Here is a 72089-nt window from a genome sequence, read left to right as displayed (position 1 = left end):
TTTCTGACCCCCATGGACTATAGTCCATCAGGCTCCTCTGCCCATGGGGATTCTCCAGGCAAGAATACTGGGGTGGGTTGCCATGCCCTCCTCCAAGGGATCTTCCCAACCCAGGGATCGAACCCAGGTCTCACGCATTGCAGGCAGATTCTTTCCTCTCTAAGCCACCAGGGAAGCCCTTCTCTGCTCAATCTTTGATTCTTTGATTCTCCTCAATCTCGAGAACAGATTTTGAACAAGAAAAGGTATACAGGTTCAAATAAAGAGGTTAATTGTAAATTTGACAAAGGTACCCCACAGGGTACTGTCACATCTGCACATCAACATGTTTTTTGGTCATCCTGGCAAGGGGAGCAGGGGCTGGAGAATCAAGCCCCATTAATGAATACCTTGGCACGCAGGTAACTCATGCTACGCTAGCTCCTGTCCCTCTGGTCAACACTAGTCACATGGCTGTGCCTAATCACACGAATGAAGAATTGTAATCTTCCATGTGCCTATCAATAGAAAAGAATTGGATACTAGTAAATACTGTAATGTGTATTACACTTATGCAAAGTGAAAGTGCATGTCATCAGCTTAATGTCTACTTTCTGAAGGCTGAGACACATGTATGCATTGACCAGTCTTTGACCGTGAAAATGAGGAAAATGCCCTTGAGGATGGTGGAAACACAGGGTGAAAGAAACTCGAGTTGATGAATGGTTTCGTGGGGCAGAACCACTACACCAACCTGGATCATCCACTTCCTGACAACTGTGGGAGAGAGAAATAAACTTCTATCAGGTTCAAGCCCCTGTGTCTTGAAGTCTCTCTCAGCAGCTTAGCCGAAACTCCCAACCAATACAGGCAATGGCATTAACTGGAGTTAGTGTAAGTAAGGGTGTAGCATTGTCGCTTTAAAATAAACAAAAGGAATGACCAGGGCAAGTCTAACGCATGTAGCAGGGCACCCAAAGCCAGTGCTCTGGAACAAAACCAGAGGGATAGAGTGGGGAGGGAGGCGGGAGGGGGGTTTAGGAGCATGGCTGAGTCATAGAAATGTATGGCAAAAACCATCAAAATACTGTAAAGAAACTATCCTCCAATTAAAATAAAGAATTAATTTTAAAAAATAAACAAAAGGAACAGCAAGACACATCTGTCTGTTCCAACCCAATGGTAAGCTTTGAGCTAGTATGAACTAAAAACAGAAAACTTTTTTCTGGTTTCTTTAAGATCTAGCATATTTCTACATGCAGAGGGTATTCTTTTGTGGATAATTATTGGCTGATTGATAGTAGGAAGAAACAAAAATATGAGAAATCAAAGTTCTAGATCTAACTATACTGAAGTCAGTTGAGTCTCCAAAATATAGCACACAGCCTCCAAACTGAGAAGGACATATACCACCTTGACACAGGAAAAGGTTTAGACAGTCAGTCTTCTAACTGAAAAGGAAGGAATACGACAGTGAAAACCATCCATTGCCCTATTGCTTCTCCAAAGGTACAACGTGAAATGGCTTTAACACTTTGAGCCACTAGAGAAAAAGAGCATGACTACATAGGAGAAAGTATTGTTTGTTTGCTGTTTTATTTTATTTATATTATTATTATTTTTCTTTTTAAGTTGCAACAATAGAGAGTGGTTAAGGATTCTCAAGGAAGACGTGTTTCTTTCGATTTTTTTTCATAAGTGATTTTCTCTTCCCCTTTTTAACAGGATAATTAGAGAAGGTATTTGTTTCAACAAGTAAGGTCATAATTATACCCAACAATTTTTTTATACTCCATTTAAACATGCAAAAGTTTCACCTGTTTGTTCATTAGAAATATTATATTAAAAGTATTAACGTTATAGTAATAATATAACAGACTACAGTCTCTTCTTAGTCAAGATTAACTGAAATATGCATCAACCACAAGAGGGCTAATATCCTGATCTCATATCCAGATAAATGTCAGTGAAGTGATAGCTTTCAAGAGGCTGCACGAAACAATCTAAAATAAAACGCAGAATTAGAGAACTGACAAAATAATTGGGGAAAAAGTAAAAATGAACATGATAATAGACAATGTATATGTAACCAGAGTAACTCATAATGAGATATTTATATTTATTTTAATCTGATTATTACCCAATTTTTCTATAAAGTTGGTTCTATGAACATTTATTTCACTAGCCTCATGATGAAATTATTATAAATATGACTTTAACCAAAATCAGTGGAGGGAAAGCTCGGATCCGAGGACAGTCTTGCCCCTTGCAGCCCTGGCTTGGGGTGCTGACCGTAGGAGAGGCAGTTCCAGGGTATCTGGGAAGGTAGTTGGGGTGATGCTGACTGAGGTGTGCACTTGACCCTGGAAATCAGAGCTGGATCTTGGGGAAGCTGGGATTCTAGTCCCTAACCCCGACCAGCTGTGGAGCTTTGGTGTTGAGATACAAGGGGCCAAAGCTCACCCACTTACAAACCAAGTCAAACAGGAAGAGGAATCAGAAAACGATTCCCTTTTAAACTAATGAAAGACAGGGCTGCCCTGGTGGCTCAGTGGTAAAGAATCTGCCAATGCAGGAGTCACAGGTTCCATCCCTGGTCCAGGAAGATCCCACATGCCGAGGGGCAAGTGAGCTCATCCACAGCTACTGAGCCTGTGCTCTAGAGCCCACAGGCCACAACTACTCAGCCCACGTGTCCTAGAGCCCGTGATCTGCCTGGAGAGACGCCACCAAAACGAGAAGCCTGTGAACTGCAACCAGAGGGTAGCCCCCACTCTCCACAAGTAGAGACAAGCCCGCACAGCAACGAAGACCCAGCACAGCCAAAAGCTAAGAAAAGATAGACATGTGTAGGCACCATGGCCCTGAGAATATGGAGCCTGAATTAGACAACCCTGCCTCACGATACCCAGTCAAAAGCCCAACTAGCCAGCAGTGGGCCTCCCACAGCAAAGCCTAATCCTGCAAGCTTGAGGGGAGGAGAAGCAGAAGGTACACGCCCTGCGACAGAGCTCCACGCTAAAGAGGGGCTGACGCTGAACCCACACACCGAGCTCCTCCCCAACTCACTCCAATCAACTCGCTCGACCTCCAAGGGGAAGTAAGAAGGCAGGAGTGCTTAGGAAAAATCCCCTTTTCAAAGAACCCAGAGGCGTGAAGAAGAGACCTCTCCCAAGGTGAGTCCCTCAGCTGTATAAACCTGAGTTTTCCATCTGTGAAAGTATCTCCAGTGTATCTTTTTGTTCTAGTATTTATGATTTTAAAAAGTCTTTGAGGGGCATGTATGTACCTAGGACTAGAGTAGAAAGGACAGTGCTCTTGCGGGTCACTTAGAATGGGGAGGGTGTTCCTGACCTAAGTGTATGAAATGTATGCCATCATATGGTTTTATTATATTTCAACAAAAATCTATTGAGTATCTTCTATGTGCCAGTGAACAGAGTGATTAAAAAAAACAGACCAGATCTCCACCTGTTGTTCCCAGAGCTTACACTCTAGTGTGTGTGATGTATGGGTGCATGAATAGTTGTGTCCAACTCTTTGTGACCCCATGGACTGTAGCCTGCCAGGCTCCTCTGTCCATGGAATTTCCCAGGCAAGAATACTGAAGTGAGTTGCCATTTCTTACTCCAGGGGATCTTCCCGACCCAGGGATTGAACTCGCGTCTCTGGCATCTCCTGCATTGGCAGACAGATTCTTTACCGCTAGCACCACCTGGGAAGCCCACACACTAGGGAGGAGAGATATTAAATAAGTAAGCCCATGAAAGTGCAATTACCAAATCAATAAGTGCTTTAAAGCAAGAAAAAGTGGGGGGTGGTAGTTGGAGGAAGGACAAAAAACAAACTTCCAGACAGAAGGCATAGCATGTGCAAAATGCCCTGAGGCTGAGATGGATACAGCACTTTTGAGATGTTAGATGAAGACTCTGGCCAAGAGTTCATTGAGCAAGACTGTGACTGATACAGTTTGCATATGGTAGGACCAGGCAGGCAGGAGATTACAGAATATGCCAAGGAGCTTGGATTTTATTCTGAGAGAATGAAAATCCAGTGAAGAGACTTAAGCTAGGGGGAAATGTGCTCTAAATTATGACACTAAAAATGACTAAACTCTGTGAAGAACAGATTTGGAAACATTTAACATCAATACCACCATGAGGTCAGAGAAGGCAATGGCACCCCACTCCAGTACTCTTGACTGGAAAATCCCATGGACGGAGGAGCCTGGTAGGCTGCAGTCCATGGGGTCACTAAAAGTCAGACACAACTGAGCGACTTCACTTTCACTTTTCACTTTCATGCATTGGAGAAAGAAATGGCAACCCACTCCAGTGTTCTTGCCTGGAGAATCCCAGGGACGGTGGAGCCTGGTGGGCTGCCGTCTATGGGGTCGCACAGAGTCAGATACGACTGAAGCGACTTAGCAGGAGCAGCAGCAGCACCCCCATGAAGTAATGTAAGCCACCTGGCAAAGTCACAGGGGAGAAGGGAGAGGGTGTCTTTTGGGCCTCTGGAGTGTAGCCCCAGAGCTCTTGCGTCACAGTCATCACTGGTAAGAGCTCTTGCCACCTACGTGGGTCATTAGAGCCAAGTTGGTTAATAACTGATGGTTGGTGAGATGATATTAACCTATCATTTTATATACTAATGTTAATACTATTTAGTGCTTCATTCAAAGGAGTAAAGGTGAATTTTTATCCAAGGGTCCCCCAAATAAAGTTTATTCCTAATAGATATTTTCCCCAGTGACTCTGGTAAAGAATCCACCTGCAATGCAGGAACCGCTGTGACAAAACTGGCTGTCTAAAGTGTATGTGCCCGGATAAAGTTCCTTTGTCTTGGTAAAAGAAGGGTTAGAAGAATTATTGGGGGGAAGATGTTTTTAATTGAAGTATAGTTAATTTACAATCTTGTGTTAGTTTCCAGTGTGCAGCAAACTGATTCAGTTATACATACGTGTATATATATATATGTATATATACTTCTTTAGATTTTTTTTCTTTATAGGTTATTATAAGAAATTGATTACAGTTCCCTGTGCTATACAGTAGGTCCTTGTTTGCCTATTTTATATAGAGTGGTGTACATATTTTAATCCCCAACTCCTAGTTTATCTGGGAGAAGATGGTTTTTATCTTGATGTTGTACTTCAGACCTTGAGTTAGTTACATTTATAAGCAATAGCTAGAGATAACACTTCCTTTTACCTCACTGTGCATGAATGTTAAGTCACTTTAGTCATGTCCAGCTCTTTGCAACCCCATGTAGCCCACCAGGCTCCTCTGTCCATGGGGATTCTCCAGCAAGAATACTGGAGTGGGTTGCCATGCTCTCCTTCAAAGGATCCCATCCCAGAGATTGAACCCACGTCTCTCGCATCTCCTGTATTGGCCGGCAAGTTCTTAAGCACTGGCTGTCCCCAAAGTACTATTGAGTCACCAATGGCAAAAAAAAAAAAAGCCTATAAAGTAGAAAAATAAAGAAACAAACAAAAGTGAGAGCCTTTGTTTACTACCGTGAGCTCCTCCTTAAAGGAAGCACTGCTAGGACAACATTCCTGCAAGACAGGTCACCGGACTCTAGGCTCCTGGGAACTACAGGTGGGAGGTTACCTCTGGTCATTCCCAGTTCTGAGACTGCCTACAAGGAACCATTCAACTCATTCACCGAATACTTAGAGTGCCTCCAATGGCCCAGGCCTCAGTTAAGAAGAAATGTTTTGTTTTGTTTTGTTTTTCCTGCAAAAAAACACAGCTTAACTGACTTTAGAGAAAAGGGAGTTTATGGGTTCATGTAACTCCAAAGTGCAGAGTAAACAAAGTGCAGCTTCAGGCAATACTGGAGACAAACGCTCCAGTGGTTTTGGGGGGCATCCATTCTTGGTTCTGTTTTCTCCCATGTTCCCTGCATTCTCATGAGTAGCTCTCCTTAGAGCTGATGGTCCCCAGGCTGGCTCACAGTATAGCAACTAAAGTGAAAGTTGACTTTCCCCTTCACGGTAGGAACAAAACCCCTAAGATTGCCTCTAATTAGACCACCATGTGCAGATCTGAACCAGTCACTGACGGAAGGGGGCTGGCCAGGGACTTGTGCCACTTTGACCCATCGAACTTCAGTCATGTCCTTATCCACATGGGGCAAAGCAGGGAGGTTCATCACCATCCAAACGGCATGGCCAAAATTAGAAGACTACAAAGAGTATGGCTCAGTGATTCCCTAAAGACACCTTTGTTAGAAGAAAGGTGATAGCAACGCAGTAGATATCCACAAAGTATTTAAACATCAGTGACATGAGGTACAAAACAACCTTGCCCTCACGAACAATGCAGGAAAAGGATGATTCCACCATGCAGTGCCATACATAATGTAATTAGGCTGATCACACGTCTTGGCCAGCCAAGGCAGTCATAGTTTACGCCTGGTGTCCCAGCATAATTATTAAGAATGGACTGCCTTGGGCTCAAAAATGCCCTGGTTTGGACGATGTGTTTTATGGCCACTCTAACAGTAACTTATGTATCTCCAAATGCACATGAAAGAAGGACAAAGGGATGACTGACTGGGAGAGAGGTGACAGCAGTGGGCTGGAAGGGCTTCCCAAGGAAGGCAGTGCTTTCCCTGCACATTGAAGAACGTGCTGAAATGCTCCAGAGGCTCTAGATGCTGAGCAAGTTGAAGCACCAGGAAAGGTGAGGAGGTATGAGCAATCACTGGGGGTAGAGGAATTGCTCCCACACCTCTGTGACCCAACAGGATCAAAGATGTGCAGAGGAAAGGGTTGGGGCAAAGGACAGGAAAGGTGAGCCAGGTAACTGGCCTCTGACCAAAAGAAGAAGCACCACATAAAATAAAAGGAGGGACTTCCCTACTGGATCAGTGGTTGAGAATCCGCCCGCCAATGCAGGGGACACAGGTTCGATGCCTGGTCCTGGAAGATCCCACATGCCGTGGAGCAGCTAAGCCTGTACACCTAGAGTCTGTGATCCACACTGAGAGAAGCCACTGCAGTGAGCAGCCAGCACACCACAACGAGAGCAGCCCACACTCACCGCCACTAGAGAAAGCCTGCACACAGCAACGAAGACCCATAAATATAATAATATAAATGATTTTTACAAAAATAAAATGAATTATCCAAGCTTTTCAAGTCTAGCGGTAAGCTAGACTTCCATGGTTTAGAATAGAAAGACAAAAATCTTCCTTTTATTTCTGGTCCCTTGAAATACTCTGGAAGTATGTTGAACCTGAGAAGGGAATTTAGAAGCTTGTTTCACTTCACGTAGATTCATAACACCTGCTGCTGAAGATGTAGCCTGGACTCAGAAGATGAGAAATGTCCTCTGTCAGGCCCAGACATATGTTACTGGCTTGGATCATATATCATCTGTGATTCAGGTAATCATGAACGTGAAATGAAGAAACAAACAGTTGTGTTGTATAATATGTTCTCTGCTTATCCTCCTTGTGAGATACATTATTTCAAAAGGACAGATAGAAATGGATGTATCATAGGGTATCAACAGAGCCAATACATTTGGCTTAAGAGAAGTATGTATTTTAAGTTGTTCCTGTAAATTTTACCCCAGATATATTGATAATTTTGCATTATTAGCTTCACACAGCTGAAGAGAACATTCATTCTTTAGTGTGAAATTGTTATATTCACTATTTAAGAGGGAAAAGGAAATTATAAATATGCAATGTAATCTATGGGAAGGTAACTTCTTCCTAGTCTAGTATTTTCTAGTACTTGTTTCACAATTCTTCATACCTCCCTACAATGTCAAAGTTTCACACAAGCAAATCTTAAAATGAATAATGGAGTTGAATATACTATAATTTCAAACGCTTGTGTGTTGAACAGCTAGTTATTCTCCAGAGTACCTCTGTGAATGGGTGAGGTTAAATGTCTTTATGTAATATAATGAAAATGAAACATGAGTGTTAAACTCTAATCAATCCTATCCCTTTCTAGCTATAGCTTTTGGTAGAACAGATATTATAGTGTTCACATGATATCACTTATTTAGATTCAAAGAGAATAACTTAGTCATTAATACTGATAACCCTGGGGCTTCCCAGGTGGAGCTCGTGGTAAAGAACCCAGCTGCCAAAGCAGGAGACGAGAGAGACGTGGGTTCAGTCCCTGGGTCAGGAAGAGCCTCTGAAGGAGGGCATGGCAACCCACTCCAGTAAATTCTTGCCTGGAGAGTCCCAGTGGACAGAGGAGCCTGGCAGGCTACTGTCCATAGGGTCACAAAAAGTCAGACAGGACTGAAGCAACTTAGCACGTCCGCTCGCACAGATAACCCTTGGGGTTCAGTAGTGAGGTGGGTGTCTCTGTCCTCTTCGTACTTATCCCTCCCGAAGCCTTCAGTCTTCTTTGCAGTTCATGTCAGACTATCTCACCTCTCTTGTCGCTGCCATCTGCTGACCTCTGGTACCTTCCTTTGTTCACAGAAGATGTCAGTATGTGAATCTGTCATCTTTTCTGCTCCTTAAGCTATTATCTATCGATGTCTTCAAGAGCCTCGAGAAAAACTCATTGCTCACATGGCCTTTCCCCTCCTCACCTTCAGTGTCCTTTCCCCCTATCTTGTAACACCACCCACCCCCACAGGTAGACCCTGGACCTTGTTATCACTGACTACTGTACTGTCCCTGAGTTTTATATCCGATTGTCAAACCTGACTCCCCTTCCCTACTCCGGCTGTGCTTTGATCACACCAAAATCGTCAGTCTTCACTCTTGTTCATTCTTCATGATCTCTCTCACTTTTCTTTATTCCTTATTCAACTATATCATCGTATATCTATGTGCTTTTTTATTGGGGTATTGTTGCTTCACAGTGTTGTCTTAGTTGCTGCTGTACAGCAAAGTGAATCAGCTATAAGGCAATGGCACCCCACTCCAGTACTCTTGCCTGGAAAATCCCATGGATGGAGGAGCCTGGTAGGCTGCAGTCCATGGGGTCGTGAAGAGTTGGACACGACTGAACGACTTCACTTTGACTTTTCACTTTCATGCCTTGGAGAAGGAAATGGCAACCCACTCCAGTATTCTTGCCTAGAGAATCCCAGGGATGGGGGAGCCTGGTGGGCTGCCGTCTGTGGGGTTGCACAGAGTCGGACACGACTGAAGCGACTTAGCAGTAGCAGCAGCAGCATAATACCTATATCTCTTCCCTCTTGGACCTCCCTTCCACCTACTACCCCATGCCACCCATCACATAGCACCAGGCTGTGCTACACAGCAGCTTCCCATTAGCTGCTTTACACACAGTACTGTATATATGCAAATCCCAATCTCCCAATTCATCCCACCACCCCACCAGCTCCCAGGTCCACACATCTGTTTCCTATGTCTGCGTCTCTATTCCTGCCCTGCAAATAGATCCATCTGTACCATTTTTCTAGATTTCACATATATGACTTAATATATTGTACTTGGTTTTTTCTTTTCTGACTTACTTCACTCTGTATGACAGTCTCTAGGTCCATTCACTTTTCAAAAGTTAACTCTCTTGCCCTCTATTTTTTCCAGTTCACTTTCCCCCAGAGAACTCTAACGCCGGTTGTCCCACTAGCTCTTACTCCACACTGGCCACAGAACAAGTCTGAAGAAAAGCACGTGCTTTCTGTCGACCGATTCCAGTTTAAATTCATGATCATGGATCCTTACCGGGTCTTCAGTACTGCTTGTTACCTTAATACTTTAATAGATGCTCACTTCCCACTCTTCGAGATGAGCCCATGCCGTGATTTTCCTGTCTCCTCAAACTGCCAGTCTCCACCCCAGGGTGCGGAACACCCTTGGTGCACCCGTTTTCTCATGCCTTCCTTTGTAAGAGAGGAGTGTGCCAGCTTCCACCAAAGTCACCACTTGGGCACAAGCTCTCCAGCCCATGCTTTGCTATTCCAGGACCCTCTTCCTGGAATATTTCTGCTTTTCATTGCTTTATCCTTCTGGACTTAATCACTCCCACTAGCATAAACATGTTCTCTTGATTCCTCCCTCCAGCTCCTGCTATATTTTTCAGCTCCTTTTCAGAAGAAAACTTTCCAGAAGTGTTGACTGTAGTTGCCTGCATTTCCTCTCCATTCCTGTCTTTCCTCAGTTCAGTTCAGTTCAGTTCAGTTCAGTTCAGTCTCAGTCGTGTCCAACTCTTTGCGACCCCATGAATCGCAGCACGCCAGGCCTCCCTGTCCATCACCAACTCCCGGAGTTCACCCAGATTCACGTCCATCGAGTCGGTGATGCCATCCAGCCATCTCATCCTCTGTCGTCCCCTTCTCCTCCTGCCCCCAATCCCTCCCAGCATCAGAGTCTTTTCCAATGAGTCAACTCTTTGTATGAGGTGGCCAAAGTACTGGAGCTTCAGCTTTAGCATCATTCCCTCCAAAGAAATCCCAGGGCTGATCTCCTTCAGAATGGACTGGTTGGATCTCCTTGCAGTCCAAGGGACTCTCAAGAGTCTTCTCCAACACCACAGTTCAAAAGCATCAATTCTTCAGCGCTCAGCCTTCTTCACAGTCCAACTCTCACATCCATACATGACCACAAGAAAAACCGTAGCCTTGACTAGACGCACCTTAGTCGGCAAAGTAATGTCTCTGCTTTAGAATATGCTATCTAGGTTGGTCATAATTTTCCTTCCAAGGAGTAAGCGTCTTTTAATTTCATGGCTGCAGTCACCATCTGAAGTGATTTTGGAGCCCAAAAAATAAAGTCTGACACTGTTTCCACTGTTTCCCCATCTATTTCCCGTGAAGTGATGGGACCAGATGCCAAGATCTTCATTTTCTGAATGTTGAGCTTTAAGCCAACTTTTTCACTCTCCTCTTTCACTTTCATCAAGAGATTTTTTAGTTCCTCTTCACTTTCTGCCATAAGGCTGGTGTCATCTGCATATCTGAGGTTATTGATATTTCTCCCAGCAATCTTGATTCCAGCTTGTGTTTCTTCCAGTCCAGCATTTCTCAGCCCACTCCAATTGGCCTTTATCCCCATTCCTTTGAAACTGTACTGTGTCGGGTCAACAACAACCTACATTCTATCCAACTTAATGGTCCCTTGATCATCCTTGTCTTACTAGATTTCTCATAAGCATTTGGCACAGGTGACAAATCTTTCCAGAGACATTTTTCTCTCTTGACTTTCCTTTCTCACTGTCCACTTCTCCTCTCCTGCTCATCCTCTCTGCCCAGTCCCAATGTGTTCCCAGATTACGGTGTTCCCAGATTATGGTATTCCCATATTAGGTCCTCAGCTGGGAATTCCCTTTCCTTCAATCTCCCACATGTCATTTAAGTCTTATTTAAATAGAAGCCCTGCAGAAGAACATTTTCTGACAACTCAATTTTAGTTTTCAGAAACTCTATCTCGTCTATTGTAATAGCTGTTAATGTGTTTGTTTATTGTCTCATCCCGCTAAAAATTCCACGAAAGTAGAGAATTTGCCTATCCTGTTCACAGTTTTAAGCAACTAAAAAGATTTCTTGCATGAATGAGAAAATTAATATTGGCTTGCACAGTAAAAACTAATACTTTTTCATTAACAACTACATCTTCTTGGCATTGCTATGATTGTCAAAACATTTGATGCCATGTGAATGGAAATTTTTTCACTCATCCTCAAAATAAGATTGGTTTTCTTTTCCATTTAAACTCAAAGAGGGTCTAGAATTCAATAAAGTTTTAGAAATCACTGCATTTACTTCAATCTTTGTTTTTAAATACTAACTTAGGAACTGTAATACTTATCCTTTATAGGTCAAGACCCACTCTTAAAAAAAGAAAAGCTCTTCGCTGGCAGTGACAGAGTTATTGTTGCTGTTCAGTCACGGTCATGTCCGACTCTTTGCAACCCCGTGGACTGCAGCACACCAGGCTTCCCTGTCCTTTACCATCTCCTGGAGCTTGCTCAAACTCATGTCCATTGAGTCAGTGATGCCATCCAACCATCTCATCCTCTGTTGTCCCCTTCTCCTTTTGCCTTCAATCTTTCCCAGCACCAGGATTTTTTCCAGTGAGTCAACTCTTCATATCAGGTGGTCAAAGTATTGGAGCTTCAGCTTCAGCATCAGTCCTTCCAGTGAATATTCTGTGTTGATTTCCCATAGGACTGACTGGTTTGATCTCCTTGCTGTCCAAGGGACTCTCAAGAGTCTTCTCCATCACCGTAATTAAAATGAATCAATTCTTCAGTGCTCAAACTCTCACATCAATACATGACTACTGGAAAAAACATAGCTTGGACTATATGGACTTTTGTCAGCAAATGATGTCTCTGCTTTTTAATAAGCTATGTTGGTCATAGCTTTTCTTCTAAAAGGAGCAAGCATCTTTTAATTTCATGGCTACAGTCACCATCTGCTGTGATTTTGAAGCCTAAGATTTCTCACTAAATCAAAGACAAATACACCACAAGGATGATTTTGTCTACTCCAAATTAAAGCTTAAATGTTAAGATTTAAACTTAAATATACTTATTTAAGTGCAGTTCTAGATTATTTTTGTGGCATTGTTTAATGCAAAGCATATTAATAATACATATTCCATAAATTAAGTGAATTCTTTCTTTAATTTATAACTTTGATTAATCATTTCTCTAACTCTGGACACTGAGATGGAAAATAAATTCTAGAAATGAGAATCTAGAAAACTTGAGTAAATTTTTAATTTAGTTTTTCTTCAACCAAAATTAAATCAACTAAAATAATCTGTCAATCATTAATTACACAATTCATGAAATTCAGAGCAATTTTTCATGATAATCTAGAGTCATGTCCCCTTGTAGAAACCAGAATTTGCTTAATAAAGATAACAACACAAGGTCTTGCCAAATATCTCTCTTAATATGTGAAATAAATGTGTATTTCTCAATATTGTCTCATTTTCACACCAAAGAACTGCTGCATCTGAGCACTATACACAGAACAAATAATATTCCACCCTAAAGAACAAAGGCCTTTTTGGGCCAATACAGATGATGACTTGCACAGCTTTCATTAAAAAGTCAAATACTAAGGTAAAAAAAAAAAACTACTTTTAAGGATTTTTTTTTTCTCATAACTCCTCAGCAATGAAAAGTATTATTAACCAATATCACTTGTCTAGGGTTGTTAACCCATAGGTAGGGCATTAGTCCAGTGAGGAAATAAATTGAATACAATCTTTTCAAACAAGATACTAATTTAAGGATACACATTTACAAATTTGCTGTCAAAATTTGTCATTTTTCTAAAAGAAATGAAGCATGGTTGAGAACAAGCAATTAAAACACAGTTGCAAAATCAGGCTATTTACAAAGTCATATTATCACTAATCTTTGATTTCTAAGAATAATATTTGAGCTTTTAACTTACTGGACATAATATTAAAATATGTGTTTACTAACTCAGAAGTAGCCTTCAAGTGGTGACAAAATATGACCATGAATAGGAGTAAATAGGTGTGACTTTTGAAAAAATATATTCCAGTACTAAAGAGTCATTATATATTACCAAAGAATTGAGAAATAAATTAAGTCCGATGCTTAAGTGTTTGTTTTCCTTCTGTAATATTTTGACCAAAAAAAAAAGATTTCCTATTTCTAGAGAGTTATTTGCAAAATGTCTTCTATTTCACACTATTTGGTCAATGTTTATTCTTCTAGTGTTATGCAGCTTATGGGAAACAAATGAAATACTACATTTATTTGAATTTTTATTCAGTGTTGAGTTATACTTTTATACCTCAGCTAAATATTGTTTTGATATATTAAATGTAGACCTCTACACTATCCCTTTATAGTTTTATCTGTCATTTGATTTTTTTCCAAGTCATTAGTCCTTCATTTCATTGTTTCTATCATGGTTCTAAATATCCAGTGAGACCTTATGATTTTTATCTGAACACTAATAAACCACTTATTTGAAGCAGCTTTTACTATAGCCAGGAGATCATAATAAGGATAATGGAGTAATAGTCACTGTCTTCACCACCACACGATTCCTACCAGTCACAAGCACAGCTTCCTCAAGCCCCAGCACGGTCTCCATGTTAATAATGGTTAATGAGCTAAAGTATTGAAGAAACAGAGTCTCCTTTTGCTCAGGGATTTCGTATTGCATATGCTAATCATGTGAGAGAACTAGAGGAAAATGCAGTAGAAAAGGTTATAATTAAGGATGTTATGTATTCTTTTTTTTTTTTTTTCTGATTTAAATAACTGCTGGGCCATAAACCAAGACCCAAGGGAGCTACAGAAACGTACACATTCACAAAACTGGGTTCCCATAAAGAGAAGTGTCTTGCAGGAAGAATGTCAGGATTAATATTTCCCATCACATTTGAAAATGATACCAGTAAAAGAGGGGTTGGCAACAATGCTCTTGTACTTAGGAGAGTTACAGAAGTCTTCTAAAGAGCCACTAGAGGGCCAGGCAATTCTGATGATGGTGTGGTACAATTTGAAGGACCAGAAAAGGTCCCATATTACAAAATACACCTCCACCACTTAGAGGCTGATCACTGCACCTTAAATTTCTTCACTGGAAATACAACACTTTCCTTTATGAAGTCTTTTAAATCTACAGTTGAGATTCAATACCAGTTAGTGAAACCACCTGCATCAGAAAACTTGTTTCCAAATGATGTTTGGGCTTTATTTTCAAGTTTCCTAAACCTGCGCAGCCAGGTTCAGGACCCATTGTTATTATTTCCCATTAGGAAGCCAGCATGCTTAGGATTAGAGAATTCATAATAAGCCAATCATAACTTGTACTTTAGAAAAGATGGTTGAGGGACTCCCTTGGTGGTCTAGTGGTTAAGAATCTGCCTTGCAATGCAGGGGATGTAGATTCAATCCCTGGTCAGGGAACTAAGTTCCCACACGCTGTGGGGCAACTAACCCCGAGTGCCACAGTGAAAGGTCCCGCGTGACACAACAAAGATTCCTTGTGCCATAACTAAGACCTGATGCAGCTTAAAAAAAAAAAAAAAAAAAAGCTTGTATTAAAAAAAATGATTTAAAAAATAAAAAGAAAAGATAGTTGGTCAGTGAGAGTCCAGAAAACTAAAAGGAACCCTCAAGATGTAAGTAATAGCCCCAGTTACCAAAATCAGTGACTTTAAGACTTTACATTGTCTTAATATATCCATCAATTTAAAGTAATTGTATTTTGCTGAACACTTAGAAAACTCCCCATGTGCCAAGTCTTATACTGAGTACTCTACAAATATTTATTTATTTAATCTTCATAAAACCCTATGATATATGTTCTTTTATTAATATTTCCCCTGTTTTACAGATGAGGAAACTACAGCTTAGGTGAAGACATGAAGTCATTTACCCGAGCTATTAAGTGGATGAACTTCACAACTCCAGCTCCTAATCCTGGGTCCTGTGACCATTCAGATGGCAGGCTAGGCTCTGAGGAATCCAAGATGAATGGCCCAGAGGGAACCTGTAGACTGACTAATGGAATACGCCTGGGAGATCAGGTTCCTGCCATCAGTGCTTTAGGAAGAGAGGTCAAGATTTAGGTCTTGCCCAAGCAAATCCTGGCTGACTTTCTCTCTCCTCACGCTGCTCACCGTCTTTGTAAGAATTCATCACTTGGCTTACCAAATGCATCTCCTTGGCTTCCCCAGTGCTCTTTGCTAGAAAATAAATGATAGGAAAGCTTGAATATACATTCAAGTGGAGTCGGTTTTATTTCCTTTTGAAATGGGATGTAACTGGATATTGGTTGTGATGATTCTAGCGATTCTCATTGTGGAGAAGGTATTGCCATAGGAGTAGGATCGGAATGGCTGCAGTCATCAATTTAATTCTTTATGGATCCAGCCTTGGTTTGCAAATGAAATGAGAGATGCAGCTGCAGGTGAGAGAGCACTCATTTAAAAAAAAAAAAAAAAAAAAACTTGGCAGACCACAGCTTAAAAGTGTCCACAGCTGTTTGAAATTGTGCTTTGCATATTTACCTCTTTTGTTTTGCATGCTACTCCTGCTCATGGATTCAATGAGATAATTTACAAGAAGAATTTATAAGAAAATAAGTTGTTTTCTTTTTTAATAAATCACTTTTTAATATCTGGGAAGAATTTTTTCCTGAGTCTCTCATGTTTCCTTAACCAGACTCTATTCATTTGACTAATTCAGGGTATTTTATTTAATTGGTATCCTGATAAATGACATGACCTCTAAATTGGCAGAGTACCAGATTAAAAGATTTAGTTTAATGCTTTTCAATTACTTTACACTATTGTTACAGTGGAGCAGCTTACCAGTTTAAATAGAAAGGGAAAAAATTACAACTGTTAACTAATGTCCTAAAATCTATTTGGGCTTACCAAGTGGTGCTAATGGTAAAGGGCCTCACCTGCCCACACAGGAGACATAAAAGATCTGGGTTCAATCCCTGGGTGAGGAAGATGTCCTGGAGGAGAAAATGGCAAACCACTCCAGTATTCTTGACTGGAGAATCCCATGGACAGAGAAGCCTGGCAGGCTACAGTCTGTGGGGTTGCAAAGAGTCATACACCACTGAAGCAACTTCCCATGCATCTTATAATTGCTTTAATGTTACTTAATTATATAATTCCTAATAATAGGTATATGTTTAGTGTATCTTCATAAGTGAAAAGAAAACTTTCTTGTTTTCATTGTTCTTGAACTATCATTATCTCTGGTATTTATATAAACAAAGTTTATTAAAGTATATTAAAAATGCTGAAAAGACTGTCAATTGCTAACATTATGGGACAGAAATTGTTTTTATTCCTATTTTTTAAATTAAGATATATGAAGCATGAGTGGATAACCTGCCCATAGTTTCATAACCACTAATATTCAAAGCAAGGATTCTAACGTAGGCATTCTGATTTTTAATTCCACCTACTTCATCACAGCTCTCTCTTGGAGCAGTTCTTGACATGGCCACGTTTAACTCAGAGGTGAAACTGGTGTTTCTCATAGGCAATCTGATGGTCTCTGTGAGGAGAATTCAGTTCTTTAATATTTACCAATAATTTTATTTCATTTCTTTTTCTCCTTAGGTACAGACTGTGAGTAGAGTGGTACATTTTGACATTTGATTTTGGACACTATGATTTGTAAAACTGGAGGCAATAGTCAGACTTTTCCCATTTCCATGTAGTTTGTGGAATTGAATCTGTGTGCCATTTAAAAGGATATTTTTTGTGTGTTTCTCTCTCTATATATATATTTGTTTTGTAAGAGAAATAGAGACTTCTAGTTAATAGGAATCTTGGTGAAGACCAAATGAGATAGCATGCAAAGCATCTGGCAAAATGTATCACTTACAAAGTAGGTACTGAAAAAAATGTTACTTCTCTTTTCTTTCCTGCCTGCTCTGCTGCTATATTTTAAACTCTGGACACTGACAGTTTTATGTAACTGCTATAAAATCTGAGGGGAACTGAAACTGTCAGTTTAATTCATGGGCATTGGTTATCTTCATGATGGTATTTCAGGCCCCAAATATGTAGCACACATATATTTGGAAGCTGCAGTAAAACAGAAGGAAATCCAAATATCTGGATATTATTTACTAATCATGGTACCCATTTCTGGCTGTGGTGGGCTATCTTATTTCTATTACCTAAACCTGTATTTAAAGCAAACATTTTCCCAATTGCTGATGATAGAATATAGCTTGAGCCAGCCTCCAGACCTTTGTATATCACTCCATGTCATTCATATTTGTTCCTGATCTCAGTATGATCTTCAATATGCTTAACTGTATGCTCTGCATTATAGTAAAATGCCTTTATAAGTTGATTTTAAAATATATTGAAATAATGTTATTAATCTTATGGGAAGGCAATAAATTGTTACTAATCTGGATTGCCATCTAGTTATTCTCGTTTTAAAGATGTAGGATCTGATGCACAGGGTGATACATTTTCTTGATGTCAAATGGAATCCATGAGTATAACTTGTGAAATTTATTTAATTTCCCAAATAAGTAATATGATGAGTGTTCCTTATCATTTCATTACATAAATAAAAATGAATTTTGCTCAGCTTTCATATGTGCTTGTATTTAAAGAAATGAAGTAAAGTTTTGTATATTTAAAGTATTTGATACTTAAATATATGACTAGATCAAACAGAAGAATTTTAAAACCTGAATCACTTTTATTTTCTACTTTCTCTTTCAGATATAATAATAATAGAATTTGATATCCATATATATATATGTTGTTGTTCAGTTGCTCAGTTGTGTCCAACTCTTTGCAACCCTGTAGATTGCAGCATGCCAGGCTTACCTGTCCTTCGCTGTCTCCCAGTTTGCTCAAACTCGTGTCCATTGAGTTAGTGCTGCCATCCAACCATCTCATCCTCTGTCATCCCCTTCTCCTCCTGCCCTCAATCTTTCCCAGCATCAGGGTCTTTACCTATGAGTCAACTCTTTGCATCAGGTGGCCAAAGTATTGGAGCTTTAGCTTCAACACCAGTCCTTCCAATAAATATTCAGGACTGATTTCCTTTAGGATGGACTGGTCGGATCTCCTTGCAGTCCAAGGGACTCTCAAGAGTCATCTCCAGCACCACAATTCAAAAGCATCAATTCTTTGGCCTCCTGCTGTCTTTATGGTCCAACTCTCACCAAGTCTGTACATGACTACTGGAAAAACCATGCATGTGTGCCAAGTCAGCTTCAGTGGGGTCTGACTCTTGCCCACCCCATGGACTGCAGCCCACCAGGCTCCTCTCTCCATAGCATTTTCCAGGTAATAATACTGGAGTGGATTGCCATGGTCTCCTCCAGGGGCTCTTCCCCACCCAGGGATTGTACCTGAGCCTCTTCAGTCTCCTGCGTTGGCAGGTGGGTTCTTTACCACTATTGCCACCTGGGAAGCCGAGGTGGTAAAACCATAGCTTTGACTATACAGACGCTTGTCAGCAAAGTGCTATTTCTGCTTTTTAATATGCTGTCTGATACATGCACATACACATATCTGGCTCCTAAATCTGTGCTAGACAGCTGTCAATTTTTATTTAATTATATTTTTGCCACATAATGTATCTTTCATCATCTACTTGGGGTAATTGTATACAATTTTTCTTCTTGAGATCTGTCCCTTTGCCCCTCCCTCTTCTGGGTAGAGCTGACACTCCCAGCTCCAAATGTAGTGTGTATCATCCAGGCCCAGTCAACCATAATCCCCAGGCCCAGCTAATGGGTGCAGTGGTAGATTCTATCAGGATCTGGAATTTTACTTTATTCTACTTACAAGCTAGTAAGTTGTTCTTTTGCTATTTCATAGAGGCCAGCAGAAGACACAAGATTTCTGGGTCAGAGACAGAGAACGTTGTAACTCAGGGTGCAGCCGGTAAGCAACGTGATTAGCAATACTTCCATCTGTCCTCGATCCTCACGGGGGTGAGGCAGTGTGAGCCCAAATGGATGCTGTGCAGTGATAGGCCTGGGTCACAGCTGAGGGACACGGATCTTGGGGAAACCATCGAATTGTAGTAAGCAGTAATCGAGCCTTCTCTTTGCGTTTACTCAAGATTGCTTGCTAAAAACAAAACTCTGAGAAATAATCTAGGTAAAAATTGGCTAGCGCCTCATATTCTTGCATACCCAGCAAGGAACACAGAGGGTGAGGGACACATGGAGGCACACCTCCCAACAGATAAATGATCTGAGTCTAATCAGGGAGAATCATTTTTCCTCTTTCCCCTGAAATTTGAACCTGGAAAATATCATTTCGGTTTTCTGCAGCTGTCTGTAATTACACAGGAATAGCCAATCTGAGAATAGAGCCAAGATTGTGAAAGTCAGAGTTGAGAAAAGGAAACTGAAAAAAGATATATTGTACCGAGTTACAGACCAAGTACGCCATGAGTTCTTCATTAAGAATTTTCAGTTATGTGAGCTAGTTAGGTTTTCATTCCGGTTTGGCATTCAACATGGGTTGTCTCATGATATCAGGTAAAGGAGGTATTATCATCCTGATCTTACAGATGAGCACAATCTGAGTGTGGAGATTACCTTGCCCATTATCACCCAGTGAAGAAAACAGAGCTACATCTGCTGATGGCAAACTCCATGCTCTTAACAGTTAAACTGGTAGATCTCACACCTTAAGTACTTCAGAAATACCAAGGTTCATCCCAGACCTAATGAGTCAAGGTCTCTAACACAGAGCTTAGGGAATATGCATTTTCATAAGTTCTTGGGTGATTCTGTTGCAGGGCTGTGGGCCACTTGTTAAGAAATGTTTGCTTTGGAAACAGATGTAATTTCAAGGATACAGCTGGCTGCCTGACCTTCTGATAATACATCCTTATTAAAAACTCTTGCTTCTGGAAAATAACACCCGAAGCCTTGTCAGTGAGGTAAACTACAAATCAAAAGAAATCCTTTTCTGAGAAGAGCTCTATTGGGAGAGGTGAGGAAAGTCAGAAAAAAGAGTACTAGGCTGAAGGGAGAAGCATTAAGAAATGGGAACTTGAAAAGGAGGTGGTGGGCAGAGGTTTGAAGCTCTGTTTCACCAATTATTACCTAAGAAATTTCTTTTGGCTTCTTTAATTAGGTTGTGTGTGTTTAAGTTCAGATTCCACACAGAGTTTATATAGAGGGAGACCTGAGAGTCTATTGCAAAAGATGTGCAGACATTTTCTTGATTTGCTAGTTACAGTGGCTCACTAGACATGAAGGAGGATGTTTAACTTAATTATTGACTTTGAATAGACATTTTGCCACTGCTAATAATATTAGGTAGATTAATGAATTGTTCAAGGGTTATAGAGACAGAAAGAACACTATTGAGATTTACTGTTCATCAATATTTGGACAACCTTTCCTAGAAGAGTCTTGCCAGTCACATGCGTCATTGTAAAATATTTTCCTGCTTGCCTATGATGTCTTAGAATTTTTCCTCTCTCTCTTTAAATGAAGTATTAGTTGTCTTTTGATACAGATATTATTGTGAAAGTCAGAACTTTTTCTGTACATGCTGTTCTACAGCATCTCCATAGTATGTCTTCCTCCAAGTGGACTCTGATACATGGTAAGTCTTTCTTAAATTTTTAAGGCTGGGAGCACTGGAGGTCATCATCTGTGTCTGGTCTGGGCATGTAGGTGCTGAGGAGGGGCATAGAGTCAAATTCTACTACAGAGATAATGTGCTAGCTGATGGCATTCCCTATTTCTCATTTTCTTTTATATTTTTTGTCCAATCAAAACAGAAGACTTGAATCAGTCTGGCTTAAAAAGGTATTTATTTTTAGAGTTTTAAGCTCATTATTATTCCAAAGAATTTTAGAAGCAGGCCTTATAAGTATAATATTTCCAGCTTTAGGCCAAAAAGATTGCATTCGATATATGTTTTGACAATAGTTAAGTTCATCATCAAAGTGAATGTTTTACCAAAGGGCTTTTAAAAGCTATAACTCCTTTTGCAATGATGTTTTTCTCCACCCAACAGTTTGACAAGCAGGTGTCTTGATATTTTTGTTTGAACTGGTTGCTTCTGTTCACATGCTTTCTCAACTATATCGTCATTGCAGAAACATCATCCTTTTTCTTATGGGTAAAATCAGTAGCTGGATTTTGCTTCCAGAAGTACACTTACTATAGTACCCCATCTCTAGATAGTCAGCAAAGCAGTAAATAATCACTTACAACATTATCTCAGCATTTGCCTTGCTCTTGGAAGCCATGTTACAATCCTGAACCTCTCTGCCTTCTTTTAACACCAACAAATGAAATGTGTTCAGTGAAAAGCAAGATACTCATCTGAATATGTGGAAGAGGTTCTTATGAGCTCAGAGGTGTATGGTGCAATAAGAGAGCAGCTTTGTGATACCTTGTTTTTAGAGCACACACCACTGCCACAATTATGTGATTGCCTATCAGTCATAACAGTTAAGGACCTAACTTGTCTGATATGGCACGCTGGAATAAAGAAGGGATGAACAAGATAAGATTTGCAAGACATAACCCTTCTAATGAAGCATTTTTTTCAAACACTGATATGAATATGTTATCTCTATTAGTTGTTTAAAATAAACTGGGAATATATCACAATTTTTAAAAATGTATTTTCTATATTGTTCTCCAGGAGAACTTCTTGCTTTTTCATTTCTCAAGCCTAAACTATACATTCAGCATTTTCCAATCATCACTGTCAAATTGGATGAGGCATCAGAGATTTTCAAATATGATCCTATCTTGGGGTATTGTGGGAGAAGATGACCTCAGAAATTCCATCCTGAGAACACCGAGGTCCCCAGTAAGAGAGAGCGTGGACATTAAACTGATACATTTTATGTTCCTCCATAAATCATGTTTCACTGCCGTGTCTCACCCTGAGGTGAGGCTCATCACCAACTTCTAGGCCATGAGAAAAGGCTTGGAAATAAGAGGAGGCTGTGGGGGTGAGGGTTGCACAGAGATTTGTCAAATTCTTTTTCTCCTGCCTCAATATAGCAGTGTGTGCACGCTCAGTTGATCAGTCACGTCCGACTCTTTGCGACCCCGTGAACTGTAGCTGCCAGGCTCCCCTGTCCATGGAATTTTCCAGGCAAGAATACTAAAGTGGGTTGCCATTTCCTACTCTAGGGGATTTTCCCAACCCAGGGACCAAACCCACGTCTCCTGCACTGGCAGGCAGATTCTTTACCACTGCACCACCTGGGAAGCCATCACAGGCTAAATCTAACTGCATCCCTATTACACTAGAGGAAAAGCACAGGACTTGAGTCCTTTAGTCTTAGCAATACATCAAAGGCTAATCAATCTGAATGACTCAAGTCCTGTGCTCTTTGTCTAATGTAACAGGGAGGCAGGGTGTATGGAACGTTTTTAATGAGTGAGGTTGACGTTTGTCAGAAGAAATGCAAAAGACCTGAGACAGAGCCACAGAAAAATTTACCAGCCCGAGGAGATCCTGAGGGTCACCAGTCTAGAGCCACTGGATTCCCTCTGGTCACTGAGCCAAGAGGCTCACCAGGAGGCTGCCTGCTGTGGCAAGGCCAGGTCACTCCTTGGCAGAGGCAGAGTCTTGGCAGAGACCCCAGACTGGGAGGCTGTATGAGGACCCCTAAGACCCTGAGAGGGCTGTAGCCCACAGGAGTTGAGGCATGACCCTCGCCAAGCTGAGAAGTCAGATCACAGGCTCTGGAAGCTGCAGATTGAAACAAACTGCAACCAGGATCATCCCAGTGGACAAATGCCCTCTTCCCAGAGATCAAAGGGCAGACGGGACCCCTTTCCCAAGGACCCCACCTCATTCCCTCCTCCACTAGGACACAAAGCCTCTCCCAGTTCACTCTAAAGCCACTTTTAAGATAACAAAAGAGGAAAGGGAAGCCAGTGAAGAGACTACTGAAACATGTTTAAATAAAAATTTGAAATTCTCTGAAAATGGCTAAATTATCAGCTCAGCTGGATGTTTGAACAGTTATTTAATTTTTCCTCCCAGCCAACCAGCTGGAAGGGGCTTGGTTGGTCAGATGAATTAAAACAAAAAGAACAGAATGTTTTCTCTGCACATCAGAGTTATGAGTTCAATTTGCCACCTTGCTATAGCTTTTAAAAATAATGAAAGAGCAACAGTTCAGCTATTCTTAATCATACTGAGATTATGTGTAGAACTATAAAGCCTAGAGTTACAAGGCATTTGAAGGTATTTGAAGCCCACAATCCCCCCACCCTAGTTATGGAATCACTGCTTGGAAAATACTCCTTTTTCCTTATTTTGCTGTGAAAATAAAATGTTTTAAAAAAACAAAACAAAAAAGCTCCTTTAGTACCTTCTTAAATTCTTCCAAGAATGGAAATGGCCATCACTGAAAAAAGCACAAAATATGTCTTACTGTACCATTTTTCCAGATTCCACACAGATGCATTCCTCTATGCTAATTTTCTCTTTTTTACTTACTTCACTCTGTGTGACAGTCTCCAGGTCCATCCACATCTCTGCCTGCACATGGCACAGTTTCATTCCTTTTTATGGCTGAGTAACATTCCATTGTGTGTATGTACCGCATCTTCTTTACCCACTCCTCTGCTGATGGACATTTAGGTTGTTGCTTCCATGTCCTGGGCATTGTAAATAGTCCTGCAATGGACATTGGGGTGCATGTATCTTTTGGAATTATGGTTTTCTCCAGGTATATGCCCAGGAGTGGGATTGCTATGAAGTAGATGGCTGGTGAGGGCCTACTGTATTACATGGGTTGGGGGGCGGGGAAGGAGGGGTACAATCTGTTTGTAAGACATGTATTAAGGTCATCTTAAAAATGCACTCCAGTATACATTAGGTGAGACAAATACTGTTTGATTCCACTTACACAGGGTACCTAGAACTGTCAAATTCATAGAGTCCAGAAGTCCATCAATAGATGCAATGGGCCAGAGGATGGGGGTGGGTGGGAAGGGGGGATGAGGAGTTAGTGTTTAATGGGGACAGAATTGCCATTTAGGAAGGTGAGACGGATGATGGTGAGAGTTGAATAACAACATGAACGTACTCGGTGCCATCAAAATGTACAGTTAAATACGGTTAAGATAGTATGTTTTCTATTGTGTGACTTTTCTGCAATTAAAAATATTTAAAAACATCTTTCTTCTTTTAAGTTGAGATCTGATTTTTTTGTATTTCCTTTATCCATTGCCCTTTGCAACATCTTTAGGACATCACTTTTTTTCCCTTTCCATTACCTTTCCCTGGGATGTAAATTAGCAATTACTTACTCTCATAACAGAGTCTCAGGTCATAAATGAGGGCAGCCAGTAGTTTAATCTGTGAGAGACTGTGATATCATCTAGTTCGTCTGGTAACCACAGCAAACCACAGAGGAAGTCCTATTCATACTGACTCAGGTTTTTTCTTTCTCAGAACTAACAGACTTCAAAAAATAGGTAAAATTATAACCCCAATCTTGGTAAAAATTCCAAAGGTAATCAGAAATCTTACTTTTTAATATCTAAATGAAACAAAGAACAACTAAGCCAATATGTATGTGTCTTGAAGTAATCTGTTGAAACAGGAAGATTCAAATTGCAAAGTCAGACAACTTGCAACAACATAATACATTTGTTTATTTAGTCAATATTACAATGGAAACAGGTTAAGAGCACTAGATCTGTGTCCCCAGAAGAGGATAATGATCACGACTTTTATTTGTAAATTTCACTGTCCTTAACTATTAAAAATCTATTTTCCAAAGGAGTAATAATATGCATGATTTTTAAATGACAGATCTAAACTTTCAAATTTATGACCAAAAGCATATTTGTTCATTAAATAAAACTTTAAGGGACATTGTAACTCTTGGTTACTCCTTTCAGGAAAGCACAATGTTCTTGAAGCAAATATACACAAAACATCTTTCCATAGTGATTTTCAACTATTGTGTATCATGTTAATGAAGGAACCTGAGAACCCGAGATGTTGAGAACTCCTGAGTGTTATAATACACTCTGGTTTACTGAAACAGTCAACCAACAAACATGTATTTAATGCCTACTATGTAGAAGCCAGCATCCTAAAGCAACCCAGGTAATACAAAGAAGTAAAATTATTGGTCTTTGCCCTGCTCAGGCTTCCAATGAAGTTGGTCAGATAAAACACAGACCCAAATTAATTTACTTTCAACCTCTTCAAAAGAAGTGCCGGTGTTACCTAGATTCTATGTTAGAATCACCTATGCTGAGAACCTAGAAGAAGCAGGTACATAAGCAAGGACATCCTCAGTGCCTACTAAAGTGTCTAAGTCAGGCTGTGGAGTTCCAAGTTTGAGGGCAGGCTGTTTGAACCCTCATATCTAAAAGCATTCTAGCCAGTCTCACACCTGTCACAGTTAGTGACTGTGTTTGGCAATTGCTTCATGGACTCATGACAAGGGAGCAAGATAAATGTATCTAGTATGTGAGTCTATTTTGATTTGAATATAGTGTGTATATATATATATACTGAATACATACATATATATTCAAATCATATATAGGGCGATGTTGAAAGCTGGGACTTTCCACTCCGCATGGGAGGAGGCTAAACCCCATTATTTAAAATAAGAGACTACATAAGAAAAGTAGGGACAACTCTGCAAACTTCACTGACGACAAGCCAAAACAGAAAGGCTAGAGGAAAGAATCAAAGAAGAGGGCCTAGCAAAAAGGAGAGGTTTTGAGGGGACCTTGGGGGTCCCCTGCCGCCTCTGGGCCGGCCCCACCAATATCCTGAAGAAAAGGCCCTGGGCTAGGGCAAGTAGAGAAAAGGAAAGCAGAGACCACATTTTTCAAACACCACAAATAAATAAATAAATATGTTAAGCAAGAGAATAACTTATTAGGCACCGCTTGAAAGGCAGCAGCCCTCAGGGGTCGGGCAGACCGCACCCTCTAGCCTGCAGGTGGCGGTGACATGGTCGGGATTGGCCGAGACTGGGAAGGCATCACCCGAGGTCCCCGCCTGGTGCCTGTTGTGACTCTTGGATGGGCACCTCCAGGAGCTAGGGTGAGGGAGAAAGCCTAGTGGAGCTGCACCCGCGCCCCCGGGCGTCCCCCGGGGCAAGCGCACCCTGTCCCGCCTGGCCTAAGGCAGACGCGCGCCCCAGAAGTCCCCCTGCGCTTGGTCTTTGAAACCAAAAGCGCCCTTTGTGAACCAGGCGGGAGGGTGACTTCCATTACAAGCCTTCCTCCCCCATCAAACCCCGGAATCTTTTTTAAAACCCCTAGTCACTTGTTCTCAGCTCCTTTTTGCTCCAAAGAGGGGGTTTGGACAGGATCGCAGAATGCCTGGGGCTCGAAGCGCGGGACCGATTTTACTAAGCACCTGGCTCCGCTCTGGGTGGATGGGGAGTCGGGGTGGGCGGGGATTTGGGGATGGGATGCGCGCATCTTCCTTCACTCGAGAGTGAGAGGAAAGACCCGCTGCCTAGATCCTTTTCCAGTCCGAGTTCCCTGAAAAGAGGGCTGCGGAGAGGGAGAGCGAGGGTTCTCCAGGCTCCGCTAGGGGCATCAAGCAGAATCCCGGCGAGCGAGGGCCGCCGCAGGGCACGGCTGAGGGCGAGCTGTGTTTTCCCGAGGGAAACCTGTGGCGGTAACCGTGGCTCAGCTTAAACAGAAACAACGGCTGGCGGGGCTGAGGGTCGGGCCGAGTTGGAGACGTTTATAAGTTCACCACCTGCACCTGCAGGACCGGGCGGAAAGAAAGACCGAAATTGCCTTGGGCGGGGGGAGCACAGAGGGATGAAAAATGCAAGCGCAGGGGAGGAAGAAGCGGAGGAGGGGCCCGCTAGTCTTCCCGCTTAGAAGCAAAGCTCCGGGTCCACGTTTGTCTCGCGCCTTTCCTGGGTTTCCACCCGAAGCGCAGTGTCCTGGCCCCACTTTTATTCTCGCACCCCGACGCCTGGGGTCCTTTCGCCTCTCGCATCCGGCCTCCCTTTCTCCTCATTCTCCCCTTCTCTGGGCTCAAGGCTCCCCGGTTCGGACCCGGGGCTCAGAGGGTCGTGATCCTGGACGTGCAGGTGCCATTACGGAAGACGCCGCCTGACTCCAGGTTCTCGGGCTGGAAGTCCTCCACGCTGTAAGCGCGGCTCTTGAGGGCCGTGGCGTAGTAGTCGACCGGCTCCTCGGCGGCGTTGTCCATCCAGCTGAGGCAAAGGATGCGCTGGAAAGAGCGCTTGAAGTTGTCTGACAGGAAGCCGTAGAGGATGGGGTTGGCGCAGCTGTTGGCGTAGCCAAGGATGACCGACAGCTGGCTCACCGTGGCGTCGTCCTGCTCCGCGAACACGTTGACCAGCTGCACCACATAGAAAGGCATCCAGCAGATGACAAACACCATCACCACCATCATCACCATCAGGGTGATCTTGCGCTCCGAGCGCTTGCGCTGCTGCCAGCCGGCCTTGAGGGCCACCATGCGCATTTTGGCGATGATGAGCACGTAGCACAAGCAGATGGCCCCGACGGGCAGCAGGAAGCCCATGAGGAAAGTGTACAACACGAAGCCCACCAGCCAGCGCTGGGCGGGCTCGGGCATGAGCATGTTGCAGGCCACCGTGCCGTCGCTGTTGGCCGCCGTGCGCGAGAAGACCACGATGGGCAGAATGACGAGCAGCGACAGCACCCACACGCCCAGATTCACCACCTTGGCCACGGTGGGCCGGCGGTAGCGTGCGGCCTTGATGGGGTGCACCACGGCCACGTAGCGGTCCACGCTAAGCACAGTCAGACAGTAGATGCTGGTGAACATGTTGACTGCGTCCACGCTGAGCACGAGGCGGCAGAGCAGCGCGCCGAAGGGCCAGTGGCGAAGCAATGTGGAGGTGACCAGGAAGGGCACGCTGAGCATGAGCAGCTCATCGGCGATGGCCAGGTTGAGGATGTAGATGTTGGTGGCCGTCTTCATCTTGGCGTAGCGCAGGATCACGTAGATGACCATGGAGTTCCCACAGAGCCCCACCAGGCACACCACGGAGTAGATGAAAGAGATGAGGATAGCGCTGCCCTGGCCCTCGCTCAAGGTCCCGTTCTGGGACGCGTTTCGCCCCGGTTCTTCCATCCCGTCTGCAGCGCCGGCCCCGGGGCCCCTGCCGCCGCCGCCTTCGCCGCAGCTGCCTGGGCTGGGGCTAGGAGAGGAGGGAGAGGAGGCGGTGCCATTGGGGAACATCTCAGCTGATGGGGGCCGGTGGGGTTGCCGGGGCTAGGGCGTTCTCCGGGCGACCCCCGCCGCTGGCGCCCTCACTCGGCTCCCCGGCGGTCCGCCCGCAGCTCCCAGTCGCCCGGCGCCAGGGGGAAGCGCTCAGCGACTGCAGGAAGCGCAGCTCCACCGCTGCCGGCGGAGCGCATCGCCCGGCGGCTGCCGGTGCGCAGCCGCTCGCCGCTCCTGGGCGCCTGGGCACAAGCGAGCGTGGAGAGGGGAGGCCGGGAGACTGGAGCCCCGCGCGGCACAGCCATTAACTGCCGCGGCTGTGGGCTGGCGAATGATTAATAGACACCACCAGCGCGTCAGCAGCTGCGAAAGGGAGGGGGGCGGGGGGCGGAGAAAGCGAGGAAGGTAGGCGATAGAGGTGGCTTATCACCCTTCGCCCAATTTTTCCTTCCCGGTTTCGAGCTCCAGTCGACTAGAGCAGCTGCTTCCAAGGTTCCCCTTTACCCACCCTTCAGGGAGACCTGGGGAGCGCCTCCGCTCTCCTGGAGGCTGGGTGAGGAACAAGGCTGTAGATGCTGTCCCATCCCGCCGAGCTCCTAGCCAAAGCAAGGCATGAAGCCGACCTTAGGCGCAGATGATGTCTGGAGCTCATCTCAGTTCCCCTCGGTTGCCGCCCCGCCCTGAGGGTCCCCCAGCTCCACGCGGATCCCATCGTCCGGAGCCCTAACCACCGCCCCCCACCCCGCCCCGCCCCCGCCTGCCCTTCCCCTCAGACCCGCTGCGGAATTCCTTACCCAGGGCGCGCTGTCTCCAGACCGACGCGCGGCTGGCCCGTGCAAAGTGCCCGTGGGGTCTGGTAAGCGCGGTGACGTTCTCCGTGCGGTCCCTCTCCTTTCCTGGGGCGGGACCCCAGCACAGGCGCCCACTCAGATAGACTCTGAAGAGTCGCGGAAACTGACCCTAAGCCGCGAGCGCGAGGAGGAGGAAGGACTGCAACCTGGCGTTAGGGGCTTCTGCCTAACAACCCCGCACGCAGCGCTTGGCGGGCGGGAGTGTTTGGGGGCCCGGAGAAAACCCACCGTGAATCTCTTAATACAGCCGGTAGTGCCCAGAGCCCCCTGCGTCTGCCGAGCAACAGCGACTGCCGAAAGGAGGACGCGGTGCTGGGAGCGGAGGAGCCGGAGCCTAACCGCTCTCCCGCCCTCCCCCATCCAAACGTGCCAGGCGCGGTATTGAAAATCCATCTAGGTGTTCGCTGGGGATAGATAACGGCTGCGCCGCCTGGAAAGGCTCCGCCCGCGTCCCTGCTGTACTTTGTACCCTGCAGAGTCGGCGGGCCCCGGGGGAGGAGAGTGTAAAGGCCTGGGCGAGCAGGGGTGCCAGTCGGGGTCCGGCCGTGCAGGTGATCGGACCTGTCACCAACTCCAGGAACAGCAGGCGGACGGACCTTGTTCAAGACTTTCTGTGAAATACCTAAGATTTCAGCCTTTTTTGAGCCCCCTGGATGTGGGCTGTTTACGTTCCTAAACCTTTAAGAGACAGAAATCGATGTAGGCACGCCTAAAGCTCGCTGACTTTATTTAGGAACTGAACAGTTACTAAACGAACAAAAAACAGTTCAGTTATCATGACTTTTAACGATCTGTTAGGACGTCCCACTATCCCTAATCTGGGTTCCCTTGGGCTTTCCAAGTCTTCCAGTCCAAAAAAGAATCACTCCAACTGCCCAGTTCTTTTCAAGATCTCCCTCAAGTCCTTGTCTGAATCGTGTGGGCTCCTTGGGAAATTGACCCGCAGCATCCTAGCGCGGCGGGGGCCCTTTCAAGATTTAGCTTTGTGTCCAGTTTTTGTTAGTTCTTCCCCTCAACCAAGAAGCACCCACTGTCTTGTGAGTCTCATCATCCCTTCCATCAGTACCGTTTACAATAAGGAGAGGCAAACCTAAATAGAAACTAAACTCCTCATCAAGGATATTTGTGCCAGACAGTGTGGAATGCAGAAATTGAAAGGGAAAAACAGTATAATTTCTATTTTCCCCTCGCTTTATACAGGTATCATTTGCATATATGTTTTAGTTCTCAAAACTAAGTGCTCCTCAAAGGAAAAGAATACCTTTTGTAGTGTGTTGATTATAGCAATCAGAGATAGAAGAAAAGATGACAGGCTCTCACAGGAGTGTGTGCCATGGACACTGAATTATTAATGAGAAATGTACTGGGAAGAAATTCAAAATTTCCTAAGAAATTTCCCAAGCTGTGTAACTCATTGCTTTACCTCAACAAATTACTTTATCTTAAGTAGCATGTGGAATTTGTGGTTAATTTTATTTCATTTTCCTTAAAAAATACAGCACATATGGAGAAAAAAATAAAAATGTTCATTGGGTTGCTGGTTGTTTTTTTATCATGGCTTTTTTTTTTTTTTCCCCCTCCAGAAGAGCTTTTAACAAGCCAAACCTCATAATGATTTAAATGCCTCTTTGCTGATCACTGACTAAAGACACCTGGCTATTACTCAGGAGGCTGACATTTCCCACCGTCATCATCTAGACCGCTTGGTGTTGATCGTGGCTGCTCCAGTGGCCGTGGGTGATGAGAGCCTGTAAAGCACAGCCCTACTGTTCAGGATCTCATATGTTTGTTCTGCAGTTCATCTTAGGGAAATCTCCTCTCAATTTACTGGTAGCCTCATACACAAAAGAAAAGAAGACCTGATGTGAGCCTGCTTTTTTCTTTGTGAAGTAGTTTCTATGATGAATTTTTAATCCATGAAAAGAGGTTGACAGTGAGGTGTTACTTTACACCCCCTAGGGTGGCTATAATAATTTTTTAAGGAAAAGAAAAATAACAAATGCTCACAAGCATATGGAGAAGTTAGACCCCTTAGATGTTGCTGGTGGGCATAAAGAATGATGTAGCAACTTTAGAATACTTGATGATTCCTTTCCTCAAAAAGTTAAACTTGGAATCATCATCTGACCCAGCAATTCCACTCCTAGATATTTACTCCCCCAAATTGAAAATAGACATTTGAACAAAACTTGTACATGAATCTTCACACCAGGACTATTCATAATAGTCAAAAAGATGAACAATACCATCAACTGATGAATGGATGAAAAAAAGTGTGGTATATCCATTTATGATCCATCCACAAAAAGGAATGTGAAGTAGGAAATGGCAAACCACTCCAGCATTCTTGCCTAGGGAATCCCATAGGCAGAGGAGCCTAGCAGAAATGCAGTCCGTGGGGTCACAGAGAGTCAAACACGACTGAGCAGGCACTTGGCATAAAAAGGTTTGAAATTTCAAAACATGCTACAACGTAGACAAACCTTGAAAATATTATGCAGAGTAAAAGAAGCCAGACACAAGTCAGGTACTGCGTGATTCCATTAAATGGAACATCCAGAACTGGCAAATTCAGAGACAGAACAGCCTACAGGTTGGCCACGGTTAGGGGGAGAGAGAAGGGGAGACAAAATGCTTCATGGATATGGGGTTTCTTTTTGGGGTTATGAAATTTTCTGGAACTAGATAGCGGTGGCATTTGTACAGCGTTATGGATGTACTAAAACCATTGAATTGTACACTTCAAAATGGTTAAGATTATGTCATGTGAATTTTACTTAAATAAAAAGAGAGTTTGAGATAGACAGGAGCCATGCCATGTTATCAAATCTTTTTATCCATCTATTTCTTAACATTGTATCTGTGAGCTCATCCAGAACAAACAAAAACAACCAAGCAAAAGGCAGCATGTTTCCGGGCTAAACAACATGTGTTTGGAGTTGCAACTGTTTTAAAATTATATTAAGAGAAGGAGCCTGGTTAGGAATCTGCCTTCCTCTCAGACCTCAATTTAATGTAAATGTTTCTCGGAGACACAAGAATGCTACTGTAGTCACTGGACCGTTATAATGTGTAAAGAACACAACCTATGTTTCATGTTCTGATTAAAAACTTCCCCCTTAATTTATTACATCTCTAAAGGCTTGAAAAAGCTTAGAATAAGTGTGTTTTCTCTGAGAGAGTCACCTGTCTTTCATTTCTCCCTTATTTGCTTACTATCTTTCCTATGCCTGTGTAATCTGAACATTTCTCCATATGAGAGGAGGAAGAAGATGGCTTTCAGCAGAGGAGAATGAAAGTCCTTATTTAGGAAGCTGCAGATTCTTAAGCAGACTGATTTTCTTCCCCCACCTCAATTCTCTCCTACAAGGCACACTCTACCTTGCTGTCAAGTACCAGGTGTACACATTGATTACTGTGTTTATCACATTGTACTGTGATTTTTGTGTGTATGTACTTGTCTGTCCCCACTTCCCAATCTGTAAGGTTGTTCAGAACCGTGGCTACGTTTTATTTATCTTCGTATCTGAAACACCCAGCACAGTACCTGGAAAATTGCCCAGTACCTCCTTGTTCTTTTTTTCCCCATAGCATTCCATGGATAGTACCTTCTTTTTTCTAACCCGTGAACTGTAGACACAAAGAAATGAACTTTGGGTCTCTTGCAAGAAGAGCTTTAATACCAGTGTGATATCACCATCTGTGGTAATTCCCTATACTTTTCAATCTTCTAATTTCAATTTGCATGTCCTGTATCAACAGTGATCATGCTGATGACTCATTCATTGATCATTCTTGGTCTTAAATTTCCTGGCAGAGAAAGGGCTCTGGAAAATGGGTAGTATGTACTTTAGTAGCTAATGATGGTTATTTAATAGTATCATGCAGCGTGAAAGTCATTATATGTGGAAGATTGTTTCTTTCTAATTGCAGCTCTGTGTCCCAGTTGGTTTGGTGAAATAGTAATTATCAGAAACTCAAACTCTGCTTCTGTCAAAATCCTTACTAATATGTTTTTTTTTCCCCCCAGTTGGAGCCCATGGTGATCCTCAAATGAGCTCCTGTAATCCATGCCAGTAGTAAAGGGGCTGGCTGGGGCCAAGGATTAAAGGGAACAAACGCTTCCTGGAGCATACTCTGTACTGGCATCATCAGAATTGTGTTTAAACACACCTGTCTGGGCAGATGGGCCCAAGCTGGCTACGAGGGGTGAGCACCACTCAGCAACATGACCCACAGAAGAGGTGTATATCACTTAAGGACCATCTGTCATTAAGCAGTTAGCATGATGACAGTCTAATAAGAAAGTCACCAGAGTGCAACAGTAGCTAGAGGGCTAAGCAGCGATCCCAGGCATCATTTCCCAGCGAAGCCTCAACGCTTCTCAACAGCCCCGGTGGCCTGTGGTTCAGATCATCACCAATCTCAGCAAACCCGCCTTAGCTGGATGATGATTTTCCTGTTGCCTCTTGTGAAACAGTAGGGCCTTGTCTTTTTTTGTGTGCTCTCCAAAACACACACGTGGTGCATGCATCTTTGCCTTCTGCTGGAGGCAGGAAGAGCAGGCATGAGTGGCGAGCTCAGAGCCAGTGGGAGTGGTCCAGGAAGGGAAGCCTGCTCACGCCCTCCTGCTAAGGACCTGCAGCCTCAGCCTCACCTACACCAGGCCCTGCCTCTGTACTCCCCTTCTAGGCAATTGTGAGGGTCGGGATAGGAAGCAGTCTGTGTGACTGCCTGACTCTTCCTTTCTGGCTAGGAGAGACAGGTAAGAAGAATACACAGTCCAGGTAGGAACCCCTGGCCTGATCAGAAGTCACCATTCTTGGACAGCTGTCTGGGTGAACTGAAATTTCACTACTTAAGAAATTAGCTATGGGCTTCCCTCATAGTTGGTAAAGAATCTGCCTGTAATGCAGGAAACATGGGTTTGATTCCTGGGTCAGGAAGATCCTCTGGAGAAGGAAATGGCAACACACTCCAGTAGTCTTGCCTAGCGAATCCCATAGACAAGGAGCCTGGCAAGCTACAGTCAATGGGGTCACAAGAGTTGGACACGACTTAGCAACTAAACCACCACCACCAGGCAATTAGCCAGAGCATTGGTTTCTGATACGATTTCCTTTTTTTTTTTTTAATCATAGGAGTAATATTTAGACTAGAGTAGAAAACAGACATAATCATATAATTGTATTGTATAGGGCTGGGCTTCCCAAGTGACCCTAGAGGTAAAGAACCTGCCTGCCAATGCAGGAGACGAAAGAGACAGTTCAGTCTCGGGGTTGGGAACGTCCCCTGGAGGAGGACATGGCAACCTACTCCAGTATTCTTGCCTGGAGAATCCCATGGACAGAGGAGCCTGGTGGGATACAATCCACGGGGTTGCAAAGAGTCAGACACGAGTGAAGCGACTTAGCATGCACGCATTGTGTGTGGTCACTCTTGGTCCCCATTTCTTAGTGAGGAAGAACTGGAAATTAATATCGGAATTCCATTATGTATGAATAATACTGTATTTTTAATCAAAACTAATTTATTCATTAATTTAACAAATGTTTATTGAGTGCCCACTGAGTAGCAGGCACGGTCCTGGACATTAGAGACACAGTGGCAGAGAGAACTAGTTTCTGGTGGATTTCTAGCAAGGCAGGAGAGTCAACACGTGGACAAATGGATGATGTAATTGCATTTAGAGATAAATTCTAAGAAGATAAGTAGGGATGAGGGGCCAGAGAGTGCTGGAGAGGTGAGTGTACTTGACCTAGGTTAGATCAAAAGGGCAGGGGAGGTAATGATACAAGAACAGCCCCAGAGGGTGAGAAGGTGGAGGAACACACTTCGGTTACAGCAGCATGTGTGAAAGGGCAGTGGTTCGGCTGACATCCGTGTCAGGCACGCTTCAATTACACCCCTGAACCCCTCCTTTGTTTTGTTTTGACTTCCTAAAGTCACAATAATTTAGAGAACACCTTTAGATCTCATCTGGACTTCTCTTTGAACCTGGTGAATCCCAGTGACTATTTCCATTGAGTTTTCCAGGAAAGTAGGCTGGGGAAACAACAGTCTCTGTAGGCACTGCCCTTGCAAGCTTTATTCTCTGGAGCTGTGCTCCTTGTTACACGGGCATCTGTGAGTGGATAAGGAAGGAAAAGGCCAGGAGTTCAACATGTGTGAGAGCCAATGCTAGAACTGAAAAAACTTGAAGGATGCATCTCTTCTCAGTGAATTTGAAAAACTCCTTTCTGAGCGGTGAGGCTCAACAACGTGTGCTCCGGACCATCTGCCAGGGAAGAGCCCGGGGACCACCGCACTCATCCATGAGAGCGGGCCAGTGTGCTGCAGGGTTCTCATGTCCGCAACTTCGAAACAGATGAGAATGAGGATCTGCTTCAGACCAGAAGTGTATGCAGATAAGCATATTAGATGGTAGGTTGGAGGCAGGCAGGCTAGGGGGCTGGGGTGGGGAGGGGCAGCTTCTAGAACATGGGGGTCAGGCGGGCTTGGTGTTGCCCTCTGTAATCACACTTGATATGCAACTGTCTACCATAACAATTCGGAGTAAAAACAAAATCCTGGTTTTCGGTCGTCACGTCTCTCTCATCAGTGATAGTGCAAAATTCACACACGAAGTAACAAAAACTCAGGTATCGATAATTAATGATTCAATGATGAATGATTAATCAACTCCGCACTTCCGAAAGAACACAGTCCCTATGACTCCCTGCCCAGAGATCCCAAGCCCACTTCTGGGGCCTCTGTGGCTAACTGCATGGCAGGTACACACACCTCTAAGCTGGAGGGGAGGCCAAGGGATGACTGTCTGAGGGAAGATAAGGCAGATGAGGAACGAACTTGGATGTGGGGAGCAGGATGTGTCTACTCATGTACATGAGGCTACTCACTGGGCAAGACAGAGCCAGGGGTGAAAACTCAAGTGGGCGGGGCTGCTGGTGGGCCAGGTTCCAGGGCAGAGCTCCTGAGGTGTGCAGGAGTCTACATTTGATTTACCAGATCATCAGGAAGGTAGGATGACAGTGCATATTTTATTAATAGATTCTAAGCTGGACTTACAACTCTCAAGATAAGCCAACCAAACAAAACAGTAAACAGTTGGGGCTCTGGGAAAACTGTGAGCACAGATGTTCCACCCAGGCCACTGAACATGGACAGCAGATGCCCCAGCAGCCATTGCATCCTTTTCTGGCCAGTCCTGTGGCCCTTCCCCATTCCAAAATAGAATTTTGCTCCTACTCTAGTTGAAAAGCAACAGATTACATAAATAACCATTGATGCAAAGAAGTCGCAGCCCAAAAGGAGGTTCAGGCCCTTGGAAGAATGATCAGGAGTGAGGTGTTCTGGAAGTACGGTTGATATCTGGGCCCCAAGTTTGCCAGTAATCAACAGCATGTCATACCTTTAACAGTGAACATCTTTCATGGGGCAATGCCTGCATGCTAAGTTGTTTCGGTCACGTCCAATTCTTTTGTGACCCCATCGACTGTAGCCAACCAGGCTCCTCTCTTCATGGGATTCTCCAGGCAAGAATACTGCAGTGAGTTGCCATGCCCTCCTCCAAGAGATCTTCCCAATCCAGGGATCAAACCGGCATCTCCTAAGGCTCCTGCTTTGGCAGGTAGGTTCTTTACCACTAGCGTCACCTTTGAAGCCCTGAGGGGGCAAAGGAGGCATTAAATATATTTCCTGTATGTAATACAATTGAACAGTAATTAAACACTAAAGCTACTGTTGCTGATGAAATTTTATAGACATAGAAAGATATTCAAAACATTGCTGTGCAAAAAATCTATTTCAAAAGTATATGAGCTCATTAAATACACACACACTCCCCAACTGAGCATATGTCTGCAAAGGCCTGAAAGGACAATTACTAAGGCATTGAAACTGATTATCATGAAGCAGTTTGGTTATGGATGTCTCATCTCCCTTTTGTACGTAGAGATTTTCTAATTTTTCAGCCATGAGTGTGTATTGCTTTTGAGTAAGATAAAAGTAATAAAAGCTTTTTTTTTTAATTAAAAAAAAGACTCTAGGCCATAAAGTGGCTGCTCTATTTTATGGGGCATTCGCCGATTTATTTCTTCCGTAATTATTTTTGCTTTCAGAAAAACACTGATAAGTTTATTCTAGAAATTAACATATTGTGATGCAAATTCAACAGCAAACAAAATGCATCCGGTAGAAGGTGACAGAAGGAATGGAAACAGGAACTGGAGTAGTATACTGTCTTCCAGAAACCCCTATAGCCCCATGGCCACATGGTCTCTCGAATGTGCCTGAGTCTGCTGTGCCCATCTCCTGGAATTGGTATTGTCATGTAAATCACAAGAGAATGTTTCTGAAAGCAGGGTACAGTTGTCTACTGCCAAACTTCTGAGTGTAAATCATACATTTTCCATGAATTTAACCTTGTGCAGATTATTTGACCTGTTTGTGCCTCAGTTTCTTCTTTTGTAAAGTGAAGATAATGCATCTACCTGAGATGATTGTTAAAGAACTAAATATGTTCAAAATGTTTAGAGCCATGTCTGGCATGTGGTAAGCATAATCTAAGTATTTAGTAGCACAGGATTCCCCTGCTATCTGAAAGGAGAGCATTCCTTTGAAACCTTCCATAAGCTGAAATGGCGTAAAGAAAAGAAGCAATTACCTTAAGACACATCTTGCTAACCGATGCACAAAATAAATCAAGATAAAACACAGATGCTCACAGACATAATTCAAAGCTAGGGTGCTTGATGCTGGGATGTTGAGTGTAGTTCCCAGGGAAGGACTTCGGCAGTCACTCCCTCCGTGCTTAGTCCTCTGGGTACATGGTGCCTCTACAACCATTCATTGCAAAACAAATACTGAACGCAATTATAGTTTCACTTTTTGCCTTTTTCACAGAAGCAAAAAATCCTTTTCAGATTCCTTTCCCTTACAAAAATAGGTACTAATACAGGTCTTTCATAAAAGTAATGTGGCTTAAATCCAACTTTCAAAATGCAAGGGGTACCCGTATATTAGTAAAATTATGTCTTTAGTATGAATGACAATGCAACATTATTTTTTAATCAGTCAAAAGAATGTAAAAATTTTGTTTTTGCCTCTTGCTGAGAACTTAATACAGTAGGTCTAGCATGCACCTATTCTGAAATATTTACTGAGCAATGATTCTGCATGTTACATATTCTTTCTTTTCCCTCCTGCTTACACAGTCTCATAATTCAGCACTGTGAACTGTGTCCCACTTGCAGGCTTTTAGGGCATGTCACACGTTCAGCTAAAATAACTCCAAAATGTTAGTCACTTCTATCAACATTATACCCACAGTGAAGCCAATTCATCCACATCATAAGGCTTTAAACTAACCACTGCACTCATTGCTTCGAACAATCCAATTGTTATGCAGGGACAGTCTGACTTGACTTTTCTTTTTGTCTCAATTTGCAGAGAGACCTCCAAGCCCCCAAGCTGATAACTATAGTTGGAAAATGCTTTCAAATTCTTTTCTTTCTTTTTTTTAAATGCTGAGCTGAAAGGCATGTAAGATCCTAGTTCCCCAACCAGGGATCAAACCTGTGCCCCCTGCAGTGGAAGGCTGGTGTCTTAACCACTAGACCATCAAGGAATTCCCAGAAAATGCTTTCAAATTCTGAAGAGAAGTGCTGGCCCACCCCTTTCAACCATCACTCCCTCCAGGCTATATCTAAGAGTAGAAAGGAAGATCGAGGGAGATTATTCTCTTAGACAGCTTTGTCGGAATGCTGTGCATTTCCCTCCCACACAAGATGGAAAGTGTCTCCTCCCGCAGTCAGTAAAGCATAGGGGCCTCTATAAAACCCTTGGGGAGCTTGTCGGGTGTCCCCTGAGGTTGGTAAGACACAGAGACTGGTTGTTGTTGTTGAGTCACTCAGTTGTGTGTGACTCTTTGCCACCCCTCGGACTGCAGCACACCAAGCTTCCCAGTCCTTCACTATCTTCTGGAATTTGCTCAGACTCATGTCGGTTGAGGTGATGATGCCATCCAACCATCTCGTGCTCTGTCGCCCCTTCTCCTTCTGATTATAATTTAGAATATTTGAAGGCAAGCAGGAGATCTGCCAGAACTTCTTCAGATGACAGAGTAACGAGGAAAGAGTACAACTGGAATAAGCTGAAAGTGAGGCAGATGCGGTGTTTCCGGTGCCCTGGGATGGAAAGCACCGCAGGCAGACAGGTGGGAGCACCAGGAGGGACTCCGGCTACCTGGTGGAGGGATAGGACCTCAGCAGGAAGTTATGTACCAGGAGGAGGGGCCGGGGTGGGGGGCGGGAGGCGCACATGACCAGCTGGTGAAGATTGCTGGGCAGGCCAGAGAAGGGCGTGGGGGAAAATCTCCTGAAAGATGTGAGGGTGATGCTGAAGAACCCACCAAGAAATCCCGCAAGAGAAAGAGCCACTCCCAGTGGTCACCCCTGCGGCGATTAGAACTGCCAATCAAGGAAGAGCTTTAGTGTCTCTCATGTCTGTTTCGGCTCTTCCCTCTCCTTCACAGGCACCAAAGGCAGAAAAGGAGTCAGAGAAAATAATGTAAAGGAATAATAAAGACTCTGGTAAGCTGCGAGGATATTTTGTACAACACAGAAAACATAGCCAATATTTTATAATAATTGTACATGGAGTATAACCTTTAAAATCTGTGAATCACTATGTTGCATCTCTGTAACATATAGAGTAATATTATACATCAACTATACTGCAATTTAAATCTTTCTTTAAGAAAGAAAGAATCAAGAATCCAACCACTCGCCTCTTCCTTATTATAGAATTCAAACATGGAACAGGCTAAAGCTGGTACAGGGACAGGAGCTTTGAGTTGAACCAGAAATTAAAGTTTCAATTTAGAAAGAATTGTTTTATACAGTGTCTGAATATGAGACTGCTAATATCTGAAAGTGAATAAAAAATGGATAGGATCCATCACGTTAAGACTTTCCACCCAGTTTTATGGTATTTAACCCTTCCAACCATGCTATGAGGTATTTTCTACTCACTGCCCTCATTTTGCAGATGAAGAAATCAAAGCTCAGAGAGGTTGAATAATGGGCTCCAGTCACACAGCTGTAGTCAGAGCGAAGATTTGCTCAGAAATCTAGCAGAAGGCTTATCCTCTTACCCACCATGCCACATTTCTCTTGTCTTAGGGCTTACAGAGGGGTTTTTCAGGTAGCTCAGGGGTAAAGAATCCACCCGCTCAAGCAGGAGATACAGGCTGGATTCCTAGGTCAGGAAGATCCCCTGGAGATGGAAATGGTAACCCACTCCAGTATTCTTGCCTGGAGAATTCCATGGACAGAGGAGCCTGGCAGGCTACAGTCCATAGTGTCGCAAAGAGTCAGATAACTACTTGGTGCCTAAACAGCAAAACAGGGCTTACAGAGCTCACTCAGTGAAAATATGCTTTTGACATCAAGAAGTTACATAATCAACACACCTGTAATTTTGTGACTTCTGTTTTCCTCAATGAATCCAACAAATAATTCAGTTTTCCCCTTTATTTATATTGCCTAATCATTTGAAAAGAACAAATGTGCCCTTGATTAGAAATTTAGAATAATGTCTTGAAAAAAAATTAGCCTTAATAAAACATTATTACAAACCATTTAAAAGAAAATGCATTTTTTGTTAAATGCTGGCCACCACTTCTCAGTTCTAAATGTGTCATAGCCAGCACTATAGGTAGCTTAGCACTTGTTTTGCTTGAGAATTTCTGTGCAGTCTTTCCCTGCTTTATTCTTCTGTTCTTGCCCTGCCTTACTTTTGCCCAGCCTCAGGCAAATGTACACCAAGCAGCGGGTCAGCAGAGTCACTAGACTGAGGGGAAGAACTTGGAGCTGCTTTGAAATTTGTACTGACTCCACAAAATTACAGCCGAAATGTATTCCCAGGACAAGGAGAGGGATTGCTGCTGAAAGAAAATCAATTAAAAAATAAATAAAATTTTCTTCCCCAGAGCAAGTGCATGCACATTTCAAGTGGTCTAGGGGCTTTGCACTTGGACTTTGGTTGACTTGACTGACAGCTGTAATAGAATCGAGAATATACAGATGCCAGATTCATTCTGATGGGCACATGCTTTCCTAACTGAAACGTTAAGCTTCTTTTCACTAAACAAGTGGGAAATCAGAATTTTTAGTCCATAAAAATGCCTTAACTGACTAGAGGCTAGCCACAGAAGGGGAAACAAAAAGTAAAATTCAATATTCACACTTGTGCCTGAGACAACAGTAAACCAAAACAATTCTACTGTAGCACTGGAATTTTTTTTTTTCCTGTTTAAGAGTTTAATTGCGATGTTTTCATCTCTAAACTGGAGATTCATAGATCCGCTTTTCACACCTGCAACATTTTAGCATCTATTTATTTTCTTGGAAAATTCTATCCCATTCTCTTCATGAAAACACATGCTCTTAAAATCCACCAGGGGGAGATTTTAACACTGAGAACTTCAACAGAGAACTTCTGGGTTTGATATAGTTGTATTTCAGTTGACAGCTGGAACCACTTAAATTTTGAACTAAGCCTCTACGATAAGATTTACTTACATCTTGATAAAGCTACTCAAGATATTCCAGCTATATTAAAACCAGAGCTGAGTGGCTAGGGAGAACTCATGAAATATTGCTCCATCTTGTCAGAGAATACACAGGTGTCTGAGTGTATGTGGGGAGGGGAGCTGAGTGTGGATGGGATGAGCCCTTTCTGTCTCTAGAGGGGAAATCAGAAGACAGAATAATCTCAGGCCACTGCCATTATGTACACAGTCGGTAATTCCTAGTTTCTGCTGATACATAATACCTTGATTTGGTTTCTCAGGGCAGGCTTTGACACTGCAATTCTCTACGAGAATGATAAAAGAAGAAATGAAAAATGTATATAAGAGATATTTTTGAGACAGTTTGTTTTACTTGGAGAGACATGATATTGTAGAAATCTGGATAACCAACATCACCGTGCCTCATCCAATCACTTGTTTGTGTCGAGCAGCAATAACTTGCTGCCATCAAACTTCCAGTTAATTTTTTAAAATAGGTGATCTCTAGAAAGAAGTCTGTAACAGGAGTTGAAATGCAATGTCTTCTCCAAAGTTTGATTAACTCCTACTAACATGTAAGGGTGTCCCTAATGCTCTGTTTAACAACCGAGGTTTTATGGATTTTTTTATTTTTTCAAATTGAAAAACAGGATATAAAGACCACTAGTGCTAGTTCTAATGCAGATATCTCCCTTTCTGCCATTTTCAGAGGTGAATTTCTGCTGCATACAAATGTCTCAAACATTTCTGCCAATGAATGAACTTTTTCATACTGTTGAGTGAAAAAAATACAAATATACATATATATAATATATTTTTTTTTTCCCCAAGCAGTATAATAAACAAACTAAGCTCATCTTTTAAAATATTATGTGAGTGGGTTTTCTGGTTTTTGTTTTTTGTTTTTGTTTTTTTTTTAGATTTGAATTAATGTTTTATCCCTTTATTTCCTCAGCTCAGTAGGCAACACACTCTCAGGTTCTTGCCTTGGTGTGGTATGTGGCTGGCTTCCTGGCTTTTATTCTGCAGGGCTTAGGCCAACTGAGAGGATATGGTTTGAGAAGAAATATTTCTCCAGAAGGAAAGGAGCTTTCCAGCACTATGATGGGGTCAGGGCAAGAGAGAGGTCTGTGAGTTTCAAAGATAGAGAGGCTTTGCTCCTGGCAGAGCTCAATGAATACAACAAGACCTTGGAGACATTGGCCAGATCCTGCAGAGTGGAGGCTTGAGTTTAGATCTGGGGCCGCCGGTCTCCCCCATGAGTGTGTGCTTGGAACAAGCATGGGAGCAGCAAAGTAATGGACTGTAAGAGATGCTCCCTGGGTGACTGAGCGGTAACTGATGGTCACCAACAACTAAGGTCCAGAAGGGCCTCTAGATACTTAAGATCTGGGTGAGAAATCACAGCCTCCAAGGGAAAGAAGCACCGGGAAGAGCAGGAAGGATTTCTCACCAACTTTAGAAAAATCTGGGCCCTTAACACGAGCACCAGCCTTGCAGGGAGTTCATGTCTTTGTCCTACCCTGCATGTTCTTCAGGTCAGAACTCCCAAACGTCAGCCCCTCTTAACGTATCTGCTTTCCCTATTCTGACTAGACCCAGGATGCCTTACTCCAGACACTTTCTCACTGGTCCTCTCAATGTCCCTGCGAATGAGGATAGGATTGCACAGGGTGAGAATTTTGCTGGGCATCTTCTACAACTTCCCAGCCAAATTCCCACCCTCTGCAATCCTATCCACATTCTCCATCTCTAAACCCAAGCTCTGAGTGGCAACTAGAGAAATTCCTCATCAGCACTGGACTGATACTGCTGACAATCACGTTTCACCTCAAATTGGGCCTGTGACCTTCCCTGACAAGCTTCTGATCAGTCTCTACACAGTCCCATTTCCTGTTCCCCACAACTGCTACTTCAGATCATGCTACTTCTTTCCAATACCCCACTTCACACTGTCCTTCCTTAACTCTCACTTTCTGGACCTCTGATTTCATTTTACAGAAAAAAACAGAGTTCTCCCATGAGATAGAAACTTCTTCATGTTCACTTGACTTCCCTGGTGGCTCAGATGGTAAAGCGTCTGCCTACAATGCGGGAGATGTGGGTTTGATCCCTGGGTTGGGAAGATTTCCTGGAGAAGGAAATGGCAACCCACTCCAGTATATTCTTTCCTGGAAAATCCCATGGACAGAGGAACCTGGTAGGCTACAGTTCATGGGGTTGGAAAGAGTCGGACACGACTGAGCAACTTCACTTTACATGTTCATTCACTCTACTCCCCAAACTCATTAACATCCAAACTCATCTTTCTCTTCCTTCTCCTCTTGGGGGAAAACATTTGTTGTTGTTGCTCAGTTGCTAAGTTATGTCTAACTCTTTGTGACCCCAGGGACTGCAGCACACCAGGCTTCCCTGTCCTTCATTATCTGTTAGAGCTTGCTCAAACTCATGTCCATTGAGTTGGTGATGCCATCCAACCATCTCGTCCTCTGTCACCTGTCTCCTCCTGCCCTCAATCTTTCCCAGCCTCAGGGTCTTTTCCAGTCGGTGGGCTCTTTGAATCAGGAGGCCAAAGTATTGTAACTTCAGCTTCAGTGTCAGTCCTTCTAATGATCCCTTTCTTAAGCAAATCCTCCGCTTTGCTTTGGCTCTCTTTCCCTTCAGCTTCTTCGGGAATTCCTTCACAGGTTGTCCCCTGTCATTCTTATGTGGTAGACTTTCTCTTTACTTTTCTTCCTTAGCATCAGCAAGGATCACAGTCGACAACATTTATTGGTTTTAGGCATTTTGCATACTGCCAAGGACTTTCCCTAATTTCATTTTATTACTTTTTTAAGTTTCAGTTCAGTTGAGTTCAGTTCAGTCGCTCAGTTGTGTCCGACTCTTTGCGACCCCATGAATCGCAGCATGCCAGGCCTCCCTGTCCATCACCATCTCCCGGAGTTCACTCAGACTCAGGTCCATCGAGTCAGTGATGCCATCCAGCCATCTCATCCTCTGTCGTCTCCTTCTCCTCCTGCCCCCAATCTCTCCCAGCATCAGAGTCTTTTCCAATGAGTCAACTCTTCGCATGAGGTGGCCAAAGTGCTGGAGTTTCAGCTTTAGCATCATTCCTTCCAAAGAACACCCAAGGCTGTTTAATCTTACTTAATTCTCACAAGCGTAGGAGGTGGGTACACGAATCTCTCCATATAACACATGAGAAAACTGAGAATAAAAAGATTTTTTTGCCCAGCATCTCATAGCTAGTAAATAATGTGTTTCAATTCAGTTGTCTTTATTCCAAAAGATGCAATGTTCAGTTATACACACACAAATATTCTTAACAACTGTGCTTTTCACTTTAAAAAAATCCTCCATTGACCCTCCTCTGTGCCCCTATATTTGGCGCCATATTTCCTTTCTTCCATTCAGGACCAACTCTTTAGAAAGAACAATCAACACTTGCTATCTCATTTTCTATCATCAGTCTGCTCTTGTTAAGGTCATCACGATTTTTTTGCTAAATATAATGAAACATTTCAGACTTTGTATTAGAGACTTTCCAGTTGATTATGACAAGGTTGGTATTCTCTTCTTCTGTATGATTTTTCCTACCAATGTCTCCTTGATATTCTCTTGCCAAATTTTTCTCTTACTTCTCTTCATGTCACTGAAGTTGAAGTTCCCTGAGGTTCTTCCCTCAAGCATCTTCTCCCTCTGTCCCACTCTCCAAGAAAAATCTCAGGCGTTTTCACAGCTACAACTTTATCTTTAGGCTGATGACTCATATGTCTGTATCCCTACCTAGGTCTTTCCTGAGTACCAACTACCTACTAGACACCTTCATGTAGATGGTCTAAGTGTATATCCAACTCAACGTTTTCAAACCTACACCAGTTACCACCTTCTTTTCAAATCTACTTATCATAAATTTATTCTACTAAAATGCATTGATCAGTTAGTTTATGCCAGGTACTTTTCTAGGGTCACAGCAATGAACAACAACAATAACAAAAAAACCCCAAATGGCTGCTTTATGTAATCTACATGCTAATGGGAAACATTGTGTTTCCATCTGTGTCTGCTAGGATTTGATCAAGGAAGTAGAATCTATAAATATTACAGATTAAGAGGTTTATTATAAGTTCCCCCAGTGGCTCAGCAGGTAAAGAATCCGCCTGCAGTGCAGGAGATGTGGGTTTGATCCCTGGGTCAGGAGGATCCCCTGGAGGAGGAGGGCATGGGTACCATCTCCAGTATCCTTACCTGAAGAATCTCATGGACAGAGGAGCCTGGTGGGCTATTCCATGGGGTCCCAAAGAGTCGAATCTGAAGCAGCTGAGCACAATACACAGGAGTTTATTATAGCTATAATACCTTACACAGTGATGGAGGAAGCTGGGAATACTGCATTCTGAAGGAGAGAGTTGGAGGAAGTTGAGAAAGTTACTAAGCAGGACTCCTGAAAGCCAGACCCATCCACTAGTCAGAGTAGGACCTTAAGAACTCATGCATCAGTGGAGGGACAGCTATTGCCTCTTCCCTCCCTGCGTCTAACCTCCAGGACCTTCAGAGAGTATAATGGCTCCTGCTTCATTTCTTCCCACTTTACCTTGACAACCTATAGCAACAGGTTTGAAAGTGACAGTGTTCGCTCAGTTGTGTCCGACTCTTTGTGACCCCATGGACTGTACCCCGCCAGGCTCTTCTGTCCACAGAAATCTCCAGGCAAGAATATTGGAGTAGGTAGCCATTCCCTTATTCACATGAGCTTCCTAACCCGGGGATCTAATCCAGATCTCCCACTTTGCAGGCAGATTCTTTTCCATCTGAGCCACCAGGGAAGATTTGAACCCAGATCCATCTGTCTTCTTGTCCCCAGCTCTTGTGACCTTGGACCCTAGCATTCAGGTGAGAATCTCACAAAAAAAGAGTACGGTCTCTTCCCTTACTCCTCCTCCCCAGCCCAGCCTCCACCTTTGAAGCTCCCCTCATCCACTTTGAGTGTGTAATCCTCACGGGTCTCCATCAGGCTGAAGAACTTGCACCTGGTTGGGGACGGGTGGCATCTCCAGCTGGGTGGGACAGAGAGGAGTGCATAGACTCTGGCTGGGTGCCTCCCTGTCCCCTCAAGCCTCAGTTTTCTGCCCAGGACAGTGGGGTGTGTATAGTCTTAGCTCAGCTAAATTGACACAGTCTAAAACCACCACACTCTAATACATAATACATAGCTAAGTTTGCATTGGTTTTTTAAATCTACTCTGGAAATTTCTTTTATAGCTAAGGAAAGAGAGAAGAAGAAATGTCCAGGATACACATTTCAAAGGAGGATGTGTTTTTCACACAAACAGGGAGGAATGGTGGAATAATAGTGAGGAGGGGGCAGTGGGAGACTTGGAAGAATGAGAAGCTCATCAGAGAGAAACCTAGGGTCCTCCATGTGGAGCCCAGTTTCAGTTATGGCAAAAATAGTAGCTTGAACAGTGTTTAACCAAACCGGAGGTCCACCCAAGACCTCAGCATGTGATCTCATTTGGAAATAGGGTCTCATCTGTGCAGATGTAATCAGTTGAGGATCTTGAGATGAAATCATCCTGACCTAGTTGGTGGTAGTGTTCAGTCACTAAGTTGTGTCAAACTGTTTTTGACCTCATGGACTGCAGCACACCAGGCTCCCTTGTCCTTCACTATCTCTTGGAGTTTGCTCACATTCATGTCCATTGAGTCGGTGATGCCATCTAACCATCTCATCCTCTGTCTCCCCCTTCTCCTCCTGCCTTCAATCTTCCCAGCATCAGGGTCTTTTCCAGTGAGTCAGCTCTTTGCATCAGGTGGCCAAAGTATTGGAGCTTCAGTTTAGCATCAGTCTTTCCAATGAATGGGTCCTAAATCCAATGATTAGTGATTTTTAAGACAAGCAAGGACACAGAGAGATACACAGGCAAGGTGGCCATGTGAAGACAGAGGCAGAGACTGGAGTCGTGCTGCCACAGGCCAAGGAACACCAGGAAATGCCAGAAGCTAGAAGAGGCAAGGGGGGATTCTCCACTAAAGACTTCAGAGGGAGCACAGCTCTGGAATATCTTGATTTTGGACCTCTAACCTCCAGCCTTCTGACCTCTAGAACTGCAAGAGGAGAAATTTCTGTGTTGTAAACCACCAAATTGTAGTAACTTGTTACAACAGCCCCAATAAACTAAGAAAGTAAGAATAATTCTGCAAGCATATTGCATCTGTGTGAAGAGGGTAAGTTTTTATAACCTTTCTTTAATTTTCAAAGTATTGTATATAAAATAATTGCCTTCTCTGTTTTTAATAAGTCCATTTTCTCCTTAGACTAGTAAGAGAGGATTCAGCACTCAGAGCCCCAGTGATACAGATAGAGGAGCCAAATGTGTAAGAAAAAAGTGCAGTGGAATTGTCTGCAAGAGGCTGTTTAATTCTTTAAATCCCTGCCATGCTAATTAAATAATGTTAGACTATGAACTTAAAACCTACCTACTCTATCTTACTTATGCTGACATTTTCTTCCACTGTATTAAAATAACTCTACATTTTAAATTTGCTGATTGCATATGCTCTGTGTAGATTAGGGAAGAAAAGCCACAGAGGAAAGGAAAGGCTGTGTAAACTGTGTACCTCTGGAAGAGTAATATTCCCCACCCTCATTTACTTCCCGTGTTGTGCCAGATGACCGAGAGCCAGGAAAGGCACAGAAGTGGAGAACCTCAGAAAGAGAAGCTGCTGGAAAAACCATCTAATGAATGAAAGTGTTAATCGCTCCATTGACTCTTTGCGACCCCATGGACTGTAGGCTGCCAGGTTCCCCTGTCTATGGGATTCTCTAGATAAGAATGCTGGAGTGGGTTGCCGTTTCCTTCTCCAGGGGATCTTTCCAACGGAAGTCTCGTACATTCCAGGCAGATTCTTTACCATCTGAGTCACCGGGGAAGCCCACTGTCTGATACTTGTGATAATTTCCAAATTTTACAGGCTGGCGCTGCTAAAAACCACATCTGTCTTCCTGAGAAACAGCACTTGCACATTTAAACTCAACCATCATTTCCACACCAATTCTTCTCTTTCTCGGGCTTAAGGCTCCATTTTCTTTGACTAACGTGATTGAACTCCCTGCTCCCTTTTAGGTTCATCTCCTCTGGCTGTGCTCCTGTTGGTAAGACTAACGGTTCTCTCAAAGCTGAAGGACTTATCCTCCCTTGATTTCTAAGGGACAGTGACTCTAAGCAGGGTGTGTATTTCCTCACCACCCACAGATTCTATCAGAACTCCCTTCTCCACTCTTTAATAGCTTTAGTCCAATAGCTTTTGTATTGCTATAGTGTATATTTCAGTTCCTACCCTGCCTCAATTGGACAGTAATCATATGAAGGAGAAGTATAATTGCTTTTCTATTTGAATCCTCAGTAAAAAAGAAATCACATTCCTGGCCACATAACAGGGTTTAATTACTATTTGAAGTGCAATCAAAAAAAATGAATGGATTGTAAAGATGTTCTTAGGAATGGTCTTTGGCTACTGATATTTCTCACGAAGGGCTTCCCTGGTGGTTCAGTGATAAAGAATCCGCCTGCATTGCAGGAAATGAGAGTTGGGTCCCTGGGTCAGGAAGATCCCCTGGAGAAGGAAATGGCAACCCCTTCCAGTATCCTTGCCTGGAGAATCCCATGGAGAAGGGAGCCTGGTGAGCTATGGTCCGTGGGATAGCAAAGAGTCAGACATGACTGAAGCAACCAAGCACAACACAGATACCTCTATCTGTGAAGTGACTCAGGAGTCAAAAAGAATTCAGTCATATAAAACCAAAACTTTGGTGTGTTGTGTGATCAAACTACCTCAAAGAACTCAATAAGAATCACATTAGAGAACATAAGCCTTAGCTCTATGGAAGGATCCACTCCAGGTGGGGAGGACCTGGACTGGACAGGGTCTTGCCTGGTGCAGACTGGAGTCTAAATATTGCTCAGGATGGCACTTCTCTAACAACAGTCATATATCCACCAAACAGGTAAATTAATTAGAGTTGATCCTCAAACAACACAGGTTTGAACTGCACATGTCCACCTATACTGGGATTTTTTTTTTTTTTTCAATACTAGAGGATCCATAGATGGTTGAATCCTTGGATATGGAACTGGGGACCTGGGGGATCTGTGGATATGGAGGAACCATGCCATGTAAACAGTGGGCAGGCTATTCGTTATACTGGATTTTTGACTACACAGAGGGCTGGTGCACTTAACCCCGGCTTTGTTCAAGGTTCCACTGTGGTATGGAGGGGAGGGTGATCTAGCGCACCGAAGTAAATGATTGCAACACTGAAGGGCAGTGGGTTGGTGGCAGAAAGTTACAATGTGAGATGTAAAGTGGAGGTTTTCTTGAAGCAGCTAGGAGAATGGTCCAGAATGGCAGCAAGGAGAATGGAGAGCACCTATCCCACTTCTAGGTCCAGAGACTAAAGTGGGAGAGAAATAGCCACTATTTGCAAAGGTTCAAAGCAGAAGTGTTCTCTGAAGAAAGCCAGGTTTATGCCAAAGCAGGGTGAAGATCTTGAAAGACATGGAGGAAATAGGGAATGTGGTATTACAGGGAGCACAGACCACAAGACCACCCTCACTTCTGAGACTAACTGTAAGTTCAGAGAGTTCCCCAACCACCATCAGTTCTGAAAATTCGCCCAAAAGACTCACAGAACTTATTAAATGCTGTTATCCCAGGAATGGTTTATTATAGGGAAAGGATAAGATTAAAATCAACCTAGGGAAATAAGATCGAACTAGTCAATCCTAAAGTAAATAAACACTGAATATTCACTGGAAAGATTGATGCTGAAGCTGAAGCTCCAATGCTTCAGTCACCTGACTTGAAGAACTGACTCACTGGGAAAGACCCCGATGCTGGGAAAGATTGAGGGCAGAAGGAGAAGGTGTTAACAGAGGGTGAGATGGTTGAATGGCATCACTGACTCAAAGGTCTTCCCTCATAGCTGAGTCAGTAAAGAATATGCCTGCAATGCAGGAGACCTGGGTTCAATTCCTGGGTCAGGAAGATCCTCTGGAAAAGGAAATGTCTACCCACTCCCATATTCTTGCCTGGAGAATCCCATGGACAGAGGAGCCTGGCAGGCTACAGTCCATAGGATCAAGAGTTGGACATGATTTAGCAACTAAACCACTACCACCACTGAATCAATGAATGTGAGTTTGAGCAAACTCCAGGAGATAGTTAAGGACAGGGAAGCCTGCTGCAGTCCATGGGTAGCAAAGAGTCGGACACGCCTTAGTGACTGAACAACAAGCGAAGTATCTAGGGCAAAATCCAAGAAAGTACCAAACTTGGAGCTCCCAGTTTTCTCCCATTCAGTCATGGCCAGCTTCACTTTCCCAGAACTGATGTCTGATGATAACATGGAGCATTGCCAGGCAAGGACACTTACCCAAGCCTTGGTGTCCAGAGTTTTTATGGGGACTCCAAAACATAAGGTTGGTTTACTGACCCAGTGGCTGATCTCCAGCTCCAGCCTCTCAGAAAGTCAAGCTAATACGGTGTGACCCAAAGCCTGCAACCTAAATCCCACTCCTATTTATCTGACTTGCCCGAGGCTAGCAGGCAAATAAAAACACTGCTATCTGGCATGTCTTTCTAAGGGTTTAGAGAATACCTCCAGAAGCCCAGCCATGGGCAAAGCCCAGATCTCCCTTTTGGCAAGGGTAAATTCTTCACTACACAGGGGACTGTACTAATGATTGCCTTTTAACATTGTACTATAAGTATTTGTACTTATGTGTGTCTCTTACAATGGAAGTAAGATCCTTGAGCTCAGAATCCAGGCAATATGCAATGTCTTCATGTTGGATGAACAAGAGTAAACACGCTCCTCTATGTTTGGCGTGGGTCTATACAATATATTGACTAACCTCAAACGCCATAGTATGGGAAAAGTGACTTTACTTATTCTTTTTGAGGAACATGAATCTTTCAACTTCACTTGTTCCTTTAAATGAGAAAAAGCTTCCATTTTATCAGTGGGAAAGTCTCTGAAAGAATACTGCTCTGAAGCAGGCATGCTCTATGCCTTGAATGACAATGCATTGAAGGATTTCTTGAACTTCAGAAATATAGTTCTCTACACTGAGGTCTTGAAGCCTAAATCAGTGCATATTTTATGAGGGGAGAAAATGAATGAATTTGTAAAATGTTTCATGGCCTGACAGGCATCTGATTTACCTCAGCACAAAGAAAGATTAGAACTGCTCTCAAAGGCAGATGTCAGCTTATTTGTTTGACCAACAGACTTATTCTAACCACTCATCTCTCTCATTATGGCTGGGAAAATGAAAGAATGGCTAGAAATGAAAGCATAAAAGAATGTGCTTAAAAGGCTAGAGTTAAATGGAACATATCAGAACATCTTTTGATGTTTAAGTCCTCAGGTTTGAATTCTGTCACTAAGCAAAGCACTTCAGAAGGTGAACCTTGCCATTATTAAAAATAGCTAAAGTATATAAAATACCCTTATGCGATCAGAGAATAAAATATTTCGAGGTATTAGAAACATCACTGTGGAAAGAGAAAGGATTACGATTCCTCTAATTCTTCTTACCCTAACAATGGTGTTAAATTCATGTATCCTCTAATTCTTCTTACCCCAACAATGGTGTTAAATCCATGTAGTCACCTAGAACATACCACAAGGTCTGTTATTCAATGCATCCAGGGTCACGTGTGGTCTTCCCATAGAACATAATGTAAGGATTAAGGACATGGTCGATTCTTTTTTCCTTCAAAAAAGAGACACTTTCTCATTCTACATATTTTGGACAAGATTTTCACTCTCAGGGAGCAAAACAAATGGCAATTAGCAGAAACAAATAAGAAAGTGACAACCCATTTTGTATGGGAGGTCATACATGATCTGAGGCCCGGAAGCCAAATTGGCTGCGCTCAGTAGCTTCAGTCATGTCCAACTCTTTGTGACTCCGTGGACTGTAGCCCGCCGGGCTCCTCTCTCCATGGGATTTTCCTGGCAAGAATACTAGAGTGGGTTGCCATTTCCTCCTCCAAGTCACCTATTTCATGATAAAGCACTTCCATGACAGCACCTAGTTCAACCTGAGTGGTTCATTAAGGCCCTCTGATTTGATCTGCTAGTGTGTATCTTCAAGACAATCTTAAGGCAGATGTGACTATTAACAAAGCTCTTATTACTGATTTTTAGTTATTTCACTAGAGATTATACATTCACAACTTAATATAGCTTTCTTACAGTTAATATTCTCCCACTTCATGTAATACATGAGACTCCTGTGCTGAGCTTAGTTGCTCAGTCATGTCTGACTCTTTGTGACACTGTGGACTGCAGCCCACCAGGCTCCTCTGTCCCTGGGAGTCTCCAGGCAAGAAAACGGGAGTGGGTTGCCATGCCCTCCTCCAGGAGATCTTCCCAACCCAGGGATTGAACCCAGGTCTCCTTTTATTGCAGGCGGATTCTTCACCATCTGAGCCACCCCTTCTGGCTGGAGGGGGTAGCCTATCCTTTCGCCAGGGGAACTTCTTGACCCAGGAATCAAACTGGGATCCCTACATGAGAATCCTATCACAGTATAATTCCATTTATTCCACAATTCTTTATGAAATTGTTACCATATATGTTACTTCTTTATATTGTATCAACTTGATCACATCAATTTTATTTTTATTTTGAGCGGTTAGTAATCTTTTAAAGGAATTGAGAGGAGAGACAACTACATTAATCCAGATATTTACCATTTTTAGTGCCTTTGATTCCTTCTTATTGTTTCATGGTTCCATATGGTATCTTTTCCCACTAGCCTTAGCATTTCTTGTAGTGCAGGTGTGCTGAGATGAAATTTGTTGTTTTCACTCCTCTAAAAAATGTCTTCATTATACTCTCATTGTGAAGGACATTTTCACTCTGTATAGAATTTTAATGTGTTTTCTCTTTTGTTCCTTTTAGCTTTTTAAAGATATTATTCCACTTTCTTTTGGCCTGCATTTTTCTGATTTCTCCACCATCATTTTAACCTTTGTTTGCCTGTATGTAATGTGTATTTTTTTCTGACTACATTTAATATTTTCTCTTTATCAACAATTTGATTATGATGTGCCAGGATATGGTTAGCTTTATGTTTATTCTACTTGAGGTTTCCTAAGTTTTTGGATCTTTAAGTCAATGTTTTCACCAAGTTTTGGAAATTTATGTTATGGTCTTTTTCATGTATTGTTTCTACTCTATTAACTTTTTCCTTTCCTTCTGGGACTTCAGATACACATTTGTTAGATTGTGTGTTCTTGTCCCGCAAGTTCCTAAGACTCTTAATTTAATTGCAAGTCTTTTTTTCTCCTCATTTTCAAATTGGATAATTTTTATTGATCTGTCTTCAAGTTCAATGACCTATTCTTTACAGTCTCCAATTTCTTATTAAGCAAATCCAGCAAATTTTTCATTTGAGATTTTGCTTGTAAATTCCAGAAACTGAATTTTTTAGACTTTCAATTTCTCTGCTGACATTTCTCATATACTTATTCCTTGCGTTCATCTTTTCTTTAATATGTCTGAACACTGTTATAGCTCTTTTAAAGTTTTTGTCTGATAATTCCAATATATGGGTCATTTGCAGGATCTGTTTCTGTTGACCTCAATTCACTTGACTCCACATTTCTCTGCTGATTTACAAATCTAGTGAAAGTGAAAGTGAAGTCGCTCGGTCGTGTCTGACTCTTGGCGACCCCGTGGACGGTAGCTATCAGGCTCCTCCGTCCATGGGATTTTCCAGGCGAGCGTGCTGGAGTGGATTGCCATTTCCTTCTCCAGGGGACCTTCCCGACCCAGTAATCGAACCTAGGTCTCCCGCGTTGCAGACAGACACTTTACCGTCTGAGCCACCAGGGAAGCTTGGTTACAAATCTAGTAACTATTTTTATTTCATACTGGACATTGTATGATTGTTATGTCTTCATTGTGTTGCCTTTGAAAAGGTGTTAAATTTTGTTATGTTAGATGGTTAAATTATTGACAGATCCTTTTGTTTCCTCCAGACTTAGTTTTATTTTTCATTATGGCTGATCTATTTAGCTTTTTCCCCCTTTAGTTCTGGCACTAGTGGTAAAATCTGCCTGCCAATACCGGAGAAGCAAGAGACTCGGGTTCAATCTCTGGGTTGGGAAGATCCCCTGCAGTAGGAAATGACACCCTACTCCAGTATGGTTGTCTGAAAAATTCCATGGGCGGAAGAGCCTGGTGGGCTATAGTCCATTGGGTCACAAGAGAGTTGGACATTACTAAACAACTGACAAAACACACACACACACAGACCATGCTCCATACACTAGTCTTTTTTCCTTAGATATGGCCTTTTGAAGATTCTGGCTAAATAACTAAGGTACACAGTAAGGCTTACAGAGCATTCAAACATCTGGCATTTTAAGACCTCCTGCATCTCTCTTGTGCAAGAGCTCTCAATCCCACAGCGGTCACCCTCTGCTAGGCTTCACTGTTTCTCTCCATACATGTGTGCAACCATACTCTTAGCTAAGGACCTTCAGTGTGGATTCATGAAGCACCATTTCCACATCAGTTCAGTTCAGTCACTCAGTCATGTCCGACTCTTTGCGACTCTATGAATTGCAGCACGCCAGGCCTCCCTGTCCATCACCGACTCCCGGAGTTCACTCAAACTCACATACATCAAGTCGGTGATGCCATCCAGCCATCTCATCCTCTGTTGTCCCCTTTTTTTCCTGCCCCCAACCCCTCCCAGCATCAGAGTCTTTTCCAATGAGTCAACTCTTCGCTCGAGGTGGCCAAAGTACTGGAGTTTCAGCTTTAGCATCATTCCTTCCAAAGAACACCCAGGGCTGATCTCCTTTAGGATGGACTGGTTGGATCTCCTTGCAGTCCAAGGGACTCTCAAGAGTCTTCTCCAACACCACAGTTCAAAAGCATCAATTCTTCAGGGTCAGCTTTCTTCATAGTCCAACTCTCACATCCATACATGACCACAGGAAAAACCATAGCCTTGACTAGATGGACCTTTGTTGACAAAGTAATGTCTCTGCTTTTCAATATGCTATCTAGGTTAGTCATAACTTTCCTTCCAAGGAGTAAGCCTCTTTTAATTTCCTGACTGTAATCACCATCTGCAGTGATTCTGGAGCCCCCCAAAATAAAGTCTGACCCTGTTTCCACTGTTTCCCCATCTATTTGCCATGAAGTGATGGGACCAGATGCCATGATCTTCGTTTTCTGAATGTTGAGCTTTAAGCCAACTTTTTCACTCTCCTCTTTCACTTTCATCAAGAGGCTTTTTAGTTCCTCTTCCCTTTCTGCCATAAGGGTGGTGTCATCTGCATATCTGAGGTGATTGATATTTCTCCCGGCAATCTTGATTCCAGCTTGTGCTATTCCAGCCCAGTGTTTCTCATGATGTACTCTGCATAGAAGTTAAATAAGCAGGGTGACAATATATAGCCTTGACATACTCCTTTTCCTATTTGGAACCAGTCTGTTGTTCCATGTCCAGTTCTAATTGTTGCTTCCTGACCTGCATATAGGTTTCTCAAGAGGCAGGTCAGGTGGTCTGGTATTCCCATCTCTTTCAGAATTTTCCACAGTTTATTGTGATCCACACAGTCAAAGGCTTTGGCATAGTCAGTAGAACAGAAATAGATGTTTTTTCTAGAATTCTCTTCCTTTTCTCATGATTTAGCGGATGTTGGCAATTTGAACTCTGATTCCTCTGCCTTTTCTAAAACCAGCTTGAACATCTGGAAGTTCACGGTTCATGTATTGCTGAAGCTTGGCTTGGAGAATTTTGAGCATTACTTTACTAGCATGTGAGATGAGTGCAATTGTGTGGTAGTTCGAGCATTCTTTGGCATTGCCTTTCTTTGGGATTGGAATGAAAACTGACCTTTTCCAGTCCTGTGGCCACTGCTGACTTTTCCAAATTTGCTGGCATATTGAGTGCAGCACTATCACAGCATCATCTTTCAGGATTTGAAATACATAGACCTGCCCTTTCCCATACTCTATCCTTGAGCTTCCAGTAGCTATTGTATTTTAAGCTCTTACATATTGTCTCTGAATTTAATGAGACTACTAGCCTCTGTGTATGCTCCATCTCCCTGAGCTGTGCTCTGGAAAACACCCTAGGCAGGAGCAGACAAATATCATGCTCATCTTGTGTTTCTTGCTTTTGTCAGTGATAAACAGTTCTGAGTGGTCTGTGTTCAATGCCTGAAAACACTTGTTTCCTATATTTGTCCAGTTTTACAGTTTCTTGTGGCAGGAGGGAAAGTCTGGTACTATTTACTTCACCAAGGTCTGAGGCAGAATCCTGATTTTCCTTTATGCCTGCCAACATGGGTCAGGCAAGATTGTAAATGTCCAAATTTTGACACTATGCCATAGATTGCTGGCAACATATTCAGTATGTAATCATTTCTTAATGAATATAAATAAAATGTTTGGCATTAAATTGAGCTGGAGTTCTTTGATAGGAATAAATTTTCTTTTGCTAAGACGTCTGAAAACTTCTATTATTCCTGCTAGATATACAGAGTATGGTGCTGGAATTAAAAGGTTTGACCTCATGAGGATAAATGTTATATAGAATTCAATTAGAAGTTAAAACCTCATTGCCATCATGATCGTCCTTAGGCTAACTTTTTACATCATCATTTATAAATGAAATTTATCATTTAGGTAAAGTTAAGTCTGCCCAATGCCCCAAATATTCAATATATTGAATACATCACTTTTTATTCACATATACCAAAACTTGTACAATGGCCTCATGAAAATTGTTAAAACTAGAGTACTTCCATGAATATATCATGCTTAACAGGCATATTTTTATTCATTAATGAGGAGACCCAGGGGAAAATCTTCCACTAATACAAACATATTAGTTGTTGAACTAAGATAAGCAGTGAAGTCATTATGCTTTTACATAATCAGAAGATATTGAGGCCTTGATAATATTTCCATTCATCTAATTAGAATAATTCCAATGAATATTTGAGTTTTGTTGAAATTTTACTTTTATAAGGCTTATGTGCTGCATGCTAAGTTGCTTCAATCGTGTCAGACTCTGTGGCCCCATGGACTGCAGCCTGTCAGGTTCCTCTGTCCATAGGATTCTCCAGGCAAGAGTACTGGAGTGTTGCCATTTCCTTCTCCAGGGATCTTGCCAACCCAGGAATCAAAACTGTGTCCCTGCATTGGCAGGCGGGTTCTTTACCACTGGCCAACCTGGGAAGCCCTATAAGCCTCATAGTGGATGTTAAAAGAAAAATGTTTTTGCTTTTCTCATAGTTTGATGCCTCTCTAAAAGTTAAAGTCTGAGTAAAAAGAAAGGAAGAATTTTCTTATCAAGTTCTATGGTAATAACATGGAGGAAGAAAGTCATCCCAATCTGCTGTTTGTAATTGTGTCTTGATTGTTTTTAAAAGAAATTTTAAAAACGAAAATGCAAGTAGACTTGTGTCTAGAGGTTTGCCAACATATTAAAGATTAGTATACTAGTTACACATTATATTTTTCTGAGACCAGGAAATGATACCAAATAAACTCTTTCACTGATCATTCATTAATTTTTGCTCAGTCTACAAACACTTATTGCACATCTACTATATGAGTTAGATAAGGTTCACTTTGTTTTCTTTATGTCAGTTGTAAGAATCTGCTATTTAGGGACAGCTCTGGGATTTCTTTGGAGGGAATGATGCTAAAGCTGAAACTCCAGTACTTTGGCCACCTCATGCAAAGAGTTGACTGATTGGAAAAGACTCTGATGCTGGGAGGGATTGGGGGCAGAAGGAGAAGGGGACGACAGAGGATGAGATGGCTGGATGGCATCACTGACTCGATAGACGTGAGTCTGAATGAACTCCAGGAGATGGTGATGGACAGTGAGGCCTGGCGTGCTGTGATTCATGGGGTTGCAAAGAGTTGGACATGACTGAGCAACTGAACTGAACTGAACTGGCCTTATAATTAGCCCCATTTGCTGAAACTTTTCCACTTAGGTGCAAAATTACAAATCAAGTAATTTTTACTTATCTAAACTTCCTGCTGGTTCAAATCAATTCTCTCCCATAAGTTTTCCCCTAGTCATCCTTTTCTTTTACTTTTAAGTGTTCAGAGAATTCATTTGTTTTCTACTCATTATTGTTACTGTTGCCCACCATCTTTTCCTTTAATTTTTCGGTCAATAAACATTCACTGAGCACCTGCTGCATGCAGGTAACTGTTCAAAGTACCTAGGAACAAAACAGACTTCAACCACTTATCCTCATGGAGCTTGTGGGGAAAGAGACAAAAACAAAATAAATAAGAAACATATATGGTATATTAGTATCAGTAGTAGTTGTTGCTCAGTCGTGTCCAATTCTTTGCAATCCCATAGACTGTAGCCCACCAGGCTCCTCTGTGCATAGGATTCTCCGGGAAGAATACTCGAGTGGGTTACTATTTACTTCTCCAGGGGATCTTCCTGACCCAGGGATCAAACCCAAGTCTTGCACAGTACAAGCAGATTCTTTACCGTCTGAGCCACCAGGGAAGCTGGAATACAGTATGGTACATTATAAGGTGATAAATAAGATAGAGGGAAGAGAGATGGGGAATAAGATCTCATTGACAAGGTGACCCAGAAGGAATGAGGGAGTGAGTCATGCAGAGGTTCATGGAGAAGAGAGCTCTTAGAAGGAGGAATTCTCCTGAGATAGAATTCCAGAATGTTTTGGGAAAAGCAAGCAGGTCACTGTGGCTACAGTGACCTGTACCTGCAAGTATCTGAGGTCTATCACATAAGAAATGGGACAGAGGGTGTAAGGCTTTGTGAGCCATTGTAAGGGCCATGAGAGATAGGGAGTCATTGGAAGGATTTTAAATAGAGAATTGCTATGACATTTTAGAAAGATCACTTTGACTGCTGTGTTGAAAACTGAAGAAGGGCAAGAATCAGAGAGATGCATTAGGTGGCCACTTTAGTAACCCAGGCAATATACTGTGATGACCAGACTGGTATTAGGGCAAGTGGCTAAAAATGTCACATTCTGGGTAAGTTTTAAAGGTATAATTGGCAGGATCTGCTGACAAATTGGAAGCAGAGACAAAGAGAGGAGAAGAGAGAAGAGTTGAGTTGGAAAAGAGAAAGAGTTGGAAGGATTCCAGGGTCGTGTGCTTAAGAATTAGAAAAAGAGTTTCTATTAACTGATAAGCAAACAACTACAGGTTGAACAGGTTTGGTTAGAAGGAAGATAAATTCTATCTGGATAAGTTGTTTTTGTGGTGATTTGTTAGACTTTCACATTGAGAGGTCAGTAGGAATTGAATATGGGGTCAGGTGGTCAGAGAACTGAGGCAGGGGCTGGAGAAATAAATTCAGAAGTCATCAGCATATAAATAGTATTTAAAGCCATGAGGTTAGATGTGATCAGTAAGGGAATGAATAATGTTACGAGCTGAGAAATGAAGCAGAGCCGGGAAAGGAAACACAAAACGAACAGCCAGTGTTATAGCAGAAAAAACAGGAAAGTATAAAGTCTTAGAAGCCAAATGAGCAACATGTTTCAAGGCAAATGCTGTTAAAAGCTCAAAGGAAATGAGGACTAAGAACTTACTTTGGAGTTAGCATTGTTTATGATACCTGTGACCTTGACATGATTATTCTCAGAGGAATACAGAGGTAAAAATCTGTACGGAATGTATTAAAGTTGGAGACATCAAGTTTGCACTAATATTTCAAGTATTCTTTTGGTTTCTGTTTGTTTTGTTCTGATTATTCTTGTGTGTTTTTTCTTTTTTTTTTTTTTTGTAAAATGGAGCAGAAAAATGAGAAGGCAATTGGTGGGGAAATTAGAATAAGAAAAAATTATTTTTAAGGTAGGAAAAATAAAAGCTTGTTTGCATGCCGATGAGAATGATCCTAGAGAGTAGAAAAAAGAACAGAGAATTGAGAAAGTTAACTGTCTTGAATAAGCGAAAAGAATGCACAAAGCCAGGGCTTTAGCACAGAGCGTGAACAGTGCTTCTGTAGTAATAGGTGGAAAATGCTGGCTTAAAATAGGTGTATGGCTGCTTGTGGAAGTTCCCTCTGAATGCTTTGATTTTCTCAGGAAGTTGATAATTTCAGCTGTGAGTGAGGATCAAGCAGAGCTGTTTGGAGTTTTAAAAGGGAGGAAAAGGTGAAATAGTTGTCCAAGCAAGTGGGAACGTGAACATCACGAGGAAGTAGACGAGGGCCCAGCAGTGTAAAGGACCTCCTAGAGTTTAGTAATTATGAACTTAAAAATACATTAACTTGTCTGATGGTGTGTTTTACTTTAACTACACTTAACTATGGCATGGCATGGAGATAGATTTTTATCAGGATTGTGTTTTAGTCAAATAAGTAACAGAGAAGGCAATGGCAACCCACTCCAGTACTCTTGCCTGGAAACTCTCATGGACAGAGGAGCCTGGTAGGCTGCAGTCCATGGGGTTGAGAAGAGTCGGACACGACTGAGCGACTTCACTTTCACGATTGGAGAAGGAAATGGCAACCCACTCCAGTGTTCTTGCCTGGAGAATCCCAGGGACAGCGGAGCCTGGTGGGCTGCAGTCTATGGGGTTGCACAGAGTCGGACACGACTGAAGCGACTTAGCAGCAGCAGCAGCAAATAAGTAAACCAAAGAGAAGGCCATGGAATTGAGGGAGTTTGAAAGGGTGTGATTCTAACTATTGACTATGGAAAGCAATGACAGAGGGGCAAAGGTCATGAAGGAGGTGAAGGAGAGTGAAAGGGTACCATCGGTGGGCTACAGGTGCTGATGGAGTAAAGAGTCTACATTTTTTACCTTTCAGTAGATATGTCCCGATTGTTGAGCATGCTCATGGTGCGCAGGCTCAGATCAGCATAACTACGGCAATACGACCTGGTTTCAATAAAGAAAGGATTCCATGTAGTTGTCCAGGCATTCTGAGAATTTTCTCAGCCTCAAATGACACATGTGAAAAAAAAGCACTGGGTGCTAGACTTTTGGAGTAAGTATAGAAGATGTGCAGATAAAAAGATATGGTTGTTACCTACAGGTAGTTTATAGACTAGAAGAAATATAGGCATCAACCAGGCAAGTTTAAGCAGCCTTCATTTATTGTGGGACCTTGTAGAGATGTTCGACTGCTGAAATTCTGAACCATAAAGTACGTCCTTCCTGTAGCTCTTCTTATACCCAGGAGTTTCACACTGTGCTAAAAAGAAACATTCACAGCAGTATTCACTTCTTTGGCCTGCACCGTTTCTTCATGGCGGTGATATGCTTCCTCCATTTTCCCTTGCTTAGTCCTTTCTGACTAGCTGCAAGTGATAGCCCAATTCCTGCTTATAATGTAGAGACATTGATCCTTAATCAATTAACCATCATAAAGTAAGATTACAACGAGTGAGCCAAACATCCAATGTGGTTGGAATATATGGACTGCAGCCCATCAGGCTCCTCTGTCCATGGGATTCTCCAGGCAAGAATACCAGAGTGAGTTGCCATGCTCTTCTCCAGGGGATCGTCCCAACCCAGGGATCGAACTCAGGTCTCCTACATTGCAGGCAGATTCTTCACCATTTGAGCTACCCGGGAAGCCCCACAGAACTGAAAGTAAGCACTATATAAATATAAATATAGCAATGCTTATCTTCAAAGAATTTATAATCTCAAAGAGATGATGCTAGGTACTGACTGCTACTGCTGCTGCTGCTGCTAAGTTGCTTCAGTCGTGTCCGTCTCTGTGTGACCCCATAGACAACAGCCCACCATCTCCCCCATCCCTGGGATTCTCCAGGCAAGAACACTGGAGTGGGTTGCCATTTCCTTCTCCAATGCATGAAAGTGAAAAGTGAAAGTGAAGTCACTCAGTTGTGTCCGACTCTTCGTGACCCCATGGACTGCAGCCTACCAGGCTCCTCTGCCCATGGGGTTTTCCAGGCAAGAGTACTGGAGTGGGTTGCCACCACTAATGTATAATCATTTACAGTTTATCAATAAGAGTTTACATTACCAAAAAATAATAAAGCAGATTATAAGGAAAATTGGTGGTGGTCCTGTAATATATTGCAATCTGTAGTTGTTATAATTATTTTAGACCTTAATTTATTTCAAATGCATAATGGTAGAAAGGAATGTAGTCAAGGAGCAAATATTATAGACTTGAAAATCTCTAAAAATGCCAGCATTATTCAGGTAAAACAGCATGTGCTATTCACTGTAGGGATTAGGAATATGACTAGTACACACTGGAGAAACACAGGTCACTCCTAAATTCTTTTCCTCAAACTTGACCTCCAAGCACTACTCTTTATTCTGAGAACTTGCAAATGTTACTCTTGTGCTCTTGGGAATGATTTAATGCAGCTAAAAATACTGAAAAATAATTGTTAAGAAATTAAAAACACAGTACAGCAGAGAAAACACAAATTGTTTCTCATAGACAAGAGAATACTTTGCAGCAATAATATAAAACTAAATCTAAAAATCTGCAAATCTAAATCTAAGATTTTACCACAATTCAGAGTGAACATAAGAGAAATCATGAAAGTCCTTAAAATATCAGATAGATAGTAGTTTCTGACCAACCCAACGAATAGCTGGGTTAAATATTCTTAATACCATCCCCAGACTCATCCTAGTTTGGTAACTTGAAGCTACATGTATGCTACTTAAATATCTCACAGTGGTTACATCCTTTCACTACCGAGTTTTCAAACATTTTTGGTCATATTATCAAGAAAATGAACGTAAGAACAAGACTTCTCTTTTGAGTACCACGGGAAAAGCGACTGGTACACATACATTTTCTCCAAAACGCTAAATATAAGTGAATGAGAGGCTGATTGAGGTTCTCTTTCTCTTGCCAACTCCTAAACATTGCAAGGTATGCTGCCACGTAGGTGGTGCTAGAGACCAGTGTCTTCCTGTCTTGGTCTTGAAGCCTTATGGAAAGAATATGGGACCGGAGAGAAGAGGCTTGCGTTGTCATGACTACTCATTACTGAGTCAAAATCTTTCAAGGCCTCAGTTTTCACATCTCTAAAAAACTTACTTGCTAAACCTTGATTTTTTCTTAATAAACAAAGAATTGATCAGTGAATAAGTAAGTTTTGGTTCACATAAAAATCCAGAATCTCAGTGACAGACCTTCAGTTATTTAGACTTGGGGGCTTATCTTGTGGCTCAGCTGGTAAAGAATCCACCTGCAATGTGGGAGACCTGGGTTCGATCCCTGGGTTGGGAAGATTCCATGGAGAAGGGAAAGGCTACCCACTCTGGTATTCTGGCCTAGAGAATTCCATGGACTGTATAGTCCATGGGGTCACAAAGAGTCATATACAACTAAGCGACTTTCACTTTCACACTTGATTTGTCCAAGCTCATTGACTGTTTCCTTTGAGCTGTTAACACATAATTTCATTTCTTACATGAGAATATGTCTTAGACACTTGCTAAATACCTACGACAGAAAATAAAGATATAATTTTAGATGTTGCTCCTAAATTTGAGAAGTTTGGTGCTTTAGTGGAGAGTCAAGATTTCAACACATAAAGTGTTTATCAAATTCTAAGTCTATATTTGACCTCTTCACATAGTTTTTGGTATTAAACTTTGACTTCAAATATGAAATTAGAATGTCAAAATATTTTCAAATATGGACAATTTGTCAGTTAGAATCAGTGAAGCATGGTGATATTACATTCTCATTTTAATTCCGTCACACAGTAAATTTTCTTTTCATTTCTATTTAATGAAATTAGAAACCAGTATCTTTCAGGTTTGGCTAATAGAGAGAAGACATGATGCATCTTATTCTTGGTCTTTCCTCTCATGCCTGGAGTCACTTCAATCTGCATGTTTCTCTCTCTCTCTCTTTTTTTACTTCAAGGAAGCATTGCAAAATGAGCAATTTTTTTTGTTATTATTTGCTCACTTAATTACAATCAATTTAGCAATTTGGAAATGCTCTTAGCAAATTTTAAAAGCCATTTTTCAAAGTGACAGATATGTGTGAAACATTGTACGTGCTAAAAAAATGCTGATCTATTTTTTATGTTCTCTACCTTAATTTGTTTCTGATTCACTGAACAAACACTCCTTTTGTTCTTGTACCTAATTATTTTCTCTCCTTTTTAGTTCATATAATAAAAATTTCAGACCACTGTAAATATGTTCTTAACTCCAGAGATATACATTTTTCTGAGATTTAAAAATATAGTGAAAGAAAAGGAAATGCCATATGAAGGCCAGAGTTAGAGTGAACATAAAGCAAATTTAAATCTGCCATGATTCTTCATGAATGTGTGATTTCTATAACAAGCTAAAAATACCTGGCATTTTTGTCACCTTCAATCAGCAAGCAAAAAATGCTCGAAATAATGAAAATACTCAAGATAAATGAAATTTATTTTGATGTGAAGATCCAGGTAATCACATGCCAGAGAGAACATGTACTCAAACAAAGCACTGGGGCCCAGTCATTGTGAGCATTGTCTGTGGATTGTTTTTTAAACATGTGTTCAGTGTCCATAATGTGCAGGAATTGAAAAGAACAAAGGCAGCACAATTATACCATCTAAAGTATGACATTTCTTTTCCATGGGGGTGGTCTTGATCCCTGTCTCCTATACAATGTCACAAACCTCAGTCCATAGTTCATCAGACACTCTATCTATCAGATCTAGTCCCTTAAATCTATTTCTCACTTCCACTGTATAATCATAAGGGATTTGATTTAGGTCATACCTGACTTTGCCAACAAAGGTCCATCTAGTCAAGGCTATGGTTTTTCCAGTGGTCATGTATGGATGTGAGAGTTGGACTGTGAAGAAAGCTGAGCACCGAAGTATTGATGCTTTTGAACTGTGGTGTTGGAGAAGACTCTTGAGAGTCCCTTGGACTCCAAGGAGATCCAACCAGTCCATTCTGAAGGAGATCAGCCCTGGGTGTTCTTTGGAAGGACTGATGCTAAAGCTGAAACTCCAGTACTTGGGCCACCTCATGCGAAGAGTTGACTCATTGGAAAAGACTCTGATGCTGGGAGGGGTTGGGGGCAGGAGGAGAAGAGGACGACAGAGGATGAGATGGCTGGATGGCATCACCGACTTAATGGACATGAGTTTGAGTGAACTTCGGGAGTTGGTGATGGACAGGGAGGCCTGGCGTGCTGTGATTCATGGGGTCGCAAAGAATCGGACACAAGTGAGTGATTGAACTGAACTGAACTGAAAGTATGACAGTCAGTATGACAGGTGTTACCTAAGAGTCACACTAAAAATACAAGTTTGCCAATTGATTCATGTTAAATCAACCTGGAAATTTACTTTATATGTTTTAAAAATACTATAAAAAATAAAACAAAATCCTACTGTTACTACAAGACCACTTACTGATAGAAAGAATATGTACTCTGGAGCCTAACAGACTTAGGTTCCTAATCCTTTGGCCAGACTCAATAAGGATGTGACCTTGGGCATTTTATTTAGTATCTGTGGGCCCCAGTTGTAAAACTGGAATAATAATAGGCCCTCCATAGGGTGTTGTTAGGGTTAAATGAGAAGAATGTTCCTCATATATAGGAGGTCTACAATCTAGAAAATTCATGTTTCTTCCCTCCCAATAGTGCCCACCCTCTGTCCTATGCTAACAAAACCAAGTCCCCCTAAAATCAAGTCCCCCTAAAACAAATTCCTCTGTCATGTTTATGATTAACCTCTCTATCCAAAATTTTATTACCATTCTGTTCTCAAGACTGAGGCGTATCAAAGAAAAGGAGGGTTGAAATGGAGCCAGATCCTGTGGGGCCTTCCCATGTTCAAAAGCCTTTCTGTGTCCACTTCCTCACATCTTTCCTGTTTGTAGGGAAAAGGCTTCAACTTCCTAGACCTTCCATGAGTTCCCAAGGATTCAAACAGTTACTAATTAGAGCAGGGAGGGAACGCAGAAACAAAGGAGGAGCAGTTAAGAAACAATGTGAAGTGAAAGTCGCTCAGTCGTGTCCATCTCTTTGCGACCCCATGGACTATACAGTCCATGGAATTCTCCAGGCCAGAATACTGGAGTGGGTTGCCATGCCCTCCTCCAAGGGATCTTCCCAACCCAGGGATTGAACCCAGGTCTCCTGCATTGCAGGTGGATTCTTTACCAGCTGAGCCACAGGGGAAGCCCAAGAATACTGGAGTGGGTAGCCTATCCCTCCTCCATTGGATCTTCCCAACCCAGGAATCAAACCAGAGTCTCCTACATTATAGGTGGATTCTTTACCAACTGAGCTATCAGGGAAGCTCCCAGTTAAGCCCCTGATATTGTGAAGAGGCAATAGTGCAATGATAAAGCTGGTCCTTTTCATATTGTTCATGGGATTCTCAAGGCAAGAATACTGAAGTGGTTTGCCATTCCCTTCTCCAGTGGACCACGTTTTGTCAGAACTCTCCTCCATGATCTGTCCGTCTTGGGTGGCCCTTAGACAAGGCTGTGGTCCATGTGATCAGATTGGTTAGTTTTCTGTAATTGTGGTTTTCAGTCTGTCTGCCCTCTGATGGAGAAAGATAAGAAGCTTATGGAAGCTTCCTGCTGGGAGAGACTGACTGAGGGGGAGGCTGGGTCTTGTTCTGATGGGCAGGCCATGCTCAGTAAATCTTTAATCCAATTTTCTGTTGATGGGTGGAGTTGTGTTCCTTCCCTGTTATTTACCTAAGGCCAAACTATGGTGGAGATAATGAAGATAATGGAGACCTCCTTCAACAGGTCCCATGCATGCACTGCTACTCTCAGTGCCCCCAACCCTGCAGCAGGCCACCACTGACCCACGCCTCTGCTGGAGACTCCTGGATTCTCCCAGGCAAGTCTGGGTTGGTCTCTTGTGGGGTCACTGCTCCTTTCTCCTGGGTCCTGGTGCACACAAGGTTCTGTTTGTGCCCTCCAAGAGTCTGTTTCCCAGTCCTGTGTAAGTTCTGGCAGCTCTGTGTGGGGTTAGTGGCAACCTCCTCCAAGAGGGCTTATGCCATACCCACATCTGCTGCACCCAGAGCCGCTGCCCCTGCGGCAGTCCACTGCTGACCAGTACCTCCACAGGAGATGCTCAATAGTTCCTCCTTAAGGGATATATGTAACAAGATATCTCTGAGTTCTTCTACAGCATCTAAGCCCGCTGCCCAGGTGGAGAATGGTAACTTCAGGCTGAGCATAAGCACTTGAGCCCCAGGCTGGTTGGAACCAGAAGACTGATAATTCAGATTCCTGGGACACCACCCTGTTACCACGCTGCCACCAAGAGGAAAGCCACACACCTGATGATCTCCTCCTAAATTTTGCCTATAAAAGACTCTTCCCTGAAAATCTTTGGGGAGTTTAGGTCTTTTTTAAAGACCTTAAATTTTAAGTTTAATTTAAAACTTAAACTTTAAATTTTAAGTTCAGGAGTTCAGCATGAGCCCCTCCATTCTCCTTCCTTGACCTCGCAACATATCTTTCTCTACTTCAACAGATTTCATTTTCTTGGGCTCCAAAATCACTTCAGATGGTGGCTGCAGCCATGAAATTAAAAGATGCTTGCTTCTTGGAAGAAAAGCTATGACCAATCTAGACAGCATATTAAAAAGCAGAGACATTTTGCCAACAAAGGTCCATCTAGTCAAAGCTATGGTTTTTCCAGTAGTCATGTATGGATGTGAAAGTTGAACCATAAAGAAAGCTGAGCACTGAAGAACTGATGCTTTTGAACTGTGATGTTGGAGAAGACTCTTGAGAGTCTCTTGGACTGCAAGGAGATCCAACCAGTCCATCCTAAAGGAAATCAGTTCTGAATATTCACTGGAAGGACTGATGCTGAAGCTGAAACTCCAATACTTTGGCCACCTGATTTGAAGAACTGACTCATTGGAAAAGACCTTGATGCTGGGAAAGATTGAAGGCAGGAGGAGGAGATGACAGAGGATGAGATGGTTGGATGGCATCACTGACGCGATGGACTTGAGTTTGAGCAAGTTCCAGGAGTTGGTGATGGACAGGGAAGCCTGGTGCACTCAGTTCATGAGTTTGCAAAGAGGTGGACATGACTGAGTGACTGAACTGACTTCAAACTCTGATATTTCAGCGTGTTAGGCCTAACTGTGCATCAGGCACATGAAGCTGGGTTTGACAACACTGGTAGTTATAGGGCATATATCTTAAAGTTGGCACAAATTCAAACCTCTAGCAGGGATTTTGAACAAACGCTAGAAATTTAATGCATCAGATCAAGTAATTCCAAATTCCATCGTAATTCCAAACAACATGATTTTTTCTTATAAATGTCTTGGCTTCAAATTGATTTTGTACAGCTGGATGATCCAAGACAATGATGATTAAGTCAAACTGTGATCTATTCTTTCAAAAGCAGATGGCAACCCCCTCCAGTAGTCTTGCCTGGAGAATTCCATGGACAGAGGAGCCTGGCTGGCTAGTCCATGAGTCTCAAAGAGTCAGACACAACTGAGTGAGTATCATTATCATCATTTTTTCAAAACCTCTCTTGGAAATCACTCTCATTTCCTTTTGGGTCTTCATTGCTGCGTGCGGGCTTTCTCTAGTGGCGAGCAGGGTCTACTCCTTGTGGCAGTACACAGGCGTCTCATTGCAGTGGCTTCTCTCTGCTGCAGAGCACAGACTTTAGGAGCACGGGCTTCAGCACTCGCGGGATGTGGGCTCAGTAGTTGTGGCGCATAGGCTTAGGTGCCCCTCAGTATGTGGAATCTTCTTGGACCAAGGATCGAACCCCTGTCCCCTGCACTGGCAGGTGGATTCTTTCCCACTGTACCACCAGGGAAGTCCAGAAGTCACTCTCCTTAGCTAGGACTGGCAGATCACATGAATATTATTTGAGAATAAATATCTGTTGATTGCTTTTGTCTCACAGATGAGACTGTCTTATTACCAAATCATTTTAATGTTTCTTCATCTAAAGTGGGCTACAATCATATGCCCTGAACAACAAAAAGCATTTAGTGAGTTTTCAGTATTACACTCGATATTATTCTGTTTGAAGCAAATTTAACATAAAGAAATCTTTACTTTTCAAACAGACAACTGGGGAGAGGACCTAACTGATATTTACTACACCTTTATGATATGACAGTCATTGATTGAGGCATTAAAATACTATGTCAAGCTCATGCTCTTCCCATGGCATCCTATTTCCTCAGGGAACATGTTAGAGACTGTCTGATCTTAATAACAAAGGAACGTAGCCAGGAAGCACCTGATTGTGTCTGGTGATCTCCCTTGATAGTATCAGGAAAATATGAGACCCACATTTCTAAGTGGAAGATTTGGAAATCTGATAGAGAGAGATCTCAGAGAGAAAAACATACCATTTTCCCCTGGGTTCCATCTGAGACCTAGTGAAGAGAGATCAGGAGTTTCTCAAAGTGGGTCCTCTGGAATGTAGAATTCCAAGATACTTTGTAAAAAAAAAAAAAAAGAATTCTGTAGTCAGTTCAGAAACACATCATACCATATCCCCATCTGTCTTGGATGTAATTAGCATACTGAATGCAAATTAGCATATTGAAGGCTGTGAGTAATGCTAGAGGGGGAAAAACCTGTCAGCCTTAAAAACACTCAATATTCCCTGCTCTGCTCTTGGAAATCCTTTTGCATATAACTCACATTGTTCTGCAAACAAAATAGACCATCTTACCTCTCAGAAAGACTAGTGCATTCTGCTTCAAATTCACACATACAAATTGTTTATACAAGTTGAGTTAGTTGAAACTATTAATAACATTCCAGATGTTTTAGGGTATTTTTGGCTAAGAGTCCCTTTTTAAAAATGAGCAAGCATCTGAATAGTTCAGACTCCCCAAACCCACAAAGTCTTCCGTTACTAACTTACTCCAAACAAAACTTGAAAAGGTCCTTTTTCAAAGTGTCAGAATAAGAGCTATGTTCTGCTCTCTAATGCAGTGGTAGAAATTTTGCCTTTGCAGGCGAGATTGGTGTGGGGAGAGGCAAACTATCTCAGCACAAATCATGGTAATTGTATATCTTTCAGCTTAAATGCTGGAGCAACACTAAATTACTTACCACAAACTTAATGAAAACATAACTAATGTCAGTCTGCAAGTTTCCATTAATGGAGCTGTACTCTCTGTCTTTAAACCCTCATCACCCATTGCCTGGATTGTTAAACTTTCCTCATCTTCGCATCTAGTCTCTGTCATTTAGTAAAATCAATGGAAAAAGAAGGCAATGGTCAACACGACACATGTTTTCATCTCTGCTCCTAAAAGAGAATGGCAAGCATAATTTTCTGTCTACTGCTAAAGATGTCATGGTTTAGACATTATGTCAGCATTTAGACATTCCGGGACACTGTCTGGTATGGCTGGACTTCCATCTGATACCTTCCTGAAAGTGTTAGTCATTCCATCGTATCCGACTCTTTCCAACTTCATGGACTATAGCCCACCAGGCTCCTCTGCCCATGGGATTCTCCAGGGAAGAATACTGGAGCGGGCTGCAGTTTCCTTCTCCAGGGGATCTTCCTGACCCAGCGATCCAACCCAGGTCTCCTGCATTGCAGGTGGTCTGTCTAGTTAAGGCTATGGTTTTTTCAGTGGTCATGTATGTATGTGAGAGTTGGACTATAAAGAAAGCTGAGCACCAAAGAATTGATGCTTTTGAACTGTGGTGTTGGAGAAGACTCTTGAGAGTCCATTGGACTGCAAGGAGATCCAACCAGTCCATCCTAAAGGAGATCAGTCCTGGGTGTTCATTGGAAGGACTGATGCTGAAGCTGAAACTCCAATACTTTGGCCATCTGATATGAAGAGCTGACTCATTGGCAAAGACCCTGATGTTGGGAAAGACTGAAGGCAGGAAGAGAAGGGGATGACAGAGGATGAGATGGTTGGATGGCATCACTGACTCGATGGACATGGGTTTGGGTGAACTCTGGGAGTTGGTGATGGACAGGGAGTTCTGGCGTGCTGCAGTTCATGGGTCAGAAAGAGTCGGACACGAC

The 72089-nt window shown here is 42.6% G+C and overlaps 1 protein-coding gene across 1 annotated transcript; it reads right to left on the bottom strand.

Moving 5' to 3' along the window:
* Window positions 1-27453: 27453 nt before the first annotated feature.
* SSTR1 (somatostatin receptor 1) lies at window positions 27454-28626 on the bottom strand. Its single transcript, XM_068991534.1, has one exon. It carries the CDS (start codon window positions 28624-28626, stop codon window positions 27454-27456), a length of 1173 nt encoding a protein of 390 aa, XP_068847635.1.
* Window positions 28627-72089: the final 43463 nt, after the last annotated feature.

Source organism: Capricornis sumatraensis, chromosome 19 (genome assembly GCF_032405125.1).
Source record: "Capricornis sumatraensis isolate serow.1 chromosome 19, serow.2, whole genome shotgun sequence".
NCBI classification, from domain to species: Eukaryota; Metazoa; Chordata; class Mammalia; order Artiodactyla; family Bovidae; genus Capricornis; species Capricornis sumatraensis.
This window is presented reverse-complemented; position numbering and strand designations above follow the sequence as displayed.

What these genes read in the sequence shown, in the direction of transcription:
- SSTR1 (XM_068991534.1), bottom strand. Translation starts at nt 28,626, where the DNA reads ATGTTCCCCAATGGCACCGCCTCCTCTCCCTCCTCTCCTAGCCCCAGC.